This window comes from Rhinoderma darwinii, chromosome 1 (genome assembly GCF_050947455.1).
Source record: "Rhinoderma darwinii isolate aRhiDar2 chromosome 1, aRhiDar2.hap1, whole genome shotgun sequence".
Classification (NCBI taxonomy): domain Eukaryota; kingdom Metazoa; phylum Chordata; class Amphibia; order Anura; family Rhinodermatidae; genus Rhinoderma; species Rhinoderma darwinii.
In genome coordinates, this window is record NC_134687.1 from 41,021,403 (window position 1) to 41,093,491 (window position 72,089).

At 44.9% G+C, this 72,089-nt stretch overlaps 1 protein-coding gene across 1 annotated transcript; it reads left to right on the top strand.

Annotated features, from left to right (window-relative positions):
* The first annotated feature begins 5,218 nt into the window (after window positions 1–5,218).
* On the top strand, window positions 5,219–38,309 carry CYTL1 (cytokine like 1). Its single transcript, XM_075849072.1, is given in 5 exon segments — window positions 5,219–5,266; window positions 5,268–5,432; window positions 5,521–5,565; window positions 22,348–22,476; window positions 38,001–38,309. Coding segments are annotated over 5 exon segments (468 nt in total). The 3' UTR covers window positions 38,082–38,309.
* The last annotated feature ends 33,780 nt before the right edge of the window (window positions 38,310–72,089 follow it).

Below are 72,089 nucleotides of genomic sequence, written 5' to 3' on the forward strand. Positions count from 1 at the left end.
TTATGATGTGTACGCTGTAAAAAAATAAAACAAAAACTGCTTTCTTCACTTATTGTGGGGCACGAAATGTGATGAATGTAACCTCCATGTGCCTCACATTAATAGTAATTAACCCCGTCATGTAACTCATTATGACTGAGAAACATGATGGGGTTAATTACTATTAATGTGAGGCACATTCAAAATTCATCACACCTCGCACCTCACATCACAAAATGGAAGAACGTATTATTTTTTTATTACTGTTGGCAAGGTATCGTTTTCGTATCGAAAATCGCAATACTACAAAAGTATCGGTCCAAATTCTGGTATCGTGACGTCCCTATTACATTGTATACATTAATGCTTGCTAAGACTTTACCCCTTTACCTGGTCCGCAGCCATGTATCTTCATGTATTGCAGATACAATGATATAATTGACTTCTAGCCTTGATCATGTATTTTCTTTATATGGTACTCAATAAGGTTTACCCTTTGGACAAGAAAAATATATAAAAATGAATGTTCCCTACACTTCTAGATATACCCATTCATAACGTCTATTTTCTCAGCATTCATTTTATTTTTAGACTTGTCACCACAGAAAAACAGAAGGATATTTGTCTGTCGTTGTCCGTAACAGTCGTGACCTGAATTCATTAAGGGTTATTTATTACAATAATATGTTTTCGTACTTCTCATTTGGGGATACAGTGTCTGAGAGCAGGATAATTACTGTATTTCTGAGCGGGGAATAGCGGCTCGCCGTAGGTTCTAGGCCTTCAGATGTATGCAAGGAATTTCTTTCCAAACAAAACGCCCTTTCAGATTAAAATAATGCATCACTGTTTCTGTGCTACTTGTTCAACATAAAATGATGGTTCTCAGAGAGTTTCCTCATAACATAATGCAGGCTTTCATGCATGTCAGACAGAAGCACATTTTGGTTTTCTGTATTTTTTTTTTTAATGAAAGTGAATTCCATACTGGAGTCCTGCCTGGAAAATTTGGGAGATTATAACTAACAAACAACATGCCAACACACGTACTATTCTGAAATCCGCCATGTATATGCATATATGTGTGGTCATAAATTAAAAGGGCATTTCCCCCCTAAAGTGAAAAAAACAAAAATACCTAGAAATATACAGTAAGTCCATGAGTTACACTCATGTGAAATTTTTTGGTTTAGTAGATGCTGGTTTTTCAGAGGTTAAAACCACTAATGCCCATATTGGTTGTCATAAAAAATTTTCACAGACCATAAATGGCATATAAAGCTTTTTTAATAGGAAACATAACTACGGCTAAAATATGTCTGTCTGGTGAAAGCTGGAAATGGCTAGTGGCTAACATTATTAATTGTCACCCAGCATCTACTACTACCTGTACAAGACACCAAAAATGTTATAAACAACTAAATTCAAGGTCGACTAGCCCACTAGAACGGAGGATCCTCCGTTGCGCCCAGAACAGAGCACAATAATGGGCCCCAAAGATCCAGCAGAAGGCGACCCCACTTGGAGGTGACTTTAGTGCAAACCAGTAGTGTAGCTAGCGGGGGGGCAGTTGGGCTGGTGGCCCCCGATATTGTGAGGCCCGCCGCTCCTGTCGCTCCCGCCGCTCTCACAATGACCGCGCGCGCGGCCATGCTGTATTCTTAGTCAAGCTAGCAGACGTGCCGCACGCTTGCCACGAATGCTAGAGCACACTTCTGACGCCGCCAGGAGAAGAAACCTGCGTGTGAGGGGACAGTGTGCAAGCACCCCTCTCCAAAGGATCCAGTTATGATAGGGTTTATATACAGGGATAATGACTGCTTTAAACAGGGATGATGGGGGTTTACACAAGGATGATGGCTGGACTATCCATCATTCCTGTATATAACCCGCATCATCCCTGTATATATCAACCATCATCCCTGTATAAACCAGCCATTATACCTGTATATACCAACCAGGCTGATATATACAGGTGATGGGGGTTATATACAGTGAAAATGCCTGGTATATACAGTGATGATGGCTGGTATATACAGGAATTATAGCTGGTATATACAGGGATAATGGGGATTATAAACATGGATGATGGGGGTTATATATATATGGATGATTGGGGTTATATACATGGATGATGGGGTTATATACAGTGATGATGGGGTTATATAAAGTAATGATGGCTGGTTAATACAGAAATGGTGGCTGGTATATACAGGGATGATGTGGGTTATATACAGGGATGATGGGGTTTATATACTGGGATGATAGCTGAAGCAGCCAGCATCCATGTATCTAACCCCATCATCCCTTTATATACCAGCCATTATCCCTGTATATAACCCCCATCATCCCTGAATATAACCCCATCGTCCCTGTATATACCAGCCATCAGCACTGTATATAACCCCTATCATCCCTGTATATAACATTTCCACACCTATAAACAAAATAATATTATCATGGTGCCACATACTGTGCCCCTAAATATAATAGCACCAAACACTGCGCGCCTGTATATAATACTACCATTCACTGTAAAACACTACATACACACAGCCCCCTGTACATAGTACCACACACAGCCCCTGTATATATCACACATCCCCCCCTATAGCTAGCACCACACACATCCCCCCGTAGAGAGCGTTACACACAGCCCCCTGTAGATAGCGCCAAGCAGCCCTCCCCCTCTTGTAAATAGCGCCACACACATACCGCTGTGGATAGCGCCACACAGCCCACCCTTGTATATAGTGCTACACAGCCCTCCCCCTTTGTACATAGTGTCATACAGCGCTCCCCCCTTGAATATAGTGTGACACAGTGCTCCCCCTTGTATATAGGGCCACATAGCACTCCCACCTTGTATATGGTGCACACAGCGCTCCCCCCCTTTGTATATAGTGCCACACAGTCCCCTCCCCCCTTGTATATAGGGTCACACAGCACTGCCCCCCTTGTATATAGGAATACACAGCGCTTCCCCTTGTATATAGGGCCACATAGAGCTCCCCCTTGTATATAGTGCACACAGCGCTCCCCCTTTGTACATAGTGCACACAGCGCTCCCCCTTTTTATATAGTGCACACAGCACTCCCCCTTTGTATATAGCGCACACAGCTCTTCCCCTTTGTATATAGTGTCACACAGCGCTCCCCTCCCCCTTGTATATAGGCCCACACAGCGCTAGCCTCCCCCTTGTATATAGGCCCACACAGAGCTAGCCTCCCCCTTGTATATAGGGCCACCTAGCACTCCCCCTTGTATATAGTGTAACAGAGCACTCCCCCCCTCCTTGAATATATACACAGCGCTACCCCCACCTAAAAAAATTTATATATATTACTTACCTTGACCCATGGCGGCCGCTCCAGCTGGACGCATGTGAATCCTCTGGACAAGACGCATGCACAGACCGGTGTGCTGCAGTACCTCATCACGCTGGCCTGCACAGGGAGTCTTCCCAGCGCCTTATAGGCTGCAGGCCTAACGTGGCCTGCAGCCTATAATATTCATTTGTATCTGAGTCCAGAGGACTCAGATACAAATGAATGTGGCTGCCGCTAGCACCGGGGCCCCCTCCGGTGCTAGCGACGCCATCGGGCATGAGGGGGCCCGTGCGGTCATGTGCGGTTCGGGCGGCCGCCCGAACCGCCCTATTGATGATCCGCCACTGGATAGGAGAGCAGGCTTTTCCTCTTCTATGTGTGCTATATAAAGACATGATAGCAGTTAGGCTCCAGCCATTCCACTAGCTTTGAGACAATTGACAATTAGGGTATGCTCACACGACAGCGTCCGTAACGGCCGAAATTACGGGGCTGTTTTCAGGAGAAAACAGCCCCGTCATTTCAGCCGTAACGGCATGTGCAGGCTCTTGAACGCCGCGTCCATTACGGACGTAATTGGCGCTGCTTTTCATTGGAGTCAATGAATAACGGCTCCAATTATGCCCCAAGAAGTGACAGGTCACTTCTTTGACGCGGGCGTCTATTTACGCACCGTATTTTGACAGCGGCACGTAAATATACGCCTCGTGTGAACAGACAAACGTCAGCCCATTGCTTTCAATGGGCAGATGTTTGTCAACGCATTCAAGCCGTAATTTCGGACGTAATTCGGGGGTTAATACGCCCGACTTACGTCCGTAATTAGTGTGTGTGAACATACCCTTAGAGATAAAGCCTGCAGAGGGGAAAACTGCTAAATAATGCGGCATACAAGTCATATAATGGCCAGAAATAGTGTTATTCCTCATGTACACACATGACACCTTATTCCGAAAATCTACTAAAAAGTTACCTACGACTTAAGGCTAGATTCACACGAAATTGTCCATTTTGCACTTGCGTTTTTCTTGCGTTCCAGTTCCGTGTGGCATCCGTGTACAGTGCGCGCCTGCTTTTTTTTTTTTACGTCCGTACGTCATGCATTTTCTACGTCTGCAAAAAAAAAAAAAACTGAAGGAGGTGTTTGCTTTTTTCTGCATCATTTCTTTAGCAACTGGCTCGTGTATCACGGACATCACACGGATGACTTCAATGGGCAGTGTGGTGCGCAAAAACGCACAAAAATAGGACCTTCAGTAAGTTTCACGCAGCGAACAAACGCTGCGTAAAAAACAACGCATGTCTGCATAGCCCCATTGAATTACATAAGTCTGTGTGAGCTCTCCAAAAAAATTTATGAACCCATCTTCAGGCCGATCACAACCAAGGTGCAAAACGCTCAGCTGAGCTCTTCTGCACCTTTGTTTCAGCAACGATGGGGGTCTCAGCACGCGGACCCCCACCGATCAAAACTTCTCATATGTCTCTAGTACATATCAAAGTTTTGAGAATGTGCAGATACTCTTTAACTATATGTCAATGCAGGGGATTTGGAACTGTGTATCTCGAGAAAAAAAAACAGCCTCATGCAGAAATGTGAAATATTGGACAATTGGAAATCTTGTATAAACTTCTGAAGCTCAAACACTATTTTTTTCACTATATAATTTTGCAGCAATTAAATTTTTGTGCTTACATCGGAAATGGTCAATCCTAGAGATATAATTTTCTTGAACAGAAATCATTTCTCTGGTCTGTGTGTTATTCATCTTCTCTCGGCTTTTCGGTGAGGTTCTCTGTTAGACATTGCTTGAGATGTAAATATTCATCTACCTCTTGGCTCGAAGCCCGCAGTTTTTTTTCCCCCTGGATTCAGCTGTTCATATAAATTGGTGTTGACCGGCCAACTATGCGCCCATTGATTTACAAACCTCGGCTAGAACCATTAGCAGCTCTTTGCTGACAATCTGCAAACAGTAATGAAGCTTTTGCTTAGTTTCTTAGTACTTCATATATTCTTCGTTTTCACCTCTTCTACTCCCCCGACATGCTATTCAAGAGTTGTCACAATAAGCCAGGAAATCACTGAGTCTTTCCAAAAATTACAGAGGATTTTGCCAGCTGTAAGTAACTGGAAGATTTTGGGGAGACACGTTGGGAGCACTACAGCAACAATTTTACTATAACTTTTGTTATTGCTCTTTAAAATAGGGGCGGTGTAAAGAGTCTCTACCCACACTCTATCTGGATATACATGTAAGTATTGACATTTTGTATTGTTTAGTTAAAAATATTATATGCAGATGAAGCAGAGCTGAGTTTGTCACTTGGCACTAATCTTTGTCATATTATTATGTGTCTGTTTATGACTTTCCCTTGGTAATCTATTCCTACCAATCTGAAGTCAGGTATAAATGTTTAGTGATAAATTCAGCTCTGCTACATGTATTCCAGTAAAACTCTTTACATAGATGACTAGTGAAAAAAAACTTTTCGTCTTTCAATACTGTATATAATGTCTATTTTATTTCCAATTATTTTTATTGTCTTTAAAAAGTGTATAACTTTAGAAGAGTATTTGTCATAATGAAGAGTAGGAAATGTGGTGCATATTACATACATTGTGGTAAATTTTTATTTTGACCTGTTTTACCTATCAATAATATTAGCTCTATGTTCAGAACATGTAAATTATATCATATTTATAATAAACATTCACTGACTTTTTTTTTTTTTACTTTTATGTTGCTACCTGGAAACCATCAACAAGTAGGTTTGCTGCTACTGACTATACCAATTCTTGGATTGTCCAAATAACCAAGATATTTGGGCTAATTACCACATGAATACCCAATAGTCATTATTACATAAACATTAAAATACTCTGATAATATGCAAACACATAAGAGTATTAAATATTCAATATCAGTTTGTTAATGAAGAGACAAGAAAGGAGGACCAAGGTTCTGTTCACATAAGCGTCCGAGCCTCCTTTGCAGTTTCTGTTATTTTTGCCAGACAATATAGCGCAGCGTGCCGCACTATTTTGTCTGGCAAAGTCAATGGTTCCTGTCTGGTGCAGTTTGTTTCCATCATGCTACAATCCGGTGGTGCCGTTTATTTTCTTATGACTGGGCAGTACAATGAAAACATCAAACACAGATGTGAACAGAGCCTAAGGCCTCATTCACACGACAGGGTTTCCCGTCCGGGTGCCGGCCGTTCATAAATCGGCCGGCACCCGGCTGCATTAGGAATAATAGACCCCTAATGGGGCTATTCACACGACCGATTTTTTGACGGCCGGGAAAACCGGCCGTCAAAAAATAGGACATGCCCTATTTTTGGCCGGGTACCCGGCCGCCCGGCTCCCATAGAAGTCTATGGGCCCGGGTAATACACGGCCATCACCGGAATGTGTCCCGAGTGATGGCCGGGTTTTCCGTGGCTTGCGCTCTATCTCCTCCTCCTCAGCGCAGAGTGCATGTGAGGAGGAGGAGTTGATGCCATTCGGACGAATGGCTACGCTGTACACTGTGTGGCAGGGCCGGGGTGTACAGCAGGTGGGAGGGAGCACTGCGCTGGCTCCCTTCCCCTGCTTGTTAAAAGCGCCCTGGCCCGGCGACACCTTCCATGGCGCCGCTAGCAGCTGCTGCGGCTGCTACTACTGTAGCGACGCCACTATAGCAGAGCAGGGAGGTATCTCCCCGCTCTGCTATGTGCTAGCCCCACTTTAGCTCCTTGAAGGAGCGGAATCCCCGTGTTTTCGGGGATTCCGCTCCTGGACAGAGTGCTTGATGTCTCTGTCCATATCTGGGCAGTGACATCAGGGGAAACTCCTGAAGCGGAATCCCCTGGGGATTCCCCTTCAGGAGTTGCCACTGATGTCACTGTCCAGATCTGCCCGGCCCGGAACGGATGCAAAACTTTATGCAAACCGGCCGGGCAAAATGGCCGATTTTACGGGCCGACACTCGGGCTCGGGCGGGACCCGGTCGTGTGAATCCCGCCTAAGATGTTTATGGCTGTAGTGAGACTCACAGCTCAGACACAACAGGATGCTATTATGCACACCAATTACAAAATCGAGCTTTGTAATAAGAGTAGCTGATTTGTCAGCAGCAGCTTGTTGACAGTTTCCAGGTAGCTACAGGGAATTATTTTCTGTAATGCAAGAGAATTTCTAACCCACAATGTAAAATTGGTCATATATTAATAAATCATATCAGAGCAGTAGACAATGATACTTGTTGCTTACAGAGATATTGGCATTTTACGGTTTTGCGGTGCCGGCCATATTGGCAAAAGTGACAACAGGAACTACAGCCATGTTAGTCGTTACCTATGAATTGTAACGTCTATGGCCGCGGACTGTCGTTCTGACTTACCCTCTGACGGCCGCGGCCATGGATGTTTGAGTTCTCGACGGCATCTCCCTCCTGAGAGACGCCGGCACTCACTTCCTGGCTCAGTGACTGTCTCCCGCAGGGCGCGCTCGCCCGCGTGTGCACGGCTTTAAAGGGCCAGTATGCGTCCAGTTTCAGTGAATCTGCAATCAACCCAGAATGCTGCTGGACTATAAAAAGGACTCTGCCCTCTTGAACATTGCCTGAGCGTTGTTGTGTTACCTTAGTTTGTCTTGCAAATGGTCTCCTAGTGTTTTCCAGTTCCCAGTGTTAGCCGTTCCTGCTGCCTGTACCCTGTATCCTGTGCTATTGTGCCTCTGTGCCGTCTAGAGTTCAAGTCGAGTTGTGTCTTCCGCTGCATCTACTGTGTTACACCCACCGGGTGTCTGCCTGCTGCTGGAGCCTCATCTTAAGCCTGAATCACCGCTACTGTCTACATTGCCACAGGTACCCTTTCCGGACTATAGACATTGTATTGTACATGGTTGGCACACTGCCTTTCCGCTACGCAGTACGGCCCAGTGGGTCCACACCCCGCATCGCGACAGTACGCTCAAGCCATGGACCCTGCTGGTCAATTCAAAGGTCTGTCACCCTCCCAAGCCATGCAGGCGGACCTGCAAGCACAACAGTATAAACTTCTTGTGGCAGTAGATTCCATGGCGCAGCAGCTTGGGACGCTAGCTGCTTCCTTCTCTGCTCCTGTTCAAGTTCCTGCGATTGAACCTCCTGCTACACCTCCTGGCAGTTACGGTTCTGATCCTCGGTTCTCGCTGCCACTGCCACCTCGTTTCCATGGAGACGCAAACGCGTGCAGGGGATTTCTTAACCAGTGTCATATCCCCTGCACGCCAGAGCATTTCCTTCAGATGGAACGAGGATTGCCTTCATTACCTCCTTACTTGCCGGCAGGGCCCTGGCGTGGGCGAACCCAATCTGGGAACGACAGGGACCCGAGACCCAATACTTCCAGGGGTTCATGCAGTTATTCCGTACGGTGTTCGAGGAGCCTTGACGAGTCTCGTCAGCAGCCACTGCTATGCTCAACATTCGCCAGGGGGACGCCTCCGTGGGCAAGTACACCATTCAGTTTCGGACCCTGGCAGGAGAACTGTCCTGGAACAACGAGGCATTGGTAATGTCCTTCTGGCATGGCCTATCACCCGAGATCAAGGACGAACTTGCTGCCCGGGATCTACCATCTACCTTGGACAACCTGATTCTACTTGCCACTCGAGTGGATATAAGGCTCAAGGAAAGATCTCAAGAAGATCGACAAGAGAGACGGCTTCCTATACTGGCGCCCAACTTCCAGCAACCCCTCTTTCCTTCTTCTACTGCTCCACCCGAGGTCCCTATGTAGGTGGACCGGCATAAACTGTCAGTCCAGGAGAAGCAGCGCAGGTGCACCTCTGGACTCTGCCTATATTGCGGTCTCGCTGGTCATGTCGTGTGTCTGTGTCCCAGAAGCCAAAAAACCCCAACGCCTAGGATTGGTTGGGGAGACAACCCTGGGCGATACAGCATTTAATAGAGAACTCTCCTCCAAGCTGTTCATTCCTGTGACCATCGTCGCAGGCGAGAGGCCCTATCCGGTCTCTGCCTACCTGGACTCTGGTTCTGCAGCCAATTTCATCTGCCAAGACCTTGTGGACCTGCTTAATTTGCCTACTGTTCTGCTGGAAAGGACGTTGACCATTGCCTCGGTAGATGGACTGCCGCTGCCTGATCCAATTTTGTCCATGACCAAGATGTTGATGCTTCAAGTGGGAGCTCTTCACTCTGAGCTCATCTCTCTATTTGTCCTGCTCAAGGCCGTCAACCCCGTGCTGCTGGGTTTGCCTTGGCTCCGTCTACGCGCCCCAGTCCTGGATTGGAATTCCGGAGAGGTTCTCCAGTGGGGTTCCAAGTGTCTCAACCGCTGTCTGGGGCATATCCATCCGCTTCAGCCTCCTCCGCATCAGTCATTGGCAGGGTTTCCTCCTTGTTACTCAGTTCGCAGATGTCTTCGACAAGAAGGAAGCAGAGACGTTGCCTCCACATCGAGCGTATGATTGTTCTATCAACTTGATTCCCGATTCCTCCCCCCCTCGCGGTAGAGTATGCCCTCTCTCCTTACCGGAGACCCAGTCTATGTAACCTACATTAAGGAGAATCTTGAGAGGGGCTTCATACGTAAATCCTCAACCCCTGGACGGAGTCGGGGCCTCAACCAGATCACGGTAAAGAACAGATACCCATTGCCTTTGATCTCGGAACTGTTTGATCGCATACAGGGGGCAACACTTTTTTCTAAACTGGACCTACGTGGGGCCTACAATCTAATACTGATTAGTCAGGGCGACGATTGGAAAACTGCATTTAATACTCGTGATGGGCACTATGAATACCTGGTTATGCCCTTCGGTCTGTGTAACACCCCCGCGGTGTATCAAGAATTTGTCATTGACATTTTCGTGATCTCCTCTATGTCTGTGTTGTGGTGTATCTCGATGACATTTTGATTTTTTTCCCCAGATCCAGTGACTCATCAGAGACATGTTCGCCAGGTTTTGCTTTGTTTAAGGGAGAATCATCTTTATGCCAAGCTGGAGAAGTGCGTGTTTGAAAGAAAGTCTCTACCCTTCTTGGGCTATATCATCTCTGATCAGGGCCTCAAGATGGACCCTGCGAAGGTAAAGGCTGTCCTGCAATGACCACACCCTCAAGGCTTAAGTGCCATACAATGCTTCCTGGGATTCGCCAACTTCTACCAGCTGTTCATTTCCAACTTCTCTTTTTTGACAGCTCCCATCTCTACTCTCACCAAAAAGGGCATGAATGCCAAGCAGTGGACTCCAGAAGCGGAAGCAGCGTTCAAAACCTTAAAAAAAGCCTTCACATCAGCCTCTATCCTTCATCATCCTGATGTATTCCTGCAGTTTTCGTTGGAGGTGGATGCCTCCTCTGTTGGGGCTGGCACACTTTTGTTCCAGAGAGGTTCAAAAGGCAAGCTACTACTCCAAGGTTTTTTCTCCCGCAGAGCGCAACTACTCAATTGGGGATTAGGAGTTACTGGCCATCAAGCTGGCTCTGCAAGAATGGAGACACTTATTGGAAGGCACAGCTCATCCAATCCTGGTCTTCATGGACCACAAGAACCAGAGCTATGTTCAGACGGCCCAACGTCTGAATCCTCGTCAAGCCAGGTGGTTGCTGTTCTTTGCTTGGTTCCAGTTTGAGCTCCACTACCGACCTGCCGACAAGAATGTGAGGTCCGATGCCTTGTCTAGGTCATTTAAGACAGAGGACACTGTGGAGTCCCCACAGAATATTATTGATCCTTCTTGCATCTTCTCTGTCAACCCTCTGCTAGTTAGAGATATTCCTCCGGGAGGGACTTTTGTACGTCTGGCAGACAAAGGAAGAATCCTTCGCTGGGGTCACAGTTCCAAGCTGGCAGGTCATGCGGGTGCCCGTAAGACCCGGGCCCTAATTGCACGTCAGTTCTGGTGGCCCACGCTGCCCAAAGACATCACAGACTTTGTCTCCTCCTGTGCGTTATGCTCAGCAAATAAAGTTGCCCACTCCAGACCAGCTGGTCTACTTCCGCCACTGCCTGTGCCTGATTCCCCCTGGCGACATATTGCAATGGACTTTGTCAGAGTTCTGCCCCTCTTTGCTGGGTGCAGTATGGTCTGGGTAGTGGTGGATCGATTTTCTAAAATGGCTCATTTTGTTCCTCTGACTGGCCTGCCTTCTGCTGCTCGACTGGCTGATCTCTTCTTTCAACACATCTTCCGTCTGCACAGCTTGCCTCTGTATATTGTCTCGGATCGAGGGGTCCAGTTCACCTTGAAGTTCTGCAGAGCACTCTGCGGTCTCCTCGGTGTAAAGTTGGACTTCTCCTCGGCCTATCATCCTCAGTCCAATTGGCAAGTCGAAAGGGTTAATCAGATTATTGAGAACTATCTGCGGCACTTTGTCTCCAGGCGGCATGATGAATGGGTGCAGCTGCTCCCGTGGGCTGAGTTCTCCTATAATAACCATACTAGTGAGTCCCCCACCTCCAGTCCGTTCTTCTTGTCTACGGCCAACATCCTCGAATACCTCTTCCTGTCTCTACTATTTCCCAGGTGCCTGCAGCTGACTCTACCTTCAGGGACTTTCTGCAGATATGGCAACAGATCAGATCTTCTATTCTGCTGGCGGTGGACCGCATGAAGAGAAAGGCAGACACTAGAAGACGAGAACCTCCCCAATTTCTTCCAGGTACAAAGGTCTGGCTGTCTTCCAGGAATATCCGGCTGAGGGTTCCATCTTGCAAATTTGCTTCCTGGTTCCTCGGACCCTTCGAGATTCTGCTGCAAATTAATCCTGTATATTACAAGCTTCGACTGCCTCCTACCCTCAAGATCCCTAACTTCTTCCATGTCTCCCTGCTGAAGCCCGTGGTCCTGAAACGCTACTCCAGGACTCCAAGTTCCGTAGTGGCACCTGGTGGCTCGTCAGGGACTTTCGAAGTAAGGGAGATCCTGGCTACCAAGAAAGTGAGAGGAAGGACGTTTTGTTTGGTGCATTGGATAGGATTTGCTCCAGAAGAGAGGTCTTGGGAGCCAGAGGAGGACATCGGTGCCCCTGTCCTCATGAAGAAGTTTCTCTCCCGCTCTGGCCCTAAAAGGAGGGGGCGTAAGAGGGGGGATACTGTAACATCTATGGCCTTGGACCGTCGTTCTGAATTACTCACTGCGGCCATGGACGTGTGAGTTCTCTGCGGCATCTCCCTCCTGAGAGACGCCGGCACTCACTTCCTGGTTCAGTGACTGTCTCCCGCAGGGTGGGCGGGCCCACATGTGCGCGGCCTTAAAGGGCCAGTACACGTCCAGTTGCAGTGAATATTTAATACAATATTAAACCCTATGTTTGCATACATAAAACATATACATTTTTGTAACCTTATATGGGAAATCTTGACTTTACAAGGTTTGATTTAGCTAAGGAACCCAAAAAACGTGTACGTTTTTAGAAGAACAGACACAAATATATAAAAACTTATACGACGTGTACTACAAAAAACGTGCACGAATGTTACAAATGCATACGTTTTTGTAACTTTAAAAACGTATATGTCATGGAATACCACAAACATGTGCGCAAAACGAGGTGTGAACTGAGCATTATTGATGAACTTTTATTATGTCTGTCTGGGAGGAATGGAAAAATACGCCATTATATTTTACCTTATAAATTTTGCGCCATTTACCGTGCAGGATAAATAACATGTTACCTTTATTCTATGGGTTGCTACAATTATACTGGTACCAAATATGTATACAGGGTGGGCCATTTATATGGATACACCTAAATAAAATGGGAATGGTTGGTGATATTAACTTCCTGTTTGTGGCACATCAGTATATGGGAGGGGGGAAACTTTTCAAGCTGGGTGTTGCCTTATAAAATGTGTTCAAAGTGCTGCCTATTGTGTTGGATTGTCAATGCAACCCTCTTCTCCCACTCTTCACACACTGATAGCAACAATTAGAGCCCCCCCGACATGTTTCGCTAACTAGTAGCGTCCTCAGGGGTACAAGGAAGCTACTATTTAGCGAAACATGTCGGGGGGGCTCTAATTGTTGTTTTTAATACCTGCCTTAGCCGAATCTATTGCCTTACTTACCTAAGTGTGGCCTTTTCAGCATTTTCAGCGGCCATTTGAAAATTTATACTTATTTTCTATTAATAATTTGGGTGGTCAGGAAAAAGGGTTCTGTTTGCTTGCAGGCATTCCTTCTATTGATCATCTATGTCTTCACTCCCCCTTCCTAGCGGGAAGCCATCTTTCCTGAGAGTCCTAAGAGACATCTCCTCGGGTGCGAAGGAAGATATTACTGAACAACATAGTGATGATGATTTGTTTTCCGCGAGTCAGCCAACGGAGTGTGTTGCGGCGGTGGTGGAGGTGGAAGCGGTGTCCGAGACGCATAGCTGTGGTAGTGGGGGTGTTGGTGGTAGCCGTGGTGGCAGACGCAGTAATGAGGGGGGGCATGGAGCCCGCCATGATGTCACATCACATTCACAACACAGTGACAGAAGTGGCGGGGATGATGAGGAGGGCTATGATGATGTTGTTTTAGACAGGACGTGGGAACCACGTGACGAGGTGATGACGGTGTCTGAGGAGGAGGGTAGTAGTGGCGGCACTGGCAGTGATAAACAGCCAAGCCGAGGTAGGGGCAGAAGTCAATCTGCAAAACGTTGCAGCGGTAGGGTCAGCTCAGGAGCCGGTGACGGCGACACTGCTGCTACTGGTGTAGGCTCCCGAAAAAAGCCTGCCAGACAAGGGGCGAGCTCGGGTGGTGGTGGTGGTGGTGGGGGTGGTGGACGTGGTACTACCTCTTTACGGTACTCTGCCGTGTGGCAATTTTTCTGTACCTTCCCAGAGGACGAAAACATGGCACAGTGCCGTATCTGCAAGCAGAAAGTAAGGCGTGGGCAGGGCAGCAATGTAGGAACTACCGCTCTACGTAAACACATGGAGCGGCATCACAAGGCCATGTGGGACAATCGACATGCCCCACCATCATCATGTACATCTAATGAAGACCCCTCTGCCGCTGCTGCTGCTCCAAGTCCCTATCATCTAAGTAGTAGCCAGGCCTTATCCACCATGTCGTTGTCATCATCATTATCACTGTCATCTAGTGCTCCTCCTACGTCCCGTCAGTTATCCGTTACGGAATCGTTGTCCAATAAGCAACAATATATACCCAGTCATCCACTTGTCGTGCGTCTTAATTCACACCTGGCTAAGTTGTTGGTGGTGCAGTCGCTGCCGTACCACCTGGTCGACTCCGCCGGCTTCAAGCAATTGATGGCGTGCGCTCAGCCTAGGTGGCGAATACCTAGCCGACATTACTTCTCCAAAACAGCTGTCCCTGCCTTGCACAAGCACGTGGAGGAAAATGGTGTGCCAGTCCTTGCAATTATCCGTGTGCAGCAGGGTACATGCCACCGTCGAAACGTGGAGCAGCAACTATGGGCAGGGACAGTACATGTCTTTCACGGCCCACTGGGTCAATATTTTGCAGTCCGATGCACCACCGCAGCAATGCCAGGCATTACCACCTCCACGCTTGTATCTTTCTGGTTCAACTCCGTACACCAGGCACCTACCATCCTCCTCCTCCTACTCCTTCTCCTCCTCCTTGCCCTCCTCAATGGAGGTCTTCCCGTCCCCGATAGGACACAGCGTGTCTTCCACTCCTCCTCCCTCCTCTTTTCATAGGTGCAAGGTGAAGCGCCACAACGCTGCCTTACACCTGCTGAGCCTGGGCGAGAAAAGCCACACAGGGCAGGAGCTGCTGCTGTGCATCAAGGAGGAAATCGCACGCTGGCTGTCTCCTCTGAAACTCACACTGGGCAATGTTGTGTCTGATAACGGGAAGAACGTTGTGGCTGCATTGCGTCTAGGTCACCTGACACATGCTCCTTGCATGGCACATGTGATCAATCTGGTCATAACACGCTTCTTAAAGTCATATGTTGGTTTGAAGGGTGTGCTGGCCATGTCCAGGAGGGTTTGCATCCGCTTTAGACGTTCGTATGCATTTAAGCACGCCCTCCTGGACTTGCAGTGTCAAAACAATCTCCCAGAACACAGCCTGATTTGCGCTGAAATTCCACCCTGCACATGTTGGACCATCTGTACGAACAGCGGTAAGCTGTGAATGATTTCCTGAGGCAGCCACACAACATGACAGCAGTGATATTGATGACGAATCTGACGACGACCTTGATGATGGACAACCATGGCAGTATGGGGCGGAGATGGAACCAACCGGGCCCTGTGAAATGCTGGCCAGGATGGCGAGCTGTATGCTTCGTTACTTGCGTGCTGACTGTCGTATTGTTAGCATGGAGCAAAGAGATGAGTACTGGATAACCACACTTTTAGACCCTCGGTATAAAGCCAGAATGGGGGAGTTTTTTGCGCCTTCCGAGAGGGAGGCAAAATTTGCTTATTATCGAGAGAAGCTATGCAGCCAGCTTGTCACAGCTTTCAAACGGCAAACACCTGCTGCAAGCATGTCTGACCGGGGGGCCACTCTCCGCTCCCCACTGTCTCATCGTTCCACCGCCTTTGGCAGAGCTCCCTCTGCAATAGGCGGCAGCAGCGGCAGCAGCAGCAGCCAATTCAGTTTTGGAAAATATGATGACAACATTTTTACATCCAATACCCCGACCTGACACACATCGTAGTCACCAAAGGGATGTTCACCATCACCAGCACCTAACCAACCAGGTTCACTCGTACCTGGACTGTGCCCTTTCTCCGTCAGAAATCCTGATCCCAGACCCCATGGACTTCTGGGTCAGCAGATTGGACCATTGGCCAGAACTGGCCCAGTTTGCCATGGGTGTACTGTCTTCTCCACCCTCCAGTGTAGCGTCAGAGAGGGTATTCAGCGCGGCAGGGGGCTTCGTCACCCCTAAGCGAACAAGATTGTCCGCCAACAGCTTGGAAAATCTCACGTTTCTGAAAATGAATCAAGCGTGGATCGGTGAGGATTTTAAAACACCTGTGCCTGATGCCACTGATTAGATCTGACATTGCTGCTGCCGCTGCCGCCTGCTACTGCCGCCTGCTACTACGGGATTCTGTCCTGTCCACTCTTTTTTTAATGTGCCGCTGTTGTTGCTGCTACTACTTCTACCACCAATCCACCCCCAGTGCCGTCTGCTACAAGCAGGCCTGCCCCACCACAGGGCTTTGTCCTGTGACTGTCCAGTCTGTTAATATGCTGCTACTACTACCACCACCACCACCCTTGCTGTCAGTTGGCTACCTCTACTACCACCAATACACCTCCAGTGCCGTCTGCTACAAGCACGCCTGCCCCACCACAGGGCTTTGTCCTGTGACTGTCCAGTCTGTTAATGTGCTGCTACTACTACTACTACCACCCTTGCTGTCCGTTGGCTACCTCTACTACCACCAATACACCTCCACTGCCGTCTGCTACAAGCAGGCCTGAGGCCTGCCCCACCACAGGCCTTTGTTAGTGACTGTCCAGTCTGTTAATGTGCTGCTACTACTACCACCACCCGTGCTGTCCGTTGCCTACCTCTACTACCACCAATACACCTCCACTGCCGTCTGCTACAAGCAGGCCTGAGGCCAGCCCCACCACAGGGCTTTGTCCTGTGACTGTCCAGTCTGTTTTAATGTGCTGCTACTACTACTACCACCACCACCCTTGCTGTCCATTGGCTACCTCTACTACCACCAATACACCTCCAGTGCCGTCTGCTACAAGCAGGCCTGAGGCCTGCCCCACCACAGGGCTTTGTCTGTGACTGTCCAGTCTGTTAATGTGCTGCTACTAATACTACTACTACCACCACCACCCGTGCTGTCCGTTGCCTACCTCTACTACCACCAATACACCTCCACTGCCGTCTGCTACAAGCAGGCCTTAGGCCAGCCCCACCACCGGGCTTTGTCCTGTGACTGTCCAGTCTGTTAATGTGCTGCTACTACTACTACCACCACCACCCTTGCTGTCCGTTGGCTACCTCTACTACCACCAATACACCTCTAATGCCGTCTGCTACAAGCAGGCCTGCCCCACCACAGGGCTTTGTCCTGTGACTGTCCAGTCTGTTAATGTGCTACTACTACCACCACCACCCTTGCTGCCGTTGGCTACCTCTACTACCACCAATACACCTCCAGTGCCGTCTGCTACAAGCAGGCCCGAGGCCTGCCCCACCACAGGGCTTTGTCTGTGACTGTCCAGTCTGTTAATGTTCTGCTACTACTACTACTACCACCACCCGTGCTGTCCGTTGCCTACCTCTACTACCACCAATACACCTCCACTGCCGTCTGCTACAAGCAGGCCTGAGGCCAGCCCCACCACAGGGCTTTGTCCTGTGACTGTCCAGTCTCTTTTAATGTGCTGCTACTACTACTACCACCACCCTTGCTGTTCGATGGCTACCTCTACTACCACCAATACACCTCCACTGCCGTCTGCTACAAGCAGGCCTGCCCCACCACAGGGCTTTGTCCTGTCACTGTCCAGTGTCTTTTAATGTGCTGCTGCTACTACTACTACTACTACTACTACTACCACCACCCGTGCTGTCCGTTGGCTACCTCTACTACCACCAATACACCTCCACTGCCGTCTGCTCCAAGCAGGCCTGAGGCCTGCCCCACCACAGGGCTTTGTCCTGTGACTGTCCAGTCTCTTTTAATGTGCTGCTGCTACTACTACTACTACCACCACCACCACCCGTGCTGTCCGTTGGCTACCTCTACTACCACCAATATACCTCCAATGCCGTCTGCTACAAGCAGGCCTTGCAGGCTTCTGAAAAGCCATTGCTTGTTGCTTTTACATCCATGTATGGATGAACCCCGGCAGGCATCTGCCAATAAAAAGGGTAAATTTTTGGAGGGGCTTGTGAAAAGCCATTGCTTGTTGCTTTTACATCCATGTATGGATGAACCCCGGCAGGCATCTGCCACCATAAAGGGTAAATTTTTTGAGGGCTTGTCAAAAGCCATTGCTTCTTCTTTTACCACCTTATATGTATGAACCCTGGCAGGCATCTGCCTCCAAAAATGGTTAATTTTTGTACCTTTTTTAACAATGCATTAAGCATACAACATGCACAAGTGCAGTGTTTTCTGTTAGTTATCACCGTGTCCCATCCGTTTTCCTATAGCCATACATGTTGGCGTAACTTTGACATTAACTTTGCCTTAAAGACAGCTCAAAAGTACTTGGATACACTTATGGGTGACCTAAGAGTGTTATACAGGGCTTCTAGGGCTTTTAAACAGTGTTATACACGATTTTTAGGGGCTTTCTTGAATTACAGGTTCGGTCAGAACTAGTTCGGTCCGAATCGAACTTTTCCGTGAAATTCGGCGAATCAGCCGAACCGAACTTTTCATAAGTTCGCTCATCTCTAACCAGCACCAAAGCAACCCCAGACCATCACATTACCTCCACCATGCTTGACAGATGGCGTCAGGCACTCTTCCAGCATCTTTTCAGTTGTTCTGCGTCTCACAAATGTTCTTCTGTGTGATCCAAACACCTCAAACTTCGATTCGTCTGTCCATAACACGTTTTTCCAATCTTCCTCTGTCCAATGTCTGTGTGCTTTTGCCCATATTAATCTTTTCCTTTTATTAGCCAGTCTCAGATATGGCATTTTCTTTGCCACTCTGCCCTGAATGCCAGCATCCCGGAGTCGCCTCTTCACTGTAGACGTTGACACTGGCGTTTTGCGGGTACTATTTCATGAAGCTGCCAGTTGAGGACCTGTGAGGCATCTATTTCTCAAACTAGAGACTCTAATGTACTTGTCTTGTTGCTCAGTTGTGCAGCGGAGCCTCCCACTTCTCTTTCTACTCTGGTTACAGCCTGTTTGTGCTGTCCTATGAAGGGAGTAGTACACACAGTTGTAGGAAATCTTCAGTTTCTTGCAAATTTCTCGCATAGAATAGCCTTAATTTCTAAGAACAAGAATAGACTGTCGAGTTTCACATGAAAGTTCTCTTTTTCTAGCGATTTTGAGAGTTTAATCGAACCCACAAATGTAATGCTCCAGATTCTCAACTAGGTCAAAGGAAGGTCAGTTTTATAGCTCCTCTAAAAAGCAAAACTGTTTACAGCGGTGCTAACATAATTGCACAAGGGTTTTCAAGTGTTTTCTAATCATCCTGTTAAGGATCTGCCAGGCACAGCTTCTGTTTCCACGCCCATAGGTAATCAGTCTGCACCTGCTTCTATGTCTGTGAGACTGACTCCATCTTCCACCACTCAGGATGGCAGGCTTAGGAGTGGGAGAGCCTATCACAGCCTGGCCAGACTGAGCTAGCTCCCGCCCTCTGTCTATTTATACCTGCCTTTCCTGTTCCTTCTTGCTTGTGATTCTTCTCTGTTGGTTTCCTGGCCCTGCTGCAGCTTCTTGAACTACTTGTCCCTGCTTCGTATTGACTCTGGCTTACTGACTACTCTTCTGCTCTGCGTTTGGTACCTCGTACACTCCTGGTTTGACTCAGCTTGTTCACTACTCTCCTGCTCTGCGTTTGGCACCTCGTACTCTCCTGGTTTGACTCGGCTCGTTTACTACTCTTGTTGCTCACGGTGTTGCCGTGGGCAACTGCCCCGTTTTCCCTTTGTTCTGTGTTCCTTGTCTGGTTGACTGTCGTGCACTTACTGAGTGTAGGGACCGTCGCCCAGTTGTACCCCGTCGCCTAGGGCGGGTCATTGCAAGTAGGCAGGGACTGAGAGGCGGGTAGATTAGGGCTCACTTGTCTGTTTCCCTATCCCTGTCATTAAATACTCCCTCCTTAAACGCTGCTCCCCGTCCTTGGCTCCCTCGAGGAAACCTCCTGTCCCCGTTCTCACCCCTGAGGGGGTAGAATTCGAGGTGGCCAAGATTGTGGACAGCAAGATGGTCCAAGGCTCCCTCCAGTACCTGGTCCATTGGAGAGGATACGGGCCTGAGGAGAGGACTTGGGTACCCGCCCGGGATGTTCACGCTGGGGTATTGGTCAGGAGGTTCCACCTTCGTTTCCCCAATAAACCAGGTCCATCTAGAAAGGGTCCGGTGGCCCCTCATAAAAGGGGGGGTACTGTTAAGTATCTGCCAGGCACAGCTTCTGTTTCCACGCCCAAAGGTAATCAGTCTGCACCTGCTTCTATGTCTGTGAGACTGACTCCATCTTCCACCACTCAGGATGGCAGGCTTAGGAGTGGGAGAGCCTATCACAGCCTGGCCAGACGGAGCTAGCTCCCGCCCTCTGTCTATTTATACCTGCCTTTCCTGTTCCTCCTTGCTTGTGATTCTTCTCTGTTGGTTTCCTGGCCCTGCTGCAGCTTCTTGAACTACTTGTCCCTGCTTCGTATTGACCCTGGCTTACTGACTACTCTTCTGCTCTGCGTTTGGTACCTCGTACACTCCTGGTTTGACTCAGCTTGTTCACTACTCTCCTGCTCTGCGTTTGGCACCTCGTACTCTCCTGGTTTGACCCGGCTCGTTTACTACTCTTGTTGCTCACGGTGTTGCCGTGGGCAACTGCCCCTTTTTCCCTTTGTTCTGTGTTCCTTGTCTGGTTGTCTGTCGTGCACTTACTGAGTGTAGGGACCGTCGCCCAGTTGTACCCCGTCGCCTAGGGCGGGTCGTTGCAAGTAGGCAGGGACTGAGTGGCGGGTAGATTAGGGCTCACTTGTCTGTTTCCCTATCCCTGTCATTACACATCCATTAGCCTTCTAACACCGTTAGCAAACACAATGTACCATTAGAACACTGGAGTGATGGTTGCTGGAAATGGGCCTCTATACACCTATGTAGATATTGCATTAAAGACGTTTGCAGCTAGAATAATCATTTAGCACATTAACAATGTATAGAGTGTATTTCTGATTAATTTAATGTTATCTTCATTGAAAAAAACAGTGCTTTTCTTGCAAAAATAAGGAAATTTCTAAGTGACCCTAAACTTTTGAACGGTAGTGTATATTTGTTTTAGCGTACATTTTTGCAAAAAAAAAATATCCCTTTTTTTTCTTTTTATTTTTTACATTTATTTTCTTATGTGAAATCTTTTTTTAAATTAACGTTATTACACGTTATTTAATTACATTTTTAGTCACACTAAGGGATTTCCCATTGTGATTCTTTGATCGCTTTTTTACTTCTTTGGTATATTTAGGTTACCAAAGCATTAACCCCATTCAGTAACCAATTGACGGGCAATCTATTAAGCCGTTGCTTCAGCACGGCCTAATAGGCATGTAGCGACGGCAGGCCTGGGGACCTTTGCTAGACCCCCAGCTGCCATAGCAACCGATCGGCACCCCACGTAAATTCCACGGCCACTATTGACCATGGCATCTAACAGGTTAAACGCCCAAGATCGGAGGTAACCGATTTTGGCAGCTGCAGTGGGGTGTCGGTTGTATATTTTGGCCGATACCCGTTTAAGATGGTGCAGGCACAGTTCTTGTGGCTACACCATCCAATGGACGTAACTGTACGCCTATTTATGAGAAGGCACCGCTAAAATGAACGTACAGTTATATCAAAATGCGGAAAGGGGTTAAAGCAAAATTCCACCTTTTAATAAAGCTTCACAGTTGAAATGTAAAATAAAACGTCAAGCAACTTTGTAAATACTTTGCTTTACTGTTTTTGCATCGATTTCAAGTTATTTTGTATTTTCTCCATATTTTCTAAATATTTAGCTCCACCCGCTGACATATATGACAGTCACTAGGTGGTACAAAGAACCAGATGTACGCCATCCCGATAAGTTAAATGACTCGCTCTCCCTTTGTAAAGCGTCATTACACTATTGACAAAGGCGTCACTATGCGGCGTGCCGGCCTTAGGTCGGATAGTGCCCCATGAACAAAAAAAAACTGAAAACCTCTTAATTTTGCTACCCATCTGTGCCATGCTTTGCACAATGGCTACTTGGTTTAACGCCAAAGCGCAAATCACTAATGTAACTCAAATCCTAACTAAACACAATAATAAGATTTCTCTATGTGAGTTTTAATATTGAATAATTGAATACATTTAATATTATGGATAAATGTAATGAATTACTCTGTTCCAGAATTCTTGCGTAATGACAAAGATGCGCTCATTTATCTCTGCGCCTAATTGTGGAAGATTTCCAAGAGTGACCGCCTTAAAGAAGAAAATGAGAAATTTATATAACATCATGAACACAGTCTGCAAACGGGTACAGTGTTTTGTTTTTGTTTTTTTTTTCAAAAATTGTTAAAGTTGAGAATTTTGCTGTTGAAGAATTTATAGCATACGGTACACTGGTTGAGCGGATATGGTACAAAAATATGTGATAATATTCATGTGTTAGAATTATTGGGCCAATTGTCTTATCACCTCTAGTGTAGAACATGGACAACGCTGAAATTCCCGTGGTCATATTTCATCATAAATACTGTTATTCTGAAGGCATTGGGATCAAAAGCTAAAAATAAAGCTATTAAAGGGGTTTTCCCATAATCATTATTTATCACCTATCCACCAGATAGGTGATAAATATCTGATCGGTGGGGATCCGACCACTGGAGCAGTAACGCATATGCTCGGCTATCGCTCCATTCATTTCTTTGCGGCTGCTGAAAATAGTGATCGGTAGCCCCATAGAATTGAATGGAGCAGTGGTCGAGCATGCGCTTTACCGCTCCATTTCTATGGGGCTTCCAGGAACAGCAGGGTAAGCCCGTTCTTGTGATCGCTGGTGGTCCCAGCGGTCGGATCCCAACCGATCAGATATTCATCACCTATCTTATTGCCAGGAGAGGAGGTGCCCATCCCAACCCTGGTCTTACTTACAATTCTGGGATCCACAGGTGTCTTTTAGCAGTTCACTCCTGTAGCCTTACTGTACACTCAGGTCCCAGGTAGTGGTTGTCATGACCTGCCCGGGAACTTGTATGGGAAGTGACCCAATGCGCAAGTACAAGCAGATTTTACAGTGAGGCACTTCCTATATAGATTTCTAGGCGAATTCTAGGATATTGTCGTCACTCTGGGCAAAAGCTGTATTTGAGTTTTTTGGTGCATTTTTTGACAAAGTTTTTTTAGCCAAAGCCACAAAGACAGTGGTGTAATGAAAAGACTGATGCATCTCCTTTTTTTTGTTTCCACTTCTGTGTTTAACTTAAAAAAACTAGGCCAAAAACTGCCACAAATAATGCAAAGCTGTGTGTGATTCGAGCCTAGGGTTGGAATCTAAAATTCTGTTTTTATTGCAGTTTTTAATGCGTTTTTTTTTTTTAAGCCAATTACAGAAGTGGATACAAAATAGAGGAAATGCATTAGTCTTTCCTTTATACTTCTACGTTTTATGGTATCCACTCCTGGCTTTGGCACAAAAAACTGCATAAAAAACGGCCATGAAAGCTTCCATAAAAACTGCATATGTGATTCTAGCCTAAGGCTTGGATAACACACACCGTTTTGATGCAGTTTTGGAGCAGTTTTTGGCTCAGTGTTGTGAGCGAAAGCCAGAAGTGGATCCAAAAAGAAGGATTTGTGTCCACTATTGTATTTGGCGCAAGAGAACTGAGCCCAAAACTGCATGCGTGATCCTTGCCTAAGGATGGTGGCACACAGTATTTTCCTCAGTGTTTTTTATGGCGTTTTTTAAGGTCTTTTTCTTGCCCAAAAACGCTAAAGCCAGATGCTACAATAAAATCTATGTGTATAGTGACATCTAAAATGTAATACAAACAATGCATTTTTGATTGTTGTGGTTTGGTTGCCTTTTTTTTTAGTGTTTTTTGGATCAGTGACATTTTTTTTTTTAAATTTAGCATCTCTGGTAGTGGCGTTTGTTATTCCCTTTTTCCCATAGGCTTTTCTATAGTACTTCAAAACTGCAGGAAAAAACGCATGTTCAAAATGTTGCAAAATAAAAATGCCACCAAAAACGTTTGTTAAAAAAAATATGAAAAAAAGCTAAAAATTCATGGCATTTTTTTTAAAAGCATTTAAAAATGCTGACAAAATAAGTGTGTGTGAAGAGGTCCAAATGGGGTTTCTGATGGATGGGTTAAGGCTCATGCATGTACAATGTTATGTTATACATCTATAGAAGTCTATAGGAACCTTCTGTACATCCGTATGCCTCCAATTTCATACGGAGAATTTTTAAAACAACAAATGTATTCAGAGACTGGAGATTTCATTAATGGAATCCCACGTCTCATAGACGTTATTCATTCGTTGTTTCATTATAAAGTTAGAGGATATCAAAGCAACATATTCACTTCCGGCAAAGGTTCTATGTCAAGCAGTTAGTATAAACCACATATTTTCTCTACGCTTTCAGGAAACTTTTTAGCAATGTATTCCAGAAGTATCCATTACCTATGGTCTAATTGTATTCAAAGAGTGTTCCCTTTTGATATACAATTATGTGGACTATGTCATGAATACTTTTTATCAGTGAAGGTGATAGCGTATATGCAACATAAACAACATATACAACAGGTGAAAATGTATAGCATACATGTGGATAATTTTTTTTATGAAAATTTGGAAAAAAAAGGAATGGACTTCTAAGTTTTGGGGCAAAACATATGTCATAAATTTTTAAAACTTTTTGCAAAATATAGAAATTTTATTTTGTGCCATAAAAAAAATATACAATGCAAAATGTGATGTGAAAAAAATCGGATAAAGAACTTAACTGTATTAGGACATATGGAAATGGACTGGGGATCCAAATTTATTAGCCATGTTTGGCATATGGTTGCCCATTTCTTTGGGTGGCAAATCAGATCACTCTGAATGTTCCTCAAGTAGCTCCCGTTTCTTCATCCTAAATGCTATTTTGGTATTTTGGAGTGTTGCATCATAAATGACTATATATGTACAAAGAATAGAAGGCAAATAGTCATCAATCAATGTAATAAAAGAGAAGTATTAGGGTGTCTATAAAATTCTACTGACTTTTACTAACCAAATAATTCGTATTTCTTTTGGCCATTTTGCTGGATGCCTATTATCCACGCTGAACCTGAAGCTCCCTCCCATTTTTTTTCTTAGCTAACACGATTGGAGATGCCCAAGGACTCTTGCTCAGTCTAATGACGTAGCTGTCTAGCATTCCTTTTAGCAGCACCTTAGTTTCTTGCTATAGAGCTGGAGAGATGTGACGGCAATGCTCACAAAAAGGTTGGGCATCTACCGTCAGGATCTTGTGTTCCACGGTCTGGATCAGCCCAAAATCAGTTTCTTTCCAGGAGAAAACTTGGAGATTGGAATTTCAGCCATCTCATTCATTTTTCCAGTGGACAGCTCCTTATCTTCCAGTTGTACCTGCTTCAACTTCAGCATTAGTAAAGGACATGCCCCCCTGTTCTTCCTTCCACTGTAATATTGCGTTTAATTCTTGTAGACTGATTGTGACTTGGGACAGTGTCTCCTCCCTTTTCTGATGTCGGGCAAAGAATCTCTTTCACAGCATGCCCTCAGATGATGTATCTCCATACATATCCTTCAGAATGCGAGAAATCGGCTCTACAGTCTGCCTATCTTTTCTTGCCTCATCCTCCAATATGCAAGTTCTGCTTTTAGGTGTGGGGCCACATTACATAGTCGTGCTACTCCTTCCAGTCTCAATTGCCAGTCCACTAACAACTAATTGGGTCCATTGAACTTTGGTAGATGATTGAACAGAGCTCCCACAGGTACCATTGGATGTGCTGGGCTGGAGGATGATGTTGGTCATTCAGTCATTATATTTACATCCATCCTACCGACTAGCGTCAAGTTGTAAGGTACAGATGTATATGTGAAAAATTATGAGGCAGTTACTTTTATGAACTTTCTTTTCTGAAGTGAGTAAAGCAAACAATATGTTAAAGTGCAGAAGCAACAGCTTGAATATATAGCCAGTGGCGTAAGTGCCGCGGTAGCAGCCATAGCGGCTGCTACAAGGCCCGCGGCTTGAGGGGGCCCGTGCCGCCAGCCAACACACCCCCCATATTCCCGGTGGCACCGCTAGCAGCCGTTATGGCTACTACAGCGCCACTACTACAGGGCCAGCGCCGCCGAGCCTCTAGCATGTATGGGCTGTGCGACACAGGCCCTCTCATGCCCGGTGGCGTCGCTAGCACCGGAGGGGGACACGGTGCTAGCGACAGCCTCCCCGTCTTGCAGTAATGGTACCTGCGTCTCTAGCACGCAGGTACAAATACATGCACTAGCGCTGAATGGCTGGGCATGTTCCGACCATTCAGCGCCTTACAATGACGCTGATTGGCGGGGCAAAATGACTTGCCCCGCCAATCAACGCCTTTCAACGACGCTAGCGGCACGATGACGTAATCGCGCTGCTTCCGTGCTTGAAAGGCGCTGATTGACAGAGCAAGTCATTCTGCCCTGCCAACCAGCGTCTTTGAACGACGTGTCGTTCAGCTCCAGCAGACCTGCTCAGAAGAGAGCAGACCTGCATTGCCATCGGACGGCGTGGGAACGGGATCATGTGTGGATGTGGTTCACTGTATACAGGGGGGTCTATATGTGGGGATGTGGGGCACTATCTACAGGGGGGTCTATATATGAGACACTATATACAGGGGTGGGCTATATGTAGAGCACTATCTATAGGGGAGCTATAATTAGGGCACTTTCTATAGGGGTAGGCTATATGTGGAATACTATATACAGGGGGAGCTATTTGTGAGACACTATCTACTAAGGTGGGCTATACGTGGAGCACTGTCTATAGAGGAAGCTATATGTAGGGCAGCACGGTGGCTCAGTGGTTACCACTATTTCCTGCAGCTCTGGAGTCCATATGTGGGCACTATCTACAGATGGCTGTATGTGGGACACTATCTGCAGGGGCTTCTATGTAGGGCACTATCTACAGAGGCTCTATGGGGGTCACTATCTACACTGGGCTATTAGGGCACTATCTACAGGGGGCACGGTGTGTGTGTGTGTGTGTGTGTGTGTGGGACACATTGTATGGTACTATTATAATTAGGGACATAGTGTATGGCGCTATTATAGTTAGAGGTGCAGTGTATGGCGCTTTATTATATTTAGAGGTGTTGAGAATTTTAACTTCGTTTATAGGTGCAGAAATGTTTTAAAAGTGAGAAGCTGAAGACATCTGAGTGGAAAACTGCAGAAATGTGTCATGGCCGGGAGAAATCCATCATAGAGGTCTGGACCAGAGGGAGAACAAAAGAACTAGAATCTGAGACATCACCGGTGAGTCACTTAATGTAAATGTTTATTCTGCCTCTAATCAGCACTGTAGTCACTGTATAATCTGCAGCGAGATGATGGGTGGTACCATTGTTCGGGCCATGCTGGGAGCTGTAGTTTTACGCCATATAAACCTATATGGCAGGGGTTGCACTAAATTGAGCTGTATTTGTTCTGGTGTTGTATATAGGTGCTGATCTTGGTTCTGATGCTGTATTTAAGTACTGAGCTTTGTTCTGGTGCTGTATATACGTATGAGATTGGTTTTGGTGCTGAATATATGTACTGAACTTGGTTCTGGGGATGTATTTATGTACTGAGCTTCGTTGTGGTGCTGTATATATGTACTAAGCTTGGTTCTGGGGATGTATATATGTAATGAGTTTGGTTCTGGTATTGTATATATGTACTGAGCTTGGTTCTAGTGCTGTATTTATGTACTGAGGTTTGTTCTGGTGCTGTATTTATGTACTGAGGTTGGCTCTGGTGCTGTATATATGTATGGGCTTGGTTCTAGTGCTGTATTTATGTACTGAGCTTGGTTCTGGTGCTTTATATATGTCAGAGCTTGGTTCTAGTGCTGTATTTATGTACTGAGCTTGGTTGTGGTACTGTATATATGTATGAGCTTGGTTCTGGATCTGTAATTATATAGGATATATTTATAATAACAAAATTGCAGGGCAGATGGAATTGTTCTCAATTCATTGTATATTTCATGGGAACCTGTCTGCTAGTTTTAACCCCTTGAACCACCACCATGAAGTAATACATGACCTGACAATATTTCCAAATATTCCCTTGTATATTTTTTTCAGATGCAGCAAAATCTTTAAAATCCACTTTTAAAACGGCGCACACTATATGCTAATTACTCAGTAAAGGGTCATGGGGCGGTGCCGCTATCCTAAAGAGTCACATGGTCCTGCCTCCAAACCCCCCTTTCCATGTTTAATTGACATCGCCCTGGCTGATGCAACTTTCTCGGATGCGCCATTGCCTTGTGGCACTATACACAAGGGGGGCTGTGAGGCACTATACACAAGGGGGGGCTGTGTGGCACTATACACAAGGGGGAGCTGTGTGGCACTATACACAAGGGGGAGCTGTGTTGCACTATACACATGGGGGAACTGTGTGGCACTATACACATGGGGAACTGTATGGCACTATTTACAAGGGGGAGGGCTGTGGCTCTATCTACAGGGGGCTGAGTGTGGCGCAATCTACAGGGGTCTGCGTGTGGCACTATCTACTAAGGAGGGGCTGTGCTGCACTATCTACTAAGGGGGCTGTGTGGCACTATATACAATGGAGGAGGGCTGTGTGGAACTATATACAGTGGGAGCTGTATAGCGCTATATACACGGGGGGGTTTATGGCGATATCTACAGGGGGGCTGTATGGCACTATCTACAAGGGTGAGGTGGGGCCAATATCTACAAATGGGGTGTGACACTGTCTATAGACGGGGCTATATAGCACTGTCTACAGGGGGCTGTATGGCACATTCTATAGGGGGCACTATCTATAAAGCGGGCTGCTTGTGGCACCTGGGGGGGTCCCCGGTCAAGAGTTTGCTATGGGGCCCAGTCTTTCCTAGTTACGCCCCTGTATATATCTATTGACTCAGTCTGTTATTTTCATCAACAGTGACAACCAGATATTACAATGCTTTGGAAAGGGCCAATTTATTATCAGAACAGTGTCTCTCAAACTGAAGATAATATGAGAATAGTCCAACAGGACAACTCAGGCCTCCCAATATAGTCTCGTAGGCTGCTCTCTTTACTTTCCTTTGTATCATGCTCTCTGGACACCAGGTGCTCTTTCTGTAAAGATGACACTTCCAGCCGTTCTGTGATGCAGCCGCTGTTTTGCTGGAGACCTTACTTAGATGCTGATCCCTGCTCAGATCCCCGTGTCTGGACACCTTGTCTCCTCAGCTCTGGTACTCACTAGCCTGTTCCTCTGCACCAGGGGCGTAACTAGGAAAGAAAGGGCCCCATAGCAAACTTTTGACTGGGCCCCCCCTCCCCTGGGAATCACACAACCCCTCCCCCCCTTGTAGATAGTGCCTTTTTTACAGCCCCCCCTGTAGATAATGCCATACAGCCCCCCTGTAGATAACGCCATACAGCCCCCCCTGTAGATAACGCCATACAGCCCCCTTTGTAGATATCTACAGAGAGGGACTGTATGGCGTTATCTACAGGGGGGACTGTGTGGCGTTATCTACAGGGGGGACTGTGTGGCATTATCTACAGGGGGACTGTGTGGCGTTATCTACAGGGGGGACTGTATGGCGTTATCTACAGGGGGGACTGTATGGCGTTATCTACAGGGGGGACTGTATGGCGTTATCTACAGGGGGACTGTGTGGCGTTATCTACAGGGGGGACTGTGTGGCGTTATCTACAGGGGGACTGTGTGGCGTTATCTACAGGGGGGACTGTGTGGCGTTATCTACAGGGGGGACTGTGTGACGTTATCTACAGGGGGGACTGTGTGGCGTTATCTAAAGGGGGGACTGTGTGGCGTTATCTACAGGGGGACTGTGTGGCGTTATCTACAGGGGGGACTGTGTGGCGTTATCTACAGGGGGGACTGTGTGGCGTTATCTACAGGGGGGACTGTGTGGCGTTATCTACAGGGGGGACTGTGTGGCGTTATCTACAGGGGGGACTGTGTGGCGTTATCTACAGGGGGGACTGTGTGGCATTCTCTACAGGGGGGACTGTGTGGTGTTCTCTACAGAGGGGGCTGTATGGCACTAGAAATAACATGCATCCCATATCCACAGGATAGGGAATACATGTGCGATCGCTGGCATTGATAGGGAGAATGGGGGACTGAAAGTCCCCCCAAGTTCTCCATGACTAACCGCTGACTTCCGGCGTCTGTGTCGGCAGCTCAATAAAAATGAAAGGAGCGCTGGTCACGCATGCGCACAAGCGCGACCGGTGCTCCATTCATTTCCATGGAGCTGCCGACACAGACCCCGGAAGTCCGAGGTTTGTGATGGAGAACTTCAGGGGACTTTCAGTCCCCCGTTCTCCCTATCAATGCCAGCGATCACACATGTATCCCCTGTCCTGTGGAGAGGGGATACATGTCTTTTGTTTAATGGCAGAGCGGGGAGTTACCTCCCTGCTCTGCCGTAGTGATCAGTGGCGTCCCGCTGTAGCAGCCATAGCGGCTGCTAGCGGAGCCTGCGGCCATGGTGGGGGCCCGTGCCGGTGGGCGACACGGGCCCCCTCATGCCGCGGGCCCCGTAGCAGCGGCTACGGCTGCTACGGCGGTAGTTACGCCACTGCTCTGCACACAGCTTCTCTGCACACAGCTCACTCAGGCCACCTCTGGAACAGTTTTCCTCACACATGCACTGACTGGAAACACTTCACACACCCAATTTCAGGCAAAATCTCCTTCCCCAGGAACAGCCTCTCCAATTAATTTGCCTTCTTCTGTAGGTTACAGATGAACAGTTAGGCCCTGTTCACACAGAGTTTTTTGGTGAGTTTTTTGGCGCGGAAACCGTGCCGAAAAACTCGTCGAAAGACGCCCGAATATGCCTCCCATTAATTTCAATGGGAGTTGGACGAGTTTTTTTACCGCAAGTAAAAAAAGAAGCGACATGACCCATCTTGAGGCGGTTTCCGCCTCCAAAACCCCATTTCAATCAGTCAGAAAGGGTAAAAAAAACACCTTGACGAGTTTTTTGACGAGTTTTTGTCAAACCACTGTGCAAAAAACGTCTGGAGCAGTTTTTGCAGAAGGAATTTTCCTCCTGCAAAAAACTCCGTGTGAACACAGCCTTACAGTTGCGGGGTAAAAACAGCACCGATTTTTCATCCTACTCTAAATTCGTATGCCTCAGATTTCATGTAGAGGTATTAAACAGTTGTTTCGTATGAATCCAATATAAAAAAAATTTATGTCATGTTTTATCAAATGCCTTATTATGAGATATTTTCTGCTAGAAACTACGGCAGAATATCATCGTAATATAGAGCTGTATAGTGGCACATGAACAAAACAAAAAAGACCCTTGTAGTTGGCGGGCACATTATCAATACAACCACCATGAACAAGTTAAATCTTTATTGGGCTAAAAGAAGCAATTAAATGAACTACATATATAAATTAAAATGAACCATGCATGCTGCTGGAGCAGGATCTATATAGAGCAATGCTTAATAGGTATATGTAGTAGTAGGCACTTAAAGGTAAAAGTGCATTAGAAGCCAGCGGCTGCAGAACACTAAGACTAGAGCAACAGAGCATCTAGTTAAAGTGAACCTGTCACCAGCATTTCACCTATTAAACCAGCAATACCTGGTGGTAGTGGGTGAAAAATCATTTCTATATAACCTATAATTTCCTTTTTAGTCGGCTCTGTAGCTTTAGTATTCAGCTTTTTAGTGTTCCCACATCGTATGCTAATGAGCATAAAAGAGTCAAATCTTAGTTTGAAAAGAGTCAAATCTTCATTCCTCAAGTCTTTTCGAGTTACCCCGCCTCCTTACTTTTGATTGACAGCTCCTCGCCTTCCCCCAGCACACAAAATTCAGCGCTTGTGCATTGATGTCCTCTTCTGGTGTGTGCGCACAACGGGACACCGAAATATTACGATAAAATGCGTTAAATATTTGCAGACCGTTATTTACAGTCGGAGGAGGAGTTTAGGAGAGGGGATAACGGCAATGAACTTTTGATAGCAGCGGCCAGTGAGGGATAAGTAAAGTTCAATATGTGAATTGCTGGTGACAGGTTCCCTTTAAAATTCAAAAGAGCCCCCCCAGACATGTTTCGCTAGATAAGCGTCCTCAGGGGTTCAGGGGCTAATGACGGCGCGTCGCGGATTTCCTCTTATTAAGTAGGCTAAACGTACTAAACAGGTGGGAATTCCATAAGAAGCAATCAATCAAGGCAGTGAAATCGGTCGAGCCCCCTAACATGTGACAGACGCGGGAGCGGACCAATAAGAATTGGCATTGAGGTGACCAGTGGCGGAACGTCCTTCGCACATGCGCAAAGGTAAGTATGTGATCGGTGTCTGAGTATAGAATTGCCGAGATACATAATAACTTTATAAAATCATTAAGTATCTCGGCACTTCTATACTCAGATGCCGATCACATACTCTGCTCCCGTGTCTGTCACATGTTAGGGGGCTCGACAGATTTCACTGCCTTCATTGGTTGCTTCTTATGCAATTCACACCTGTTCAGTACGCTTAGCCTACTTAATAAGATTTCCCCTTATTAATTAGGCGCGCCGTCATTAGCCCCTGAACCCCTGAGGACGCTACATATGTAGCGAAACATGTCGTGGGGGCTCTTTTGAATTTTAACTACATGCTCTGTTGCTAGATCCACTGATACTTAGCAGTTAGTGTAGCCCTAGCGTTCTGCAGCCGCTGGCTTCCAATGCACGTTTACCTTCAAGTGTCTATTACTACATATAAATATTATGCATTACTCTATATGGATCTTGCTCTAGCAGCGTGCATGGTTCATTTTAATTTATTTATGTGGTTCTTTTAATTGCTTCCTATAGCCTAATAAAGATTTATAATTTAACTTGTTCATGGTAGTTGAGAAATAGGGTTTTGTTTTTTTTTTGCTGGTTGGCATCCAGTTGTAAAGTGGCACATGTCTTATTATGGAGATATTCTCTGCTTGAAGCTAGGGCAGAATATCTTCGTAATATAGAGCTGTATAGTTGCACACATGTTGGCAGATTGTGATGATATTGTAACGTCCACCGGGGTTGTGGACCCACTGGGCCACTCGGGCTGTAACAGAGTAGCAGCTGGCCAAACAAGTACAGAACAGTCATTGGTCGATGGCACCTGTATGGCAGGCTGGGGCCGGAAAGATGGAAGCGGGTTTGTGCCGGATTATCCGAAGCTGGTTTGGGCTGGATTATCGGAAACTGGTTTGTGCTGGATTATTAGAAGCTGGTTTATTCTGGATTATCCAAAACTGGACTGCGCCGGATTATTGGAAACTGGCTTGTGCTGGATTATCCAAAGATGATTTGTGCTGGATTATATCCAAAACTGGCCTGTGCTGGATTATCCGAAACTGGCCTGTGCTGGATTATCCGAAGCTGGCCTGTGCTGGATAATCCGAAGCTGGCCTGTGCTGGATTATCTGAAACTGGTTTGTGCTGGATTATCCGAAGCTGGTTTGTGCTGGATTATCCGAAGCAGAACTGGTCTCGGACACTGGACTCGACTTGGACACTGGAAAAAAATACCGGATTTGTCACGGACACTGGACGCAGATACTGGACTTGTCACAGACATTGGACTTGACACGGACTCTGGACTAGACACGAACACAGGATAGTCACGAACACAGGTTTCAGGAACAGGCTACGGAACCTTTGCAGACCAACACTGGATTAGCAACAACGTTGCTCAGGCACTTGGGAGATAGAGGAGGTGCCTTAAATAGCCTTTGGAAACAGCAGGGGTGATTGGGAAACTTTTAGAATTTTGCGCACACTGGCCCTTTAAGAGGTTGCCAGAGCGCGCACGCACTAGGGATCCGGCGGCCATGAGACACAGAAGACTGAGAGTGCCGAGAGAGGCAAGAGACCCAGCGGTGGGGACTGCTGGCAGATGTGGGTCCCGCCACTGGAATTACATATATGATGTCACAAAAATGCCACATTGCTACAAGAAAAAACATTTGTTCAGTTGGACATGTAAGGACGACCGCAGGGAATGGGAACTCAGTTAATTAAGAAGATATATTGAAAAAAATATTTAGCTTGGCTACAGTGGCAACAATGTAGGAGTTTTCAGATTTTTTTTCCCGAATCTCAGAAAAAGCCCTTATAGGAATTCCTATATCATTTATGTGAATAGGCCACAAGTTATTTTTTTCTCCATTACTTAGACCAGTTTATATCACAGTGAAGAGAATAAATAATGAGAATTTCAGCAAAACTTATTTGTTGACAATAACATCTTTAGTTAGCAAAGTTGGACCTCTAAAACGCCCAAAATGATGGAGGCATTGAGAAATTGAAAGTTTTGATGGAAATCTTTGAGCAGCAGGGTTTTAGGCACTCCACTGCGCATTACATCCCGAGGTTCCGGATATCAGAGAGGCTCCCAGCTCATCGACACAACTAATTTCATTATGTCAGAAGAGAAATATTACAATGTTTGGCTTACATAAGAGATTATGTAGTTGGCTAAAATGTCCAAAAATGTTAGCTGGAATTATCTTGAAATTCAATTACTGGCTCCTTTATATCGCAATGTTTACAAACAGTATATAGGGGTTCCATCCATGGAGATTATTCTATTTTTGGTTTGTATCTCTACGGGAGATCCTTAGAAATGTTTCATTTGCATAGAGTTTGCATTTTATTTTTAAAATCATTGTAGCGAATCATCTTTCTCTAAAACAACAAATGTATTCAGAGACTCTGGAGGTTTCCTTAATGAATTATACACGGAATCACACGTCTCATAGACGTTATTCACTCGTTGTTTCATTATGAGGTTAGAGGATATCAAAGCAGCATAGAATAAAGAGAGTTGCTACCACAGAGATATTGTAGATTACATCAGGTGTACACCACAAAAAAAAAAGGTAATACATTACTGGGGAAATGAGGTGTTAGGTAGGGAATAGTGATGTAATTCTAAAATGTCACTTTTATTAGGTATACTTGTAAAAAATTCCTATGTTCTGTTTCAAATTTACATTTCACCAGGAAGATAGGTGGGTTCTCTCTGCCCACTGGACATAAAAGCTGGATGTTCCCAATATGTTTTTCTCAATATTAATATATTATATTATGTATTATATTATATTTTATTATATTAATATATTGTGTAGCTTCAAACAGTAGATGAATACACACTGGATTATTAGACCATATAATTTCCCTCTGCTCTTTGGGCTCAAGGGAAAGTGGCTTTGCACACATCAATGTTGTTTTATACGCAGTGTCCTACATTTATTAAGCTGTCTAATAGCGTAAACTTAGACCAGGCAAGCACAAAATGTGCCAAATTTATCAGTGATGTATGCTGCATGATAAATTTGGTGCATCTTCCATGACCTGTTAAACAATCTTCTCTACTATTTTTGATTTGGCTTATTTTGCGCCAGTTTTTAGCAAATTTTTGGCTCACATTGATGCCCTCTTTTTGGCAAGTCACGCCTTTTTCCCACTAATCCCCTTTCCAGAACACTTTTAAAAAGTGAGGTCAAACTTTCGCTTTTTCCAAAACTTTCTAGACACAGACACAGTAGTAAATCTGCCCTATTGTGTTCCCACATTAGATTACTGCATAACCGGCTTGCAGGATACATGCAGCTTCTATTTACTATGTGCGGCATGCCACACATCCTAAACCACATACATGAAGGAGAGGTCGGCTGGCCGTGTCAACGTCTTCTTTATTTATCTAAGCAGCGTGTATATAGTTCCATGTGTCAGTCTCTCACCTGTTATTTTTCTTGCTGCTTCTATCTCTATATATCAGACTGGGATGGTTGCTTATCAGCTGTGTGAATCAGGCTCGGTGACACGCGTTCTCTACTTGATTCTATGGAGATCTATGTGTCACCTATCACAGGCTTCAGCAGGTCCTGTACCACACTAGTTTTGCATAGGGGGGGGGGACGGAAACTTCTATCATCAGCCACCACTGATACTTAGACAGGTTCCGGTTACACAGGTATAATGTAGAAGAATATAGAACAGCCTCCCTGTCTGTATATTTATGGTTTCTCAGCTTATTTAGGAGAATATAGAGAGAATGATAATCACGGTGTCCCACAGCATGCAGAAATGATATGGTCTTTAGCTGGTCATGTGATGCTGGGATTGAGAGCAAAGCAGAGAGGAAGAGAAAGCTGAGTAAATCTAAGCACAGACCAGGCAACAGTTCAAAAAGTAAGTACAGGATACATAAAAGTATAGACTGTGGTATACAGTCAGGTGGGGAATACAGACATGGAAAGTTGTGTTTCCACTGGAGCTCTACTTTAATATTGAGAAATATATATATATATATATATATATATATATATAGAGAAAAATGTAGAGCGTAGTAACGGCACCAGGACTTCAAGGTGGATGAAAGCAAAAGTGGATTTATTTCACCTCAACACAGCAACATTTCGGTTCAACAGGAACCTTTCTCAAGCCAACGAAACGTTGCTGTGTTGAGGTGAAATAAATCCACTTTTGCTTTCAGCCACCTTGAAGTCCTGGTGCCGTTACTACGCTCTACATTTTTCTCTATTTGGATATTGGGGAATTGATTCACCCCCAGGTAACGAGCACATGGCCTGATTTGTTGCATTTGGAGTGCTGTGTTCATCCACCCTGGACTGTGTATATATATATATATATATATATATATATATATATATTGGAGACATCCAGCTTTTATGTCCAGTGGGCAGAAAGAAACCACCTCTCCTGCTGGTGAAATGTACATTTTAAAAGCCAGCATAGAAATTTATTTTACGTGTACCTAATCAAAGTGAAATATTATTATTTCATCGCTATTCCCTACCCATCACCCCATTTCACTAGTAATGAATTACCTATCAAAGCAACATACTCACTTCCAACAAAGGTTCTGTGTCAAGCAGTTAGGCCTGTTTTAGACCACATATTTTCTGTACGCTTTTTAGAATTTTTTTTAGAAATTTATTCCTAAAGTATTACCTATGGACTGAATGTTCTCCAAGCGGCCCTTTTTGGCATACCTTTTATGCGGACTACTTGACGAATACTTTTTATCAGTCACAAGCAAAGAAGCAAACATGTCGACACTGCTCCAAGCGTGCCAAATAGCCTTGTCGCTGTCTTTTTAAAAGAGACCAGGTGGTGCTCAGCGTGACCGTTGAGTCCATAGATATCCATACACAAATAGAATAAAAGAGCGGCACTCAATCAAGTTCCTTTGTTACTTTTATTATTTAAACTATACTTTTTATCAACATAGGTGATAGCATATATACAACATATACGACAGGTGAAAATGTATAGCATACATTTTGGTCATTTTTTTCTGACATGTCCAAAAAATATTCAAAATATATAATTATAAACAAATATATTTTCATTTTTAACTTAAAAAAAAGCTATACATTGCAAATTGTGATGTGAAAAAAACCTTAGAGGGAATTTAAATCTATATTGACATTTGGGGGGAAAAGGTTCCCAATGTATTATCCTGATCCTCTGAAAAGAGTGGCTCCTGCTTTGGAGTCAACAGCCAGTTTTTCATATGGTTGGCCATAGCCTTGGGCTGGTGAATCAGATCGTTCTGCATGTTCCACAAGTAGCTCCCATTTCTTCATGGTATTTAGAGTATTGCATTATAATTGACTATATTTAAAAAAATAAAATAAAAGGCAAATAGACCTCAACCAATGTAATAAAAGTATTAGGGTGTCTATAAAATTCTACTGGCTTTTACCAACCAATTAATTCATATTTATTTTGGTTATTCTACAGGACCTGGTCTTTTTTATTGACGACTGTGACGCTCTAGAACACCTATCATCTACAACCCCCACCCCATTTGATTCAAGATAAAAGATGACATGCTGCACCTCTGCATGGCTGTAGTTTGGAGTCAATCTGATATAGTAAAAAACCTTTGTACTTACTATTAGAACAGTGAGTCCTATCGAATAGATGTACTGATGTATTTCTTGTTTATGCAGGTGTAGTCTGTTCTTCCAACACAATGACATCCTCTAAGACTGAGACATCCCCACTATTATTAACCCCTTCCCGACATTTGACGTACATGTACGTCATGGAAAGCATTGACTTCCCGCAAAATGCCGTACATGTACGTCAAACGTTTGGCACCGGCTCAGAAGCTGAGCCGGTGCCATCATCACCGGATCTCAGCTGTATCTTACAGCTGACATCCGACTGTAACGGCGGGGACCGAAATTAGCTTCGATCCCCGCCATTAACCCCTTAAGTGCAGCGCTCAAACGCGATCGCTGCACTTAAGGTGTTTGCAGCTCATCGGAGCCCCAGCAATGAAATTGCCGGGGTTCCGGTGGCTGCAATGGCAACCAGAGGCCTAATACTGGCCTCCCGGTCTGCCTAGCACCGAAGCCGGTCAAGATCCGCCCGGCGGCGGAGCCTGATCGGCTTCCGTAGCTGCCGGCAAGATGGCGCCGGGTCAGGAGCTGATCCGGCGTCATCAGCGGTGGAGGTCAGCTGTACTGTACAGCTGACATCCACCTGTAACGGCAGGAACCGGAGCTAGCTCCGATCCCTGCCATTAACCCCTTCGATGCAGCAATCGAAAGCGATTGCTGCATCGTAGCGGTTACTAGCAGATCGCCAGCCCTGACAGGCAATCGGGACTGGCGACTGCTGTTATGGCAACAGGAGACACAATGGTCTCCTGCTCTGCCATTACGGAAGCCGATTTAGGCCCCGCCGGGAGGCGAAGCCTAAACGGCTTGCTGTCAGTGAATGACTGACAGATCTAATACATTGCACTACATAGGTAGTGCAATGTATTAGAAAAAAATAAATCTGACCGTTGGACCTTCAAGTCCCCTAGTAGGACTTGAGAAAAAGTGTAAAAAAAGTATAAAAAAGTGTAAAAAAAAGTGCAAAAAATAAAAGTTTGAAAACAATAAAAGTTTCAAGTAATCAAATAAAACACAATCCCCCTTTTACTCTTATCAAGTCCTTTACTATTGAAAAATAATAATAAACCATATGTATTTAGTATCGCCACGACCGTAACGACCGGAGGTATCAAAATATTATATTATTTATTGCACGCGGTGAACAGCGTAAAAAAAACCCGTAAAAAACGTTACCAGAGTTTCTGTTTTTTGGTCACTTTGCCCTACAAATATTACAATAAAAAGTGATCAAAAAGTCGCACGTATCCAAAAATGGTACCTATAAAAACTATAGCTCGTCCCGCAAAAAACAAGCCCTCATACACGTCCGTCGACAAAAAAATTAAAAAGTTATGGTTCTCACAACTTGGCGACAGAAAAAATACATTCTTTTTACAAAAGTAATTTTATTGTGCAAAAAGTTGTAAAACATAAAAAAGTGCTATAAATGAGGTATCGCCGGAATCGTACTGACCCACAGAATAAAGTTAACATGTAGTTTATAATGCGTGGTGAACGCTGTATAAAAAAAACAAAAAAAGCTGTGCCAGAATTGCGTTTTTTTGTTTACCTGGCATCCCAAAAAATAGGATAAAAGGTGATCAAAAAGTCACATGTACCCCAAAATGGTACCAATAATAACTACAGCTTGTCCCGCAAAAAACAGCCCTCATACCGCTACGTCTATGAAAAATAAAATTAGTTATGGCTCCAATAAGTCAGGAAATATAAAAATATGCAGTTGTGCCCGAGGGGAACATTTCTTCAGTTTCAAGAGGCGATTTATCAAGGACCTAAAATTAGGGAACCAGGAAGGGGAGAGCCCAAACATATCCGCTGGAAGCGACGGTGCCCGTATTATACCAGGACAACACTTTCCCAGCAAAATTCCCCAAACTACAAAGGTGCGGAGTGTGGACCAAAAGGGGGATAAGAAATGACACCATTTATCAGTGCGACACCGGCCTGTGCAGAAAGGATTGCTTCACAGCGTAACACACATCTATGGATTATTTTATTTTTTTTATACCACCTGACTATGCCCCTTATATACTCCGCCCCGCTTACATGTACCCCCACATTATAAAACACCAGCAATACTCAAACAAATATAGTACCAAGCAAAATCCGCTCTCCAAAAGCCAAATGGTGCTCCCTCGGCCCTGAACCCTGCAGCGTCCCCAAACAGCAGTTTCCTTCAACATATATGGCATCGTCATACCCGGGAGAACCCTTTTAACAATTTTTGGGGTGTGTGTCTCCAGCGTCATAAGCTGGGCATGACATATTTGCCACTGAATGGCATATCTAGGGAAAAATATACATTTTTAATTTGCACCATCCACAGCGCATTCATTTATGGAAAAGACCTGTGGGTTGAAAATGCTCACTACACCCCTTAATAAATGCCTTGAGGGGTGCAGTTCCATAGTGGGGGTCACTTATCAGGGGTTTCTTTTTATTATTTCACATCTGAGCCTCTGCAGTTGTGAACCAATACTTTGTAAATCGCCAAATTAGGCCTCCACTCCGCATGGTACTCTTCACTTCTGAGCCCTGTCATATGTCCAGACAAAAGATTAGTGCCCCATGTAGGGTGTTTCTAAAACCGGGAAACACCGCATAATAATTAGAGAGCTGTCTTGTTATGGTGGCACAAGCCGGGCACCACATATTGGCATATCTATGGAAAAAAATCCCATTTTCACTCTGCAACATTGAGCGCACACTAATTTCTACAAAACACCTGCAGGGTTAAAATGCTTACTACACCCCTTGGTAAATGCATTGAGGGGTGTAGTTTCCAAAATGGGGTCACTTCTGGGGGGTTTCCACTGTTTTGGGCCCACAGGTGCCCAGAAACCAATCCAGCAACATCTGCACTCCAAATGGCGGTCCTTCCCATCTGAGCCCTGCGGTTTGCCCAAACAGCAGTTTATGACCACATATAGGGTATTACCGTACTCGGGAGAAATAGCTTTACAAATGTTGGGTTCTTTTTTTCCTTTATTTGTTGAGAAAATGAAAAAATTTGCGCTAAAGCTACGTCTTATTGAAGAAAAAGGATTGTTTTTATTTTCACTGCCTAATTCTAATAAATTCTATGAAACATCTGTGGGGTCAAAATGCTCACTACACCCCTAGATGCATTCCTCAAGAGGTGTAGTTTCCTAAATGGAGTCCCTTTTTGGGCGTTTTCATTGTTTTGTCCCCTCAGGGGCTTTGCAAATGTGACCTGGCCTCCGCAAACCATTCCTGCTAAATGTGATCTCAAAAAGCCAAATAGTGCTCTTTCCCTTCTAAGCCCTGCCGTGTGTCTAAACAGCCGTTTATTACCACATGTGGGGTATTGTTTTACTCGGGAGAAATTGCTTTACAAATTTTGTGGTGCTTTTTCTCCTTCAGTCCTTCTGGAAATGAGAAAAAATTAGCTAAACCTACATTTTCTTTGAAAAAATGTAGATTATTATTTTCAGGGCCTACTTCCAATAATTTCTGCAAAAAAACTGTGGTGTCAAATCGCTCACTATACCCCTAGATAATTTCCTCAATGGGTGTAGTTTCCAAAATGGGGTCACTTGTGGGGGGTTTCCACTGTTTTATCCCCTCAGGGGCTTTGTAAATGTGACATGGCCTCCGAAAACCATTCCTGCTAAATGTGAACTCCAAAAGCCAAATGGTGCTCTTTCCCTTCTCAGCCTCGCCGTGTGTCCAAACAGCCGTTTATTACCACATGTGGGGTATTGTTTTACTCGGGAGAAATTTCTTTACAAATTTTATGGTGCTTTTTCTCCTTTAGTCCTTGTGGAAATGAAAAAAAATTAGCTAAACCTACATTTTATTTGAAAAAATGTAGATTTTCATTTTCACAGCCTACTTGCAAAAATTTCTGCAAAAAACCTGTGGGGTCAAAATGCTCACTATACCCCTAGATAATTTCCACAAGGGGTATAGTTTCCAAAATGGGGTCACTTGTTTGGGGTTTCCACTGTTTTGTCACCTCAGGGGCTTTGTAAATGTGACATGGCCTCCGCAAATCATTCCTGCTAAATGTGAACTCCAAAAGCCAAATAGCGCTCTTTCCCTTCTCAGCCACGCCGTGTCTCCAAACAACCGTTTATTACCACATGTGAGGTATTGTTTTACTCGGGAGAAATTGCTTTACAAATTTTGCGGTGCTTTTTCTCCTTTAGTCCTTGTGGAAATGAGAAAAAAAATCGCTAAACCTACATTTTCTTTGAAGAAATGTTGATTTTAATTTTCACGGCCTACTTCCAATAATTTCTGTAAAAAACCTGTGCGGTCAAAATGCTCACTACACCCCTAGATAATTTCCTTGAGGTGTCTAGTTTCCCAGATGGGGTCACTTTTGGTTGATTTTGACTGTTTTGGCACCGCAAGAGCCCTTCAAACCTGACATGGTGCCTAAAATATATTCTAACAAAAATAAGGCCCCAAAATCCACTAGGTGCTCCTTTGCTTCTGAGGCCGGTGCTTAAGTCCAGTAGCACGCTACGGCCACATGTGGGATATTTCCTAAAACTGCAGAAACTGGGCAACAAATATTGAGTTGCATTTCTCTGGTAAAACCTTCTGTTTTATAAAAAAAAATTGTATTAAAAATGTATTTCTGCAGAAAAATATGAAATTTGTAAATTTCACCTCTACTTTGCTTTAATTCCTGTGAAATGTGTAAAGGGTTAAGACATTTTCTAAATGCTGTTTTGAATACTTTGAGGGGTGAAGTTTTTAAAATGGGGTGACTTTTTTGGGGTTTCTAATATATAAGGCCCTCAAAACCACTTCACAACTGAACTGGCCCCTGTAAAAATAGCCTTTTGAAATTTTCTTGAAAATGTGAGAAATTGCTGCTAAAGTTCTAAGCCTTGTGAGGTCATAGAAAAATAAAAGGATGTTCAAAAAACGATGCCAATCTAAAGTAGGCATATGGGTGATGTTAATTAGCAACAATTTTGTGTGGTATAACTGCCTGTCTTACAAGCAGATACATTTAAATTGAGAAAAATGCTAATTTTTGCAATTTTTCGCTAATTTTTGGTGTTTTTCACAATTAAATACTGAACATATCGAGCAAATTTTGCCAGTAACATAAAGTCCAATGTGTCACGAGAAAACAATCTCAGAATCGCTTGGATAGGTGAAAGCATTCCGGAGTTATTACCACATAAAGTGACACATGTCAGATTTGAAAAATGAGGCTCTGTCAGGAAGGTCAAAAGTGGCTAAAGAGGGAAGGGGTTAATATTGTTGTTATTATTATTATTATTCCAGAAACAGCGCCAATTTTGTGCAAGGGCTGTGTCTGGTATTGCAGCTCAGCCCCATTCACTAATCCTGGACAACCTCTTTATGTGTCATCAAGTCAGTTTTGACCATAGTGTTACTATATGGATAGAGTTTCCTCAAAATGTGTAGTCTACTTCAGTCTACACTCAGAGTTCCAGCAAAGTTTATTGGTTCACCAGGGGTGTAACCTGAAGCTACTTGGCCCCAGTGCAAACTCTTTTACAGGGCCCACAACACACTTTATTTATAGTACTGGTCTCCTCATATGGGGCGAAGGTACCTTTTGGGTTCCCTCAGGCTGTAGAGCCCATGTGTGGCTGCAACCTTTGTAACCCCGCTAGTTACACCCCTTGAGGTTCACTGTGATTTTTGTAGGTTAAATACATTTTCATCCAATTAACAAATTCTGTATTTGGATGATTGAAAGAAGACTATTCACCCTGTTCTTAGGGATCATTTTAGATATAAAGCTAGACTCTTCATTAATCTTCCAAGACATTGTGGAGTTTATGTGCTGTTTGCTGGCAAGAAAGATCAGTGGGTAGAACATGTCTCAAAAGCCATCTGAAGTCTTTCAATATAAATGAAGAGACGTCTTCAGTTTTAAAATACAATCATTTAGGTCGCGTTTACTCAGTCCGTGAATGTCTCACCTACCTGCAGTATATAGAATGTTGCAGTCTCATAGGCACATATATCTACAATAATAGAGTTGCTCTGTTATGTTATTTTTTTTATTAGCTTCTTTGCTCTTTTTAATGGGAAATATTCAACTTAAATTTAAAAAAAATTGTTCACCCTCAAGCAGCCTCGCACTGATTGGTCAGCATCAGAGGCATCAGAGGCAAGGGAGCTAGCTCAACACCATTGGCTAACTACAGCAAATTAGCATAGAGGGAGTCAACACAACAGTGGGTATATCTCTAGAATGGGGGGGGGTCCATGAAGAAAAAGTAAAACAGCACTGGAATCAGGGAGACAGCACTATTCAGGTCAGTAAACCAGTGCAACTTATATGACCTGATAACTGTTCCTCTTTTTTAAAAAAATATATGTATATTATACCTATATATATATATATATATATATATATATACATACATACATACATACAAATGAATAGGCAGCTCAACACAGGTTCCAGTTCAGTGAAAAAAGGTTAATTCACACATAAGTCAGTGCATGGGCCTTTCTCAAGCGTATGTATGTATGTATATATATATATATATATATATATATATATATATATATTTTTTTTTTTTTCAATGCTTTGTTAGACCTAAAATGGATCCCTAATAAATGTAATAATAATTGGTCATAGGAATCACAAGATAAGTCTTTTAAGTTGGTCATACAGTTTCGATTAAAGCAGGGACGTTGATAGTTCTAATGGTTATGGACCCCTTAGCCCCACTATAGTAATAATACACTAGAACAGGGTTACTGCACTGCATTTATCTCCTTCATTTTTCCATACACCTTGCCCAGAATTCTGTAACAGATGCTTAATCTGACAGAGGGTTTATGGGCCCATTCTGGCCATGGGCCTACGGTGACTGCTTGGATGCACAAATGGTCAGTCTGCTCTGTTTGCCACTGATTTTAGTGGAATTAACCAATGATCTTATATGCATGGGTCAGCATAACAATCCCCCAAAGTCTGTAGTCACGGGAGAGAATGATTAGGTACGTTGGATTTCAACATGGCCAATCCTTTGCGCCCCAGGATATACGCCACTGCCAGACATACCGCTTCATACTAAAATAAACATGAACGCTCAGCTTATCTGAGCATGAATGTTTATGGGGCTAGTCATATATCTTTAGAATGTAACAGGTCTAATGAACAAACGATACTGGCACTGACTATATCTATTTTATTTACAGACCGTATGATAGTATTTGTAAAACGGAAGTTCGAAAACAATAAGAGAACGGTTAAAAAGTTAGGTTTTAGCAATTTTGAAAAGAAGCATACCTGTGTACAATGTCCAATCATTAGAAAGCATTATACTTGATGAAATAAAATGTAAATGACTTACATGCTACCCTAATAAAAAGCTCAAATCTACAAGTATTTCCTAAATATAATAATATATATATTTATATATCACAATGGGGCAGAAGGAAGTGAAAAGTGTCTAACCAGTCAAGCAAGATGCGCCAAATTTATAATGCAGCATACACCACTGTGATAAATCTGGCACATCTTCCGACTGTCTAGTCTACGTTTACGCTGTCTAAATCTGAGTCAGCGTTAGTAAATCTGCCCCAATGTGCTGTGCACAAATACTAAAAAAATCAAAGTACTTGTACAATGCAGAGATAGGTCGCAATTTTTGAAGATGGAACCGGCTTTAACAATGCATTGCACAACACAAAACGTGAGTAGACCAGGATTGCTGTTCATTCCTCGTGTATGACGTACCTGAACCTTTAGAATAGCATACAAGTTCTTTATGACAGGTAAGTGCTATAATATTCCTACAATCTGGACTTCTTTATGGTACTGATGTTGCATCTACCGAGCACAAGCTGGACTACATTGTATGAGACAGCCCATCTCTATTATGTCTCAAAATGGAGATACAAGATTTCAAATTAAAGATGTCACTTCAACACATATAACCTCTACAGCAGTGTTTCTCAACTCTAATCCTCAAGTACCCCCCAAAAGGTCATGTTTTACGTATATACTAAAAGGGGTACTCCTAACTTTGGATATGCCACTAATGTCTGGTAGATGCGGGTCCCAGCTAAATCGAGAACGGGGGTCACCCGACATCCATTTAGCCTGGTAAGGTGACCGCAGATTCCAGGCGCGGACTAGTGGCTCTGTCTATGCTGTTCTTTGGGAGATATGGAAACAGCTGAGCAGATGTATACCTGGTATATAGCTTCTAGAACTTAGAAGAAACCAATACAAAGATGATGACATTATGATGCTTTGTTCAGCATTTAAGCAATGGACCTACGAATTTAAAGCAGTAATGCATTATTAACATCTGTGGCACCTTTCACACATTAGGGTTCTGCATGGAGGCCATATGGCATCTGTGCGTTTTAGTAGTCTCCATCAGGTACCATTTGTACAGAGCTATTCTCACCTAAATGCAAGGCTTCTAGGGGAAAATACAATCGTATATATTTCATGTGATGGAGCGTGAACATTTTTTTATTCTGCCGCATTTTCTCATGGAGTTAGAAAAATAATCCATATGTCGCTGTATGAAATTGGACACATACAGAGATATAGTAAAGTACCTATGTATCTACATTTTTAGTGATTCAGTGGTAAAAGTTTTAGCCACACAAACAGCCATGTATACAGATTCAGAGAGCTGTAGAAGAATTTAAATTCTCAGCTACGAGCCAGCATTGAGTAGATTTCAATTACATGTTATAGAGATAGGAGAGAGCATCATTTTCTGTAATATAAGGAAACGAGAAATAGTCCTGAAAATTACTTTACACAAAAAGATTTTCCATCTAGATAAAAAGCTGCAAATAAATAAATGTTTGTGCTGGAGAAGTGTATGCTATCTTCAAAGTATCCAATTATCTTGCTAAAATTCTACCAAAATCACATCACTTTAGTGTTTCCTATTTCAGTAAACCGTTATGTGGGCAGTTACTGCGTTTTAATAACCTTCAGTAGAGGTGGGAGAAATACTTAGCATGGATGTATGAAACTGAGAAACTATAAATGTACAAAACACATGCCACAGCATAAGCCACAATAAATTATATCTAAAACGTAACTAATAATAATAATAATAATAATAATAATAGGAAGAAATGTAAAAAAAAAAAACACTAATACAAAGGGAATATAATTCTTGATGTCGTAGGGTGAGAATGTAATGATAATTCAAGGAACTCTTTGTTACACCCTACTTAGCCCTGATAAGGGTGATCCCACACTCCAACCTACCCAAATACACCATGATTGGTGCCCGAACCCCAAAAAAAATTCTATAAAAGATAGGTGATTACACAATACCAACAGGTGTTTAGACAAAACACATATCCCCACATGGTCAGACTAATAATAAGGCCTCATGCACACGACCGTATTTTTTCACACCCGTAAATACTGGCGTAAATACGGGTCCGGTGTCACACGTATTCCACCCGTATTTACGAGCACGTTTTTGGCAGCAAAATAGCACTGCACTAATCGGCAGCCCCTTCTCTCTATCAGTGCAGGATAGAGAGAAGGGACAGCCTTTTCTGTAATAAAAGTTAAAGAAATTCATACTTACCCGGCCGTTGTCTTGGTGACGCGTCCCTCTCTTCACATCCAGCCCGACATCCCTGGATGACGCGGCAGTCCATGTGACCGCTGCAGCCTGTGATTGACCTGTGATTGGCTGCAGCGGTCACATGTCCTGAAACGTCATCCAGGACGTCGGCCCGGATGTCGAGAGGGACGCGTCACCAAGGCAACGGGCGGGAGACCGGACTGGAGGAAGCAGGAAGTTGTCGGTAAGTATGAACGTCTTTTATTTTTCTTTTTTACAGGATAGGGGATACATGTCTTGTTTATGGCAGAGCGGGGAGATACCTCCCCGCTCTGCCATAGTTTTCATTGTAGTCCCGGCGGTAGTTACGCCACTGGGCTGTGGCCTGCAGACCGGGTAGTCCCCTGACCTCGCCTCACCTCGCAACGCTCCCGTAATCACGGGTGAACACACGCAGCCACCCATGATTACGGGAGCCCCATAGACTTCTATGGGATGCCCGTGCCGTTATTACGGCATGAAATAGGGCATGTTCTATCTTTTTTAACGGCACGGGTACCTTCCCGTGAGCAAACGGGAAGGTACCCGTGGCTAACAGAAGCCTATGAGCCCGTTATTGCGGGTCGTAATAACGACCCGCAATAACGGGTGTTTTTACGGTCGTGTGCATGAGTATTTTTACTGAGTAAAAATGAACCCAAAAAGAAAGGGTGACTAAAAACATTGAAACTTCCACTTACGCATTTCCTTATGACGAAGGTCATAATTCATCAGGGGAGCAAATATAGTTACTGGCTATAACAATCAAAGCCTAAGTATACAGTAATAGACTTGTGCAATATGGTTGTTGTGAAGGTATGTATAGGTTTCAAAGATAAGGAGCCAGTACAAAAAGTTGCATTGATCACAATAATACATGCAGTTATACAATCCAAAAGGGGGAACCAAAATAAAACCAAAGCTGCATTTATCAGAACAAGAGTACTTTCATGTCCCCGAGGTCATAGTTTAGCTGTCCGCCTGATCTCAGTCTATAATGTTGCAGGGGATTGAATAGTATTCCCTGAAAATGATTTAAATTGCATCTGATGTCATAAGCTTTTGCCCCAGATGTGACAGTGAGCGGTCCCATTGCACAGGAAAGATGTCCATCTAGTAGGAGTAACTGGGTTTTAACAGTGAGCCATATCTCTGCAACGGAGGGTCCAGGAAAATAAATAAAAACAGCGCAGGAATCAGGGTGGCAGCGCTATTCAGGTCAGTTAACCAGTTCAACTTATAGGACGTAGTGACAGGTTCACTTGAACACTATATACTACATTATTGTCAGTAGGGAAATATGGGATTCATCTAAATAAAGTTGAAAAAAAATAATGAAAATAAAAGACAAAATATTAAAATAAGTTGAAAAAAAAAAGGACCATCCAGACCTGTTTGATATATAGTAACCACTAATATACACAGACAGAACTACAATATTTTCTGCTTATATTACTAGTATTTGACAGTATGTGACCTGTGCAATATTCACATGCACATCGCTACAGTTTAGACTAGGAATTAAGTAGTTTCCCTCTCTCCCAGCAGGAAGTCCCAGCATGATTTAAAGCACCAGTCAGCTGCTGGTTATCAATCTGCAAGCATCAAAGTTTCAACACAGGGGGAATTAGCCAAAGCCCAACCAGTTTACTGTTCCAAGAAAAAAACCTAAGACATGGGTTTAATGCCTAATTAAAAGTACACACCAGTGTCCAAACTTGACACATTCCAAATCACCTTGAGCAATACACAAGAAAATCTACAACTTTTATTTGGAAATAAAGCAAATGAGAAGCAAGGCACGTACATGCTAAAGATATTACCCCTAATATAAATACTTCCACTTAGAATTGAAGACATTTTCCGTAATATGAGCATTTCCAGTTAGAATTGAATTAGTGCTGTAATGTGAATTGCGATTTTCTTTACAAGCATTTTATTAATAATGGATATAATCTGAAGGAGATTTCAATATTACTTCAAATCGAGTACAAATTGAAAAAGCTCAGACGTCTTATTTGCAGATATTACTTTTCCTTCATATATTTTAAATGATGTAATAACTTCTATCATGAAAAGAAGAATCTAAAATCTGATGCAATTACAGAGAAATATTTTGTTTGTTTCCTGCTGCACTGAAATATTTATGTTTGATAAGGTCTTCCTGCTGTCAAGTGTGACCAAAATACTTAAGATCGAGCATCTTCCCTCCATCCACCTGCCATTAGCTTAATGCTTTCTGTCTGTCAATCCCAGTATCGGCAGAGCCTCAAGACTGGATGACTCACTTGCATCTTGTACATTTTATCAATATGTTTCAGGATCTTTCCTGGTAGTGTAGGGAAGTCCATTGAGTCCCTATGCCTCTTGCATGTTCTATTAACCTTTAATGCACCATTATCCTGTTACATCTACCCCTGACTTCTTAACCATTTTACGTCTTTAACATGAGCTAACAGAACCACTGCAGAGCTACAAATAATCTATGGTACTTAGGTAGTCGCATACTTTCTACATCATGCAGTATTTATTAATGTCTAATAATTCAGATCATCAGGACTATAACCTAATGTGCCAACAGCTACAAATCTTACCCTTATATAACAATATAATTGCCTTTTGTCTAGTAAACAGTCCGCTATATGATTACTGCAGAACAGGTTTTGGTGCCTAAGACAGTTTTCAAAATGTACCCCGATCACCATTGGACCATTAAAGGCAACTTGAAAGTCGTGCAGTGGCGTAGCTATAGGGGGTCGCAGTTGCGACCGAGCCCCGAAGCCAAGGGGGCCCATGGCCCCCAACACCACACCTATTTACAGTTACTATAGTAACTGGGGCCTATGTAATAAACTACACGTGCCCATATGACTACAGTAACAGTATACTTACCCTCCTTTGTCTGAGCGTAGCGCCGCACACAACTTCAGGACGCTGAATGGTGTCAGTACCTGCGCTGTATCTGGAGCCGTAGAGGAGGGTAAGTATAAGATTTCTGAGTTCTGGCGCCCTGTAACTAAGCCTACCTTGTGAAAGGCTTAGCTACAGGGCCCAGCAGACAGTATCACACATACACCGCGTTCCAAATTATTATGCAAATGTTATTTTTCGCTGATTTTCCTACATAGTCGATGCAAATGACAGTCAGTATAATCTTCAAGCCATCAACCGTTGGAGTATAATGCAAATTTTATTGAACAAATCTCCTAATGATAACAGATTTTTTTTAGAAGTAAAAAACTCAAAATGCACTGTTTCAAATTATTATGCATAACAGAGATCAAAACATTTTAAAGGTTGTAAAGAGAACTAAAATGGTAATTTTTTTGAATTTGCAGCATCAGGAGGTCATATTTACAGAAATCAAAAGCTCTTTCAATAAAAAAAAACTTAACAGGCCAAGTTACATGTTAACATAGGACCCCTTCTTTGATATCACCTTCACAATTCTTGCATCCATTGAATTTGTGAGTATTTGGACAGTTTCTGCTTGAATATCTTTGCAGAATGTCAGAATAGCCTCCCAGAGCTTCTGTTTTGATGTGAACTGCCTCCCACCATCATAGATATTTTGCTTGAGGATGCTCCAAAGGTCCTCAATAGGGTTGAGGTCAGGGGAACATGGGGGCCACACCATGAGTTTCTCTCCTTTTATGCCCATAGCAGCCAATGACACAGAGGTATTCTTTGCAGCATGAGATGGTGCATTGTCATGCATGAAGATAATTTTGCTACGGAAGGCACGGTTCTTCTTTTTGTACCACGGAAGAAAGTGGTCAGTCATAAACTCTATGTACTTTGCAGAGGTCATTTTCACACCGTCAGGGACCCTAAAGGGGCTTACCAGCTCTCTCCCCATGATTCCAGCCCAAAACATGACTCTGCCACCTCCTTGCTGACGTCGCAGCCTTGTTGGGACATGGTGGCCATTCACCAACCATCCACTACTCCATCTATCTGGACTATCCAGGGTTGCGAGGCACTCATCAGTAAACAACATGGTTTGAAAATTAGTCTTCATGTATTTCGGAGCCCACTGCAACCGTTTTTGTTTGTTTAGGGGTGGCATTGTTTAGAGGTGGCTGAATAAAAGCTTTATGCACACTTGCAAACCTCTGGAGGATCCTACACCTTGAGGTTCGCGGGACTCCAGAGGCACCAGCGGCTTCAAATACCTGTATGCTGCTTTGCAATGGCATTTTAGCAGCTGCTCTCCTAATCCTATTAATTTGTCTGGCAGAAACCTTCCTCATTATGCCTTTATCTGAACGAACCCGTCTGTGCTCTGAATCAGCCACAAATCTTTTCACAGTACGATGATCACGCCTAAGTTTTCTTGAAATATCCAATGTTTTCACACCTTGTCCAAGGTTTTGCACTATTTCACGCTTTTCGGCAGCAGAGAGATCCTTTTTCTTTCCCATATTGCTTGAAACCTGTGGCCTGCTTAATAATGTGGAACGTCCTTCTTAAGTAGTTTTACGCTTTGATTGGGCACACCTGGCAAACTAATTATCACAGGTGTCTGAGATTGATTACAATGATCCAAAGAGCCCTAAGACACAATACCATCCATGAGTTTAATTGAAAAACTAATAATTAAATGTTTATGACACTTAAATCCAATGTGCATAATAATTTGGAACATGGTGTAGTGGGATACTGTCTGCTGGGCCACGTATCTAAAATGACCTTGTGGTGAGCTTAGATACAGAGTCCATCCAACCGTATCACACACGGGCCTTGTATTTAACCCTACCATGTGATAGGCTTAGCTATAGGGCCCATCAGGCAGTATAACACTTGGTTTGATACTGTGTGCTGGGCCCTTTATCTAAGCTTACCATGTGTGAAACCGTCTGCTGGACCCTGTATCCAGGCCCTCACTTGCCGCTAGGCACTACCGCTCTGCCTGGGGACTCAAGAACTGCTCCTGACGACACTGTTCATATATGGACAGTGTCACATAGGGTTCATGGACCCACTGGGCCATACCGCCTTGGCGGTATGGCAGCTGGCCAACAGGGCGCAGGTCAAAGTCTATAGTTTGTATAGGGTACCTGTTGCAGCTCGGACAGTAGCAAGGCAGGCTCGGCTGGGACTTGGCAGCGGGTAAACGTCAGTCGTGGAGTAGCAGGACAGGCGTGGAATACAGCACAGCACGACTACAGCACAGCATGACTACAGCACAGCACAGCACTTGACCAGGATAGCACGGGATACAGGATACACTGGGAACTGGAAAACACTGGAAGACCATTTGCTTAGACAAACTAGGATACGACAAACAACGCTCAGGCACTGCAGGAAAGGGCTGGGCCCTTCTTATAGTCCAGAGTGCTCATGGGCTAATTTAACATTAAAGTCCGGTGCGCGCGCTGCCCCTACGGGACCCGGCCTAGGTGAGTGGAAGTGGTCTCCTGAGGAGGAGACTGGGGCCAGCGCTCGCTGACCCATGGCTGCGGCTGTCAGGAGGTGAGTGAACCTGACAGCCCGCAGCCATGGACATGACAGACAGTGATATTGGGAGCTCCTGGAGGTATACGTGTGATGTATAACTACATAGGGGCCTCCTTTGCAGATTCTGCCGAAAATACCGTAAATAGCACAGCATGCTGTGCTATTGTTTCCGATAAAACCATGGACACCTCGACAGAATCCATTAAAGTCAATGGGTTCCGTTGGGTGCCGGTTGTCTCCGTTCAACAGAGCCTGCACTTCTGGCATTTTTGTTGTTCTGCTCCTCTGATGGAGCAGAACAACAGAATGACGAATGCTGATGTGAACATGGCCTTGTTACTAGCGATCATTCACTTATTATTGGTCAATCTCCAACTTTCAAAAGTAACAACTAGCACAGGGACTCCTTTGTATCTGAACACTAGGGCGTTGGTGGCGTACGCACCCGAAATGCAATAAAATTCTGGCACATCTCGGGTGATCCTGCACCAAACTAAGCAGTGACAGCTCTAAGCTGTCATTGGTGAGTTTATATCATGTGGTGCCCTGTTACCTCAATTTGTGTAAAGGTTCAGATAGCACCAGATACGTGGAAGGGTGAGGTTTTGCACGGATAGGGGCCCAACCCAAACATAAATATAAAAGAGTATCCGGCACACCAATATCACCACTAGCGCTCGTCAATTCAGTTGCCCAGCACGGCTCAGTGCCTGATGAAGGTCACCTAGACCGAAACGTCGCACTCTGCCACTGGCATTAGAAACAAAATAAAAAATACCTTTTTTTCTATATTGGTGTGCCGGATACTCTTTTATATAGCCCTGTTACCTCAGTTCATTGGTCTACTTTTAACAGTAGGCCAATGGACTGAGGTAACCTGGGACCACTCAATGTAAAATAACCAACGACAGCTTAATTTACTGTCACAGACCCAGGAAAGGTACATATAATAATTGTTTTACTTTTTTATGTGTTACTGATGTTTATGTTATTTTACAGGTTTGGTTGTGTGTACTACTCCGGATTCGAGGACTTCTTCAATGACAGCGTTTTTTTATTCTCAATAAAACGTTATTACTACTGCCTTAGTAATGGCTGCTGGCTGATTGACAGCGTCAATTACTAACACGGGGCTTAGTGTTAGCCGGTGAAGAGTCTAACACTAACCCCCCCATTATTACCCTTGTACCCACCACCTCCAGGATTGTTTGAAAAAAAAAAAAAATATATATATATATATATATATATATAAATTATAATAATAATAATAATTAAAAAAAATGGTGTGGGGGCTCCCCCCATTTTTCATAACCAGCCAGATACAACATAGCAGCAGTAGGTTGGCATTACCAGGGTGGGAAGGTCCTCATTTTTTGGCCTTTCCTGTCCTAATAATAGCAGCGTGCGGCCGGCCATCTGTATTGAATCGTTCCCGACTCTTCCCGGCATCCCTAGTGGCAGTGGGTACCGGGGGAATAATGGGGGGGGGTTTGTGTTAGCATTTTCACCTGCTTACACTAAGGATCGCCTTAGTAATGGACGCTGTCTATCAGCCAGCAGCCATTATCAAGGCAGTAGTAATAAATTTAAAAAAAATACAGAGACATAGAAAAAATAAGTATGTGAAAACGTGTTAGACCTTGAAAGTCTCAATTATTGTTTTCGGAACATTTACTCACAGATTGAAGTTTTTACGACCCCAAAACATAAGCTTTTGTTATTTTTAATGAGACTGAAACTCTAATCTTTTCTTTGCAACATTTCAGGTGCAAAATTAACGAAGCTGAAACCTGTGACCCCAATGGAGGGGGCTCAAGAGCATTTCCTATGTATGAATGAAGTATGGTATGAAGCTAAAAAAGGACTACAGCAGTCTGAATTATTTTTGGATTTATCACCCTTCTGGTTTAATTTTTTTTTTCCGGAACTTCGAGATGTTGATTTTGCCAAATTCTTGGAGGGAAAAGGTGTTCTTATCTCAGATTTACATAGAGGGGGTAAAACCAGAGAGTTGGGAGGGATCCTTTAAGGTGAAGTAATTACATGGAATACCAAATTTAGATATATACAATTATCTCATGCACTTAACCACATTATAAGAGGGAAAAAAGAAATAATTAGTACATTTGGCTTATGAAATTTTAGTTGCACGGGCTAATAAGGATTTTATCTCTAAGGTATATGATTGTTTGATGGTTAAAAAAAATCACAGATATCTATTAGTTCACGTTCTAAATGGACAGAAGATTTGGGTACCGTCTCAGATAAGGAATCGACACAAATTTATAAAATTTCACATAAAGGTTATTTTAAATGGGGCACATAAAATTATCTACTCTAAATATTTTCTACACCGCATAGGTTATTCGGGCTCCCTGAATTGTCCTAAATGCGATTCCTCTGATTCTACATGGATACATTTAATTTGGAGATGCCCCAAGTTGGTCAGATATTGGACAGATTTAACAAATGAAATTAGTCAGGTCTATAAAATAAAGCTCTGTATGAGTCTAAAAAATTGTATACTAGGCGATCTGGATCAGCTTGGGGTTATTACTTCAACAATTTTGGGGAAATTAAAACTTCCGTTTGTTTCTAGAAAATTAATTGCTAGATTCTGGTTGAGTAAGAAAGTTCCAAGTCTTAAACTATGGAAATCTGAAACCTCTAAGTTGATGTTATAAGAGTTCTCTATTCATAAATCTAGAAGGTGCCTGCAGAATTTCAGAAAAATTTCCTGATGTTGTCAAACCTTCTGAAATGTTTGTTTTTTTAAAATTATAAACTGGAGAAATTCTTGAATAATTTTTATTTTTATTTTAATCCTGCGGTATGGAGCAAGGAGGGAGATAGGGGTGGAATAATGTACAATCTGTGTTTTTTTTGTTATATAATTTTTTAGTTCTTTTTTTCTTTAAAAATAAAGATAATTAAAATGAAAAAGGCAAGAGCATTTCCTAAGGCCATATATAGATATGCTTCCATAGTTTCTTTATGCAAGCAATATATTTATATACTATGAAGTGACCTTTAATGTGATTGGTTTAGCTACCTCTATAACTGGGCTGGAACTGAAACATCCAAGATTTCTATTGGTCTTCAAACGTGTATTGGCTTTCTGTGTATAAATAAACCACACAAGGCCTCAAGATCTAGAGAAATGCCACATGTTTGATACTGATTAACTTCCGCGTCTGTGTGATCCCCAATGCATCGTGATCTTGATTTGGACCCTGAGGCTGGATTCTTAGAGTACTTTTTAGAACTCTCAAACACAAGCTACTCCTGCATTTCGTTGGTGTCGAAACCCGGGACCCACAATGGGCCAGTCTAACCGGACGCTCGCTACTAATCGAAGGATCGGTGAAAATAAAAAAACGCGGTAAGAACCATTGATTCTTACAAACTGTTTCACCCATCCCACATGCCTGTCGCAATAGCAGGTTGACTGTCCAAAGCTGGGTTCCATAGACTCAAGCCTGCGGAACAGTATGAAAGTAACAACCTGTAATGACAATTTGTATTTTGTAGACCTTGACTGTGTGTAAGGAATAGTCTTGTTTGAAGGTTGTTTCTTTATGTTTGTACTGTGTTTGCTGAAAAGATTACTAGAGACCAGAGAAAAGGATATCCTTGTAATATCGGGGTAGGGAGACAGACAGGTGAGCCCTAATCTACCCGCCACTCAGTCCCTGCCTACTTGCACAGCCCGTCCTAGGCGATGGCGTACAACTGGGCGACGGTCCTTACGCTCAATAAGTGCACGACAGACAAACAAACAAGGGTACACAGAAGCTAAGGGAAATGGGGCAGTTGCCTACGGCAACACCGTGAGCAACAAGAGTAGTGAACGGGCCGAGTCAAACCAGGAGTGTACGAGGTACCAAACGCAGAGCAGGAGAGTAGTCAGTAAAGCCAGGGTCAATTTAAAGCAGAGGTCAATAGTACTAGCCGGAACAGCAGAGCCAGGAAACCAGACAGAATCACAAGCAAAGGAAGAGCAGGAAATTAAGGTATAAATAGACAGAGGGCGGGAGCTAGCTCCGTCTGGCCAGGCTGTGATAGGTTCTCCCACTCCTCAGCCTACCAGCCTGAGTGGTGGCAGATTGAGTCACTCTATCAGACCTAGGAGCAGATGCTGATTAACCACGGGCGTCGACACAGAAGCTGTGTCTGGCAGATCCTTTACAATCCTATTGTGAGACTATAAAAAAGGACCGGCTAGAAAGTTACATTAATTCCAAGTTCTAGTAACTGGTACTGCAGAACTCCAAAAGGGTAGTTCTTCAAATAAAGACTGTCTGAGGGATGGTGGAATTCTAGCAGTTGATATAGTGACCAGTAGAAATGTCCTACCGCCTTGTTGTTTTAGAGAGGCTCAAAAGACTATAAAAAGTACTGAAAAGAAGAGAAATCCAAAAAATCCGAAAAATAGAACTCCAAATGGGTAGTTCTACAAGTAGACACAGTCCGGGGGATATATTTTCCAGTAGAAAAGGAAACAAGGCGGTAGAAGGTTGTGATAGAATGTTAAAACAAGCTAGAATGTCAATTGGATGATGCTTAGATAGTTCAAGACAGAAAACTTTCATAGAACAGAATGATAAGCAGAGCTATAGAAGAGTTTGTCAATGAATGTTAAACAAGGTGGTTACAAGGAAGATTATATGAATAGTATGTATATACAGGCATAGATTTTTGACAAGAAAAGTGACTACTATTGATGAAGACTAACGAAGCTAGGCACATTGCAGTGAGTAATGTGTGGATTATGACGAGAAGTATGATGCAGAAATGCATACATTGTGTGTGTCGAAGACGAGTCTGAGGAGCAGACTGGTGCAAATGAGAATGGACTGACAAATGTGTGAAAACTCATCCCAATCTTAGGAAAACAAAAAGAAAAAAAAACCAAAGGAAAAACATAGCAAAGCTTACCAAATCGAGCAAGTATTGCATGGCTGATGGGCTGGGAGCCAAGTCGCTATGGTAAAAGACTGATTTTAGATCTATACTGCATACTCTCCCACCCCTAAAACGTTGTACTGTGCTTGATGCTAGTTTCTTTCGATCCAGAATAAGAACATTTTGTGTATCTACTGAACTAATTGAACTGTTAGTTATTTTAGAGTGTAAAAAAACCTAGAACTATGAACTTAAGTACAAGGTTGTGTAAATAGGCTGGCTTTTTAGCGTACCTTATCTATAAGGTTTAAATAACTAAAGTTAGCTTTATGAAGTCAGGTTTTAGAATTCTAAATACAGCAGAGTCTTAGTTTTTTTTCAGCAGTTTGTCTTGCTGAGACTCAAAGTTCTACAAAAATGGTTCTGAGAGAAGAGAAGGTGAGGTTAGTTTGGCAACTGTTTAGACTAGAGTATGTGTCAGAAGAAATCCGACCGCTGATTGTGTCAGATCTCCACACTGCTGTTCTTAGTTAAATACTACAACAAGCTCAGACTAAGTATTTGTCTGCATAAAAGATAGACTACAAATGTGAACTGCTGGAAGTATAGCGCTACGGATGAGGTGTCTTCACCAGTGGTGGCGCTAGACTAGACTCACTAAGTATGAAGTCTCACTCCTTGCATTTTCACATGTTATTATCTAACGTTGTAGTGTCTTGAACCCAGCTACATTGCTTCTGCTGGGTCCAAAAGTATGGGAGGAAGAGAATTAAAATAGACATTAAAAATTCTGACCATCCACATGATTGCTTAAAGATTAATAAAGAGTGGGACACCAGGTCTTGAAAACGTATATGTACAGACCCAATTCCTAATGTAGTCACTGAGGTACAGACCTCTACTGTTCCCAACCCCCACACTTTGCTTAGTCAGATTGCACATACAGCTTGTTGCTTCACAGTAATTGACTTAGCAGTCACTTCATTCTCTGTTCCACTAGATGAAGAATTACAGTTGCTATTTGCTTCTACACATGCAGGTGAGCAATACTGTTTGGTGGTGGTACCCCAGGGCGCAGCCTACAGCCCCACCCAATTCAGTACGGCCTTCACTACAGTGCTGCAAGGCTAGGCCCCGCCCGCTGCTGGAACCCAGTTGTTGCAGTATGTTGAAGGCCTACTTCTAGCCTGTGAGTCAGAACAAGACTACCTAGATGTCACCCTGAATCTCCTGTTGTTTTTGGCAGCAAATGGCTGCATGGCACTTAAAGATAAGATGCAAATTTGTTAGGAGAAAGTCACTTTCTAGGCCATTGCATATCCCAGGGGACCAAGCATTTGTTCCCAGATAGAGTGGTAACAATACGAGACACTCCTGTCCCAGCCATTTCCAGACAACTCTGTGCTTTTCTGGGACTGGAGGGATACTGTAGGGAGTGGATACCAGGGAAGTGAAGCCTCCTACAACCCCTACAAACACTTGTCTGCAGCCTGCCTCAGCAAGTGAGAAGTTGCCTTGCTCACCCCACCCAATCACACTATACTGGGATGTTCTGTTTGAACCCTGCTGCATTACTTCCGCAGGGTCCAAAAGATGGGAGTATCGATGAAACTGATAATTAACAATGAGACTGATTAGTTACATCTCAATGAGACACCGCACAATTGTGACTTAATGAACTCAGAGCTAGGAGGTCTACAAAATGTGTATGAGACCCCAATAAGTAACCTAGATTGAGATTTTTTTTGCAGATTCCATGAAGGCGCCTACAAGACAGGATATGCGGTATAATAATGCATGAGACCCTAACTTCACAGATGGTACACACACACACACACACACACACAATACAACCCGGAGATTGGGTCGTCCTCAAAAGACATATGAGGAAAAGCCTGGAGCCAAGTTTTGGCGGGTCCAACTGTGTCCAGCTGTCCATGGCTGCTTCAGTAAAGCTTGAAGGAAAACTGACATGGGTCCACGACAGCCACTGCAAGTAGGTGCAGGAGCCTGGACCGTCGTCCTCCTCTGCCTGATGACACCCTGTGCCTCAACTCTAAATGAACATTTGAAAGATGAATGGGATAATAAGTGGACAAATGTTAGAGTCCCTCTTCCAATTGTGAGGCATGTTTTTGACCATTAGCTGGTCATTGGAAAAGGGTCAATGTGACGGCACTTAAAGGGAAGGTGTCATGAATTATTATTATTTTTTATCATATTGCTTTTAGTTTGATAAAAAAAATTAAAATGTATTTATTTGTGTTCGTGTGTTCTACTTTTACTTCTCTATGGGGGCTGCCATTTTTTTTTTCATCTCTGTATGTGTCGATTAACGACACATACAGAGATGGAATACGGCACATACAACCCCATAGAGAATACGAACGGCAGCCATTCCATTCACTACAGCGTACGCCGTCTGTGTGGGAACGGCGCATGCTTGTGTATGTGATGTGTGTTTTACGTTCGTGTATGTTTGTGTTATACTGTCTGCTGAGCACTGTATCTAATCCTCCTACACTGTGCAGTCGCTCAGAAAATGGCGGCACACAGTGTAGGAGGTTTGACGATTCAAACCCCCTCCTTCTCCTGGCACTAGCCAGAATAAGGGAGGGGGGATTGTGTGAGGACACTAGAGAGTGTGTCTACCCCAAATTTGCAGCATAAAGCAATGAGGTTGCTTTACCACATTGACCATGCTGCAATTTTGGGAAGTGCTCCCTCTAGTGCCCAGCACATGGAAATGTTATAAATTAGAATCTAATTTATAATATTTGCTGACTTGTGAAAAAATTAAAACAATGTGTAATCACTCAAATAATAATTGTTTAACAAAAAAAAAAAATATCGACACATTCCCTTTAAGTTAAGGGATACTACTAGTTTTAAATCGAAAATTAGCTACTGTTTGGGCCAGTATGATTTTCCTTTAAAACTTGTAGGTTTAGCGATTAGGAATGCACATAATATAGAAAAGTTTGCTGAATTGTTTGGTAATGTAACGGAATGTATGTTTGATGTTTTAAATATATTTTGTACAGTTGATCCTAGTCACCCACAGGTCAGCTACCAGGACAGAACTCCTGACATATGAGTCCATACAAGAGGGACAAAGGGCTACTGAATTTGATACAATACAAAGAGTGAAACTGCACAGCAGGCAGGTGCTATCCCAGGGGGAATGGAGTGAAGTTGGTAGGTGAAGTTTTCCTGCACCAGTGGGCATCAAACCCCGGTTTGTGTATAAGTACCCCTGTCAAGCGCTCATGTCTGTGATGATTGAATGACAAATTAATAAACAAACGAGGAGTTTATAAGAGTAAATATTGTTTAATCATTTATCATTCAGTAGAAAAATAGAGAGTTAATAATTTTGTTCTAACATGTTTTAACCAGTTCAGGACCGGGCTATTTTGCGCCTTCAGGACCAGACACCGTTTAGCCATTTTTAGCACGTGTTAGTTAAATGGCTATAATTTTTTTATTTGTTGGGCTAACGACGTGATTTTTGCGACGTTTTTTCCATAGACAATGCAGGTTTCATTTTTTATCGTTTTATACACACCTTTTTTGCTATTTTAGAATTTTTATTCATAAAGTTTGAAAATAATAGTAAAAAAATAAGCTTTTTTACGTTTCAGCAAATTTTTTTTTGATAATAACATAGTTTTACCCTAAAATAGACCTTGTATTTGTGATCGTCATTGTCTACCGTAAATTTTTATATATTACATGTCTATATTAGGGTAATTGGGTCAGCGCTAGCGTTACAACAATGATTGGTGGGGGGGAACAATGTTTTTTTGGGGTGGGTATTTTATGTGTATTTATTATTTAATTTTTTTTTGCACTTTACTTTATTATTTTTTTATTACTATGGTCTGTCCCCAAAGGTCAAAAAAGACCTTTGGGGGACTGTATATTTTTTTTTCTTTCTTTTACACCATGTCTTTCCACTGTAACTGGGGCTGCACAGCAGCCCCAGTTACAGGGGAAATCAGCCCTCTCATAGTGACGATTGTCACTAATAGGGCTGTGCTGGGTCTAGTAAGACCCAGCAGCAGTCTGCCACTAACGGCACCCGGCGATCATGTGACCAGTCACATGATCACCGGGAGGAATAGATACAGCGCCGCTGCTGCTGTCTCTGTTCCTATACACAGCGTTCATTGAGCGCTGTGTAAAAAGACATCGGAGAAGACAGAAGCAGCGAAAGCTGCTTCTATCCTCTCCTCAGGGTCCCCAGCAGTCACTGACAGCCGGAGACCCGACATTCAGCTGCCCGATCGCGCGGACAGCAAGTTAAAACCCGAGCCGTAAAAAGTCTATGGCTCGGGTTTTAAGGACCCTGACCGCTGGCCATAAAAATACAGCCAGCGGTCGGGAACCAGTTAACCTTGGAAGTGTAAAGGATCTGCCAGACACTGCTTCTGTGTCGACGCCTGTGGTTAATCAGTCTGCATCTGCTCCTAGGTCTGATAGAGTCACTCGATCCGCTACCACACAGGCTGGTAGGCTGATGAGTGGGAGAACCTATCACAGCCTGGCCAGACAGTTCTAGCTCCCGCCCTCGGTCTATGTATACCTTCATTTTCTCCTGGTCTTTGCCTGCGATTCTCTCTTGTTTCCTGGCTTTGCTGTTCCAGCTATTACTATTGACCTCATCTTCATTTTGACCCTGGCTTTACTGACTATGCTCCTGCTCTGCGTTTGGTACCTCGTACACTCCTGGTTTGACTCGGCTCGTTCACTACTCTTGTTGCTCACGGTGTTGCCGTGGGCAACTGCCCCATTTCCCTTAGCTTCTGTGTACCCTTGTCTGTTTGTCTCTCGTGCACGTATTGAGCGTAGGGATCGTCGCCCAGTTGTACGCCGTCGCCTAGGACGGGTCGTGCAATTAGGCAGGGACTGAGTGGCAGGTAGATTAGGGCTCACCTGTCTGTCTCCTTACCCCGTCATTACAGGAAGTCTCAATTTTTGTTTTCTGAACATTTAATTACAGATTGAAGTTTTTACGACCCCAGGACATAAGGTTTTGTTATTTTTAATGAGACTAAAACTCTTATCTTTTCTTTGCAACATTTCAGGTGCAAAATTAACAACGCTAAAACTTGTGACCCCAATGGAGGGGACACAAAAACATTTCCTCTGGCCATGTATAGATATGCTTCTGTAATGCCCATGGCCGTGAGCCGCCAGGTTTACTTACCTCCTGACGGCCGCAGCCATGGATCAGTGAGCGCTGGTCCCTATCTCCTCCTCAGGAGACTCCAGTGCTCACTTCCGCTTCACTCTGCTGTGTCCCGTAGGGACAGCACGCGCACCTGAATTACAGACCAAATTAGCCCATGAGCACCCTGGACTATAAGAGGGGCCCAGCCCCGTCCTGCATTGCCTGAGCATTGTTGGCGTTTACCTATGTTTGTCTCTGCAAATGGTCCCTTAGTGTTTCCTAGTTCCCAGTGCTACCTGTATCCTGTGTCCGGTGCTATCCAGAACCAAGTGCCGTATAGAGTTGGAGTCCAGCTGCGCTAAGTACTACGCCTGTCCTGTTACACCATGCCTGGTGTCTACCTGCTGCCAAAGAAGAGGCTGGACGGCAGCGCGGAGGGCTTAAGGGGAAGCCTCCATGACTGCCATAGGAGGGAAGAGAGCCAATAGGGGAAGAGGTAGTTGGGGAAGGGGAGGGGTTGGGGAAGGGGAGGGAACGGAGAGGGGAGGGGACGGGGGGAGTTATCTGTTCTTCCCGCTGTTTTCGGCATTGAGCCGGAAGCATCGGGAGGAACAACAGGTAGCTAGCTGAGCTCCCACCGTTAGTTTTCTTACCTCCCGTGGCAGTGTTAGGATGGCTTCCCTGGCCGCAATGTTCGAGCAGCTGCAGGCTGCAGCGGCTTTTCACGATCCGGGCTGCTGGAGGAAACAGTGGCAGGGCTAGCCCGGATCCCTCAGGCCGGCCCGTCGCGCTCTTTGTCGGCAGCCGGCAGAGAGGTGCCCTCTTCCCCCACCCTTTTCACGGGCGTTAATGTCACTACAGCAGGGGGAGAGATAATCCCCGCGGCCCCTGCTACAATAAAGCAGGTGGCGGCGTCGGGAGCGGTGGCTCAGGCCAGGTCACCACGCCGCTCCCGGCGGTCCCGTCCACCAGAGCGTCTGAGTCCAGACATGGCCCCGCGGGCCCGGCGTCGCGGGGGGAGCCCTTCCAAGGACGCTGCAGGCCAGGTTGCTGGGATGGGCGCCTCCTCCCAGGGCCTGCGTCCTGGCAGGAATCCCCAGCCGCGACGGGGCTTGGCGGCTAACAGGGAGTCGCAGGCCGGGCTCCCGATCACACCCCCGCCTTCAGCCGCAGTATGCAGTGTACAATCCATGGCCGCCCCGCATGGTGATGTACCGGCCAGGGGGCAGGCTTCCTCGAGATCGTCGGGGAGGACGACAAGATCAACGCCGACGTCGAGGCAACAAGTCCGGTCGGAGGTTTGAATCCCTACAGTCGGGCGGCAGGTGGCCGGCCCCTCGGTCAGCATGTCGGGGTCCCCATGTCGTAGATGTCGGTGTGAGAACCAGTCAGCACCAAGAGAAGATTTGGAAGATGGAGAGCTGGATGAGATGCAGCGCGGTCAGGATTTTCCGGCTGGCGGGAATACAGCGCCTGGGCAGCCCGTTGAGTGTGTAACTCCAATGTTACCGTATCCAGCAATTTTCAGGTCGGGTTGTGAGGGGGGGTTAGCAAGCGCGGAAGTTGCGGCTGTCGATAGTGGTGTAGTCGGGCGCGATGGCTTAGCTGATTTGGTGGGTTGTTTGCGCGAGTTAGTGGGGCGTTTAGATAGGGCAGCGGCCGCTGTAGTTCCTGTGGTGTCCCCGGCGGTGGTATGGGAAGGTCATCATGATGTATTGCCGCGGTTCGTGGGTAGTAATGTTGCGGGGGTGTCAAGAGAAGCGGTAGCAGTGTCGGTTCAAACTGAGGCGCAGAAGGATGGGGATAGAATTAGGCTTGATGATCGCGCACGGGGGGAGGTATATGTCTGTTTTGAAGGTCCGTTAGGTGCTCACTTGAAGCAGGAGGTGAGGGACCGTATTTGGAAAGATGAATATGTGGAGATATTTTCTCTTCTGCCGCTTGCTAAGTTCAATTTGGATAAAAGCAAGCGGGATGAGAGTAAAAAAGATGAGGAGGAACGCCGGCGGTATAGGCTTATTCCGCAGACGTTCGTGAACTGGTCGCAAGCTTTCGCTATTCTGGCGAGCGTGATCGGAGAAAAGGCGCCGGAAAACTGCTCGGCGTTGTTCTGTTATTTCGATGTCATCGGGGAGGCGTATAGGGCGTACGGTGGGCAGGCGTGGTTGAGGTATGATGAGCAATTTCGGCAGCGGAAAGCAGTGCGTCCGGTGATCCGGTGGGATCAAAAAGATATTGCGCTGTGGTTAAGGGTTACGGCCCCAGTTAAGCAGTCCTTTCCCGGGAGCGTTGGCCAAGGAGGCCAGTCGGGTCAGTCCGGACAGGGTTCCGGTTCAAAGCTTGGGTTCTGCTGGCAGTTCAATGAGGGCCAGTGTAAGTTCGGGGCCTCATGCAAATTTAAACATGTCTGTTCGGAGTGTAACGGGTCCTCTCATGGGGCTGCAAAATGTATGCGGAAAGGGAAACGGTCAGGTCCTCAGTCCTCCTCCGCTGGTCAAGGGTCGGTCTCCAGTGAGGGTGGAAAGAATGGCACCGTATCTAACTGAATTATCCGGATAGGGCTGCAGCCAAGTTAATTTTGGGGGGGTTTTCGTTGGGTTTTGTTATTCCCCCTCCTCCGTATGAGGTGCCAGTTACGCGGCGTAATCTTAAGTCGGCTTATTTGCACTCGACGGTGGTTTCAGAAAAACTGTTAAAAGAAGTTTCGTTGGGGCGCATGGCCGGTCCTTTTGTCGAGCCTCCGGTTGTGGATTTGGTTGTATCCCCCTTGGGAATCGTGCCGAAGCAGGAGCCCCATAAATTCCGTTTGATTCACCATTTGTCGTTTCCCAGGGGAGCGTCGGTTAATGAGGGGATAGATCACGATTTATGCTCGGTGGTTTACACGTCATTTGATAGAGCGGTGGCGTTGGTGCGAGGGGCGGGACAAGGGGCGTTGCTGGCAAAAACAGACATTGAGGCGGCTTTTCGTTTGCTGCCTGTACATCCAGAAAGCCAACGGCTGTTGGGTTGCTTCTGGAACGGGGGGGTTCTACGTCGACAGGTGTCTTCCAATGGGGTGTTCTCTTTCATGCGCATACTTTGAGGCGTTTAGTAGCTTCGTGGAATGGGTGACGAAGGGTGTAGCGGGGGTGGACTCGTTGATACACTATCTGGATGACTTTTTGTGTGTTGGCCCTAGCGGTTCTCCGGTTTGTGGTAACCTATTGTATTGCTTGCAGAAGGTTGCGTCGGATTTTGGAATTCCGTTGGCACCCGAAAAAACTGAGGGCCCAGTTTCCACCATCTGTTTTTTAGGGATCGCAATTGATTCGGTCGCTATGGAGTGCAGGCTGCCTGAGGATAAATTACGACCATTGAGGCAGGAGGTGAGGCGGGCCTGCCGACTAAAAAAGATCACGTTGCGCGAACTCCAGTCGCTGCTGGGGAAGTTGAACTTTGCCTGTAGGATTATGCCAATGGGCAGAATTTTTAGTAGGCGCTTGGTGGCAGCGACGGCGGGTATCAGGGCTTCCCATCATTTTGTGGGGCTTGGTGGGGAACACAAGGCAGATCTGCAGGTATGGGACGAGTTCCTTGGGCAGTATAATGGTAGATCGTTGTGGATGTCCCCGTTGCAAGAAATGAGTGACGTGGAGTTGTTTACGGATGCGGCGGGGTCCGGGGGTTTTGGCGCATATGCGGGGGGTCAATGGTGTGTGGGGAGCTGGCCGGACAGCTGGGTGAGCAGTGGGCTGACGCAAAATCTGGCCCTGCTCGAGCTGTTTCCCATCGTGGTTGCAGCGACCATTTGGGGGGACAGGCTCAGGGATAAAAAGGTTTGTTTTCATTGTGATAACATGGGAGTGGTGTTAGCAATTAACAACTTATCGGCATCATCTCCACCGGTGGTTCAGGTGCTGCGTCATCTAGTGTTGTGCTTGTCGCTAAACGCGTGGGTGGTTGCGGTGCATGTGCCAGGGGTGTCCAACTGTATTGCTGATGCTCTTTCTCGCTCACAGTGGGATCGTTTTCGTCAATTGGCACCGGGAGCGGATGCGTCCGGCTTGGCGTGCCCGGAGCATCTCTGGGAGCTGGTTTCGGTCCCGTGGAAGGGTTGATTGAGCGGTCGCTTGCTAGGGTAACTTGGAACGCTTATTCGGCTTGTTGGCAGCAATGGGAGGATTGGGTAAGAGTATTGGGCAACGTCTGTACGGAGCAAGACAGGTTGGTGGCATTGTTGTATTGGTTGGGTGATGCGTGGGAGGCGGGGTTTTCGCTGGCTAAGGTGAATCGTTTCGTGGCAGGTTTGGCGTTCGGTCTCAAATTACAGGGTTTACATGATGTATCCAAGCATTTTCTAGTGAAGCAGGCGTTAAAAGGATTGCGGAGAGGCAGGGCCGAAGCGGATCGGAGGCGACCGGTGTCTTTTGCCCTCCTTGGTTCACTGGGCGCATCGCTGGGGGCTGTTTGTAAGTCACCTTATGAGGTAGAGTTGTTTAGGTTGGCTTTTTCCCTCGCGTTTTTTGGGGCGCTCCGAATTGGGGAGTTGGTCTCTCCTAGTAAGGCTAAGGCTGGGGGGTTGCGACAGGCGGATGTTGGTCTTTATCAGGATAGACTCGAGTTGTTGGTGCGGCGGTCGAAGACTGATCAGTTGGGCCGCGGTAAGCGGATAGTGTTGTTTGCTCTCCCTGGATCAATGATGTGTCCGGTCGCTTGCATGGGTGCGTTCAGGCCGATGGGAGTGGTGCCGGAGGCGCCATTGCTCCGTCATGAGAATGGCGCGTTTTTGTCTAAGTATCAATTTGATGCAATATTCAAAAAATGCTTGGCTGTGGTTGGGGTGGGGGATGGGTGCTACTCGTCTCACTCGTTCAGAATTGGCGCGGCTACGGAAGCTGGGCGTTGGGGATTGGATGACGAGGGCATGTGGCGGATTGGCCGCTGGGAGTCCAATAGGTTTAGGTCTTACGTGCGCCCTCATTTGTTATGAGTTGTATGATGTTTCTGATGATATGTGAGTTTCTTGTCCTTTCTTTCAGACCATCGCCCATGTTTGGTCTGGCTGTTAGGACATTCTTTTGTGCACTGGGGGGCACTGCGGGCGGATGGCCGCCAGCTTCGCATTCCGCGTCGGGATGCGGTGTTACATTGGTTGGGATTTCGAGGTATGTTATGGAGCCGGGTATTGGCCGAGTTTCAAACATATGCTCGCCTGGATAGAGTCCCGGAGGTTTTGGTGTTACATGTTGCGGGGAACGATCTAGGGGTACGCCCCTTTCGTGAGCTAGTGCGGGATATAAAGCATGATTTGCTGTGTTTGTGGGCCGTCCCATCCGTCCTTGTTGATTGTTTGGTCGGACATAGTTCCGAGGAAGGCTTGGCGCCTGGCACGGACGGTGGAAAGGGTCAACAAAGCCCGCATTAAGGTGAATCGGGCGGTGTCACGATTCGTTGCCAAGAATGGGGGCATTTGTGTTCGTCACAGGGATCTGGAGTTCGGGGTTGGGAACTATTGGCGTAGTGATGGGGTGCATTTGACCGAGGTTGGAATTGATCTGTGGAGCTTGGCCTTAGCAGAAGGAATTGAGAGGGCAGTGGTGGTGTGGAGGAACTCACAGGCTTAAGGTAGTCAAGGCCTGTTTCGCTGTGGCGGGGGGAGTCCTTGAGGTTGGTCAGTACAAAATGGTGGGGGGGTCGCATCGGGGGTATGCGTCCCCCAAAACGGTAGATCATTTGAAGACTTCATAGGGTGTTACCCCTTTGAAGTGGTCTTCTGGTGGAAAGTATATCATTTGAAGACTTCATCGGGTGTTATCCCTTTGAAGTGGTCTTCTGGTGGTTGGAACCATCTGCAGAGGTGAGCGGTGCCTCCGAGCTGGTTTACGGCTGGAGGTAAAGAGTTGGTGGTGGTTTGCAGATGGCTAATTTAAAGAAAAATTCGGTTTTAAAATGGCTTCAAGGACTTCCCCTGCTCTGTTAAAGTATTAAAATATGTTTATGGTTAATTCTGATTCTGGCCCATGTTGGGTCATGTGAATTAGAAGTGGAGTTATCCGAATGTTTCGGATTAAATTGCATTTAAATAATGTAAATAAATAAACAAACGGCTGCTGTGGCCAATTTCATATCCAACCTCGGTTGTCACGTGTCGTTATTGGGAGATGGGCAGGAGAAAGGGGTGAACAGGTTCATTAGGTAAAACATGGCATGACTCTACTTAGGCCAGTCAAGAAGAGGCTGGACGGCAGCGCGGAGGGCTTAAGGGGAAGCCTCCATGACTGCCATAGGAGGGAAGAGAGCCAATAGGGGAAGAGGTAGTTGGGGAAGGGGAGGGAACGGAGAGGGGAGGGGACGGGGGGAGTTATCTGTTCTTCCCGCTGTTTTCGGCATTGAGCCGGAAGCATCGGGAGGAACAACAGGTAGCTAGCTGAGCTCCCGTCCTCCCGCCCTTAAGTTAGGGGTTGGCCTGGGGATCGGGGTGGCTATGATTTTGTTATTTGATTTATGTTGTATAATTTCATAACTTGTGTTTCTCATTTTCTTTGGAGCAGGTTCGGATGTCATGGCAGCTGGCGGGGGAGTCCTTGAGGTTGGTCAGTACAAAATGGTGGGGGGGTCGCATCGGGGGTATGCGTCCCCAAAACGGTAGATCATTTCAAGACTTCATAGGGTGTTACCCCTTTGAAGTGGTCTTCTGGTGGAAAGTATATCATTTGAAGACTTCATCGGGTGTTATCCCTTTGAAGTGGTCTTCTGGTGGTTGGAGCCATCTGCAGAGGTGAGCGGTGCCTCCGAGCTGGTTTACGGCTGGAGGTAAAGAGTTGGTGGTGGTTTGCAGATGGCTAATTTAAAGAAAAATTCGGTTTTAAAATGGCTTCAAGGACTTCCCCTGCTCTGTTAAAGTATTAAAATATGTTTATGGTTAATTCTGATTCTGGCCCATGTTGGGTCATGTGAATTAGAAGTGGAGTTATCGGAATGTTTCGGATTAAATTGCATTTAAATAATGTAAATAAATAAACGGCTGCTGTGGCCAATTTCATATCCAACCTCGGTTGTCACGTGTCGTTATTGGGAGATGGGCAGGAGAAAGGGGTGAACAGGTTCATTAGGTAAAACATGGCATGACTCTACTTAGGCCAGTCAAGTCTTATCTGAGCCTGTCTTGCTGCTGTCCGCAGTTGCCACAGGTACATCTATTTGAACTATAGACTTTGACCTGTGTCCTGTTGGCCAGCTGCCATACCATTAAGGGGGTTCGGTCCAGTGGGTCCACGCACCCAACGTGACAACTTCCATAGTTTCTTTATGCAAGTAATATATTTATATACTATGAAGTGACCTTTAATGTGATTGGTTAAGCTACCTCTATAACTGGGCTGGAACTAAATCATATATGTTTTCTATTGGACTTCAAACTTGTATTGGCTTTTTGTGTATAGATAAACAACACAAGGCCTCAAGCACCAGAGAGTGCCACAGTGTGATACTGATAAACTTCCGTGTCTATGTGATCTCTCCGATGCATCGTTATCTTGATTTGGACTCCGAGGCTGGATTCTTAGGCCCAGATCACACAGCATATTTTACGCCGGAAACAGCGCCAAAAAATGTCCAAAACACGTTGATTTCAACGGGAGGCGGAGGCGGGTTTTTTCCATGGTAAAAAAAAGCCTACCTGCTCTTTTTTGCCACGGTTCCGCCTCTGACCTCCCATTGTAATCAATGGGAGGCAGAGAAAGCTTTTTTTTGCAGCGTTTTTTTTTGCCTGCAGTGCTCAATGACCGCGGGTGAAAAACGCCACGAAAAACCACGACAAGAGAGTGCAGGCACGTCAAAATCTGCTTCAAAATTCCTGAAGGAATTTTGACCTCTAATTGTGCCCACAATATTATTCCCCCTGTAGTACTCCTACACAGTATAATGTCCACTTAGTGGCCCCCACACAGTATAGTGCCCCCTGTAGATTTTGCCATACAGCCTCCCTGTAGACAGTGCCATAATCCCCCACCGCCTAGGCCCCGTACCCACGACGAACTGAGCTGCTCCCCAATGGATCCTTGCATAGGTGGGCGTGATCTTGTAGCCTAGTACAGAGTTTCCCAACCTGTTCGGACTTGAGGCAGCACTGGAAAAATAAAATTTCCTCAGGGGACCCCTACCAAAAATTGTTTCGTGAAAGATAGAAAACGTCTAAAAACAAGCACTACACTCGTAGGGTATGTTCACACAGCGTTTTTTGTAAGGCAAAAAAATCTGCCTTAAAATTCCTTCAGGAATTGACAGCGTTGTTTTTTTTTGCGTTTTTCCTCAGCAGTTGAAGCTAATGCAAAAGGCGCAGGCAAAAAAGCTCCAAACGGGCAACGCAGGTATTTTCTGGCTCCCATTAATTTCATTCGGCGGTCAGAAGTAGAAACCACTTGTGGACCATCAGCCCCCCACTCACAGTAAAATGAACAACAGACTCCCACTCACAGTAAAATCAAAATCAGCCCCCTACTCACAGTAAAATGACCATGATCCCACCACCCACAGTAAAATGACCATCAGCCTGACACTCACAGTAAAATGACCATCAGCCCCCCACTCACAGTAAAATGACCATCTGCCCACCTCTCACAGTAAAATGACCATCAGCCCACCATTCACAGTAAAATAACCATCAGCCCGCCACTCACAGTAAAATGACCATCAGCCCCACACACAGTAAAATAAGAATCAGCACCCCACTCACAGTGAAATGACCATCAGCCCACCACTCACAGTAAAATGACCATCAGCCCCCCACTCACAGTAAAATGACCATCAGCCCTCACTCTCAGTAATA